The sequence below is a fragment of the Episyrphus balteatus genome, chromosome 3, assembly GCF_945859705.1.
Source record: "Episyrphus balteatus chromosome 3, idEpiBalt1.1, whole genome shotgun sequence".
Lineage (NCBI taxonomy): Eukaryota > Metazoa > Arthropoda > Insecta > Diptera > Syrphidae > Episyrphus > Episyrphus balteatus.
In genome coordinates, this window is record NC_079136.1 from 15,077,971 (window position 1) to 15,150,059 (window position 72,089).

A 72,089-nucleotide genomic window follows, 5' to 3' on the forward strand; every position below is an offset into this window, starting at 1 on the left:
GTCACTTGTCAAAATGAAAAAAAAAAAAAAAAAACAAATTGTAAATTTGAATTTTTTTTTTATCGTTTCTCGTTTATTTTTTCTATTTTTTTTGTAATTTTACTGTGAAAAATATAATTAAAAATTATTTATTAGTTATAAAAACCACGAGCACCCGAGAAATATTCGCACAATTAAATCAAAACAAAAACAAAAAATGACAGCTTTGATTTTGACACTTCTCACGAATCTGTTCTAACCTGATCTGACTCAAAAGCAAGAACAGAAAATCCTGTTCTAAACTGCTCTAGATTTGTCAATGAACAGGTAATTAGAACAGTTCAGCACAGAAAAAACCTCAATGAACAGCAAAAAGCTGTACTTTTCTGCCTAGAACAGTCCAGCACAGCGTCAGTGAACAGAGCTATAATTTGTTCTTTTTCTATATCAACTCAACGTACGCCTCTGGCAGCTTGACTTTAATTTTTATACCACGTAATTGAGTTCTCATCGAAATCAGTCTAGTAGAACTTGAAGGATTCAGGCATTTTTTGTTTAATCTTCAATAATGTTATACCTACATTTCCATTTTATTTTCTTTAATTTTTCCACAAATGCTAGTTTCATTATCCATTTTATAAGAACATTCAAGTTTACCTACTTAAAATATCTGATTCAAACTGCTCGGGGGCGGTTTTGAACATGTTCGAAATTCCTCCAACACACTTGTTCAAACCAATAATACAAAATTTACAATCATTTAAACATTAAGCTAGCTAATATTTTTTTAATGTTAACTTTTGTGTTGCAGTTTTGTCCTATGTTACAGGAAATACGTAGATTTACTAACTGCCTACTAACTTTTTTGTTTTATTAAAATGATATTGTTTAATTTAACATTAATTTCGCAAATTTATGTATCACTTTTTAATTATTTAGGTAGGTATAGGTATAATTTGTTATTTATTATATTCATATTTATACTTTAACATGTACATTTTGTATGTATAGTTAAACACGTGCAAGCAAATATTTAAATCAAATACACACTCAAAGTCTGGGGTTCTTAAAATATGTAGGTATATATTTGTGTGCACAAAATATTGAAAGGTTAGTTAAGTCAGTCGTGTGATTGTTCAAAATGTTGAGTCATGATCATGAAATTTCTATTGACTCTAGAAAAACATGCAAATCCTACCTTCCTCTAATACTGCTAATATCGACTACTTTTTCAAATGGGAAATCAAAGTTTGGTGTAGCAATGACTTTAATAGAAGTTTTTGTTATTAAACAATATACTACTTTTGAAGACTGGTTGGATTCTCACTTTAAGTCAACTTAATTTTGACACAAGGAAAATATAGCTTCTACTTCTATCCCCTAAATGAATAGATGGCAAGTGACATTCCTTCGATAACATCAATGTTATCTCAACTCCTGAACCATCTACTTCCATATGGGATGGAAATAAATCTTTTTAGCAGAAAGCAATGACATCACTTGTAAATAAATCTATAGGGTCACATTTAATAAACACACCCCTACACTACAGCCAACACACAAACACACTCAAATAATTTTGCCTAAAATTCCCACACGGTATTTTAGATTTGGATTGTAGGTACCCTATCAGGGACAATTTAAAATAATTTATTACCAATTTTCTTGTCCTTGGGATCTGTCTATAAAGATGTGTCTGATGTGCACAAAAAGATACAATCTATCTAATTAAATATTCACATTTCGGATATATGTACAAGAAGTCAAATTGAATAATCGTCCCACGTGCCATTCAACTGAAATCACTATTCTTCAAGTGATGCGATACCAATTAGAATTGATTGGAAATTCTTGAAATACTTCTTCATCTTTTCTGTGATGTCTGAATCTTAGAAATTTTTGGGTACAAGATTCAAAGTTGAAGATTAAAAGATATGTAAGTGTGTGTGAGTTAGTGGAAAGTTTTAAACCACACCACATAAATCACAAGAGTTCACAAGGGTTGGATATTTTTAGTCAATAATTCTTGTTCTACTTCAGGACTTGTCAATACTTAATCCGTCGTAGTAAATGCAACAATTTCCAGTGTTCAAGTAATATTAGCTTTGAAAGTCCTTAAAAATTACCTTCAACAAATAGTTCTTTTTTTAACTTGCGATATAGTTATGCATTCGTTAAAAAAAAGTTGAGATAATAATGGAATTCATTTTCTTAGACCAAAAATAACGGTTACCTGTCATATACCAATTTCGGAAAAGTTAATTTTCTCAAAAAAAAATTCCCAAAACGATTTGAATACAAATTCAAGTAATAGTTCCTATAGGTACACGATCTAGGGATCCACAGTGCGTCGATTGTATGGAGATGTTGAAAAAAAATCAAATTTTTGAAAATAAGTTGAGTTTGGAAAAAAAATTGTTTTTAAATGTTATTACAACACGTTTTACAAACTTTAGCGAAATTTCCACGCATTTCCATATTTATATCTAGAAAACGGCTTGCACAATTTGAATAAAATTGAAGAAATTTGATTATCTAGGCGAGTTCAAAAAAAAAAAATAGTGTCGACCCTATTCTCCCCCTGCCACGCCTACTTTTGTATACATTATTCAATCCAGGAACTTGTATGTATGGGAATTCGGGAAAAAATAAAAAAACAAGTGTTTTGCTAAGATTTCTTGATTTTCAGGCTCTAAATTTGATTGCATATTTAGTTTTGACTTCATTAACTGCAAAACACCACGCAATCGGGCTGTTGGGTTGGAAAAACAAGCATCAAAAAGCTCCCTAGCGGAACACATTATGTAAAAAATACTCGTAAACAAACACTTGTTGCAAGAGAAAAAGCAGGCTTCTGCAAAAAAAACTTACTTTTTTTAAAAGGTATAATAATTGTTTACTTTCTTTAAATAAAAACACTTTTTTCCCATCGGATCCCTCCAAAAATATATAGCTTATCGAAGTTAGTACTTAACACGCACAAAGAAGCTTTGATTTGGACTCTCAAAAAAAATATAAATTTACATGCAAAAAAAAATAATGCAGTTAGAATAATTATATTTTCTCTCCTGAATATGAATCTAGCAAAAAAAATATCATATCTTCTTTTTTTCTTCAACAAATGCTCTTTTGACCGTTAACTAAAAATCTTACTCTCATTATTTTTTTTTTTTTATTGATCTTCTGAGCATCTCTGACGACAGAAGATTGAACTTTATCATAAATTAACTGTTGATTCATTCACTCAGACTAATTACCTTGAATTTGGCATACTTGCTCCACATTTTTGGCAATTTTTTTTTTGATTTTTTTCCACTAGTCGCCGCACTGTGGGATCTTTTGATGAATTTTTTTTTTTTTTTTAAATCATTATTAACGGTACCTGCCATCATAGCCGTAGCTAGGATTTCATTTCGGAAGGGGTTAGCTCAGACCGGGCAAAATTTTTTTTATATATTGTTACATGCGAGCGTAAGTGAGCAACAAAATTTTGTAGAAGCCTTCCTAAACCTTATACAAAAAAAAAAATTTCGTAAATAGGTACCATATAAAAAAACACTAGATATCATCAATGGTTTTAACAGCCAGCAGATAAATCATAAATTGACTCTCTCTGATGAGATTTATGTATTATTTTTTTCAAATTTCTTTGTTTATTAAAAGTTTTGAACATTAAAGCCTAGTAAGCGGCTGAAGCGAAAAGAAATTTTCCATACAAAATTTCGTTAACGAAATCCTGAACGAAAATTTCGTTTTGCTTTTCGTTTTTTCAGTACGCAGCTCTAGCGAAAAAATGGAGAGTTTTCACTCATTTGTTACTTACTTTTTTACTGTCCTGTGCATTTTTCTTGACTTCAAGAGCAGTGTTGAAGGTTTTTTCACTTTTAATTCATTTATTTCTTGCTTTAAAAATTATTTTCAGTTGATTTTTCTTGATTTTAAATTAATTTTGAATTTGGAGACTTGAAAATTTTTCGTTTGCGTATTTTTCAGCAGCGTATTAAACTTTAGTAACTACGCAGCTCTAGGGAAAAAATGGAAAGTATTCACTCATTTGTCACTTACTTTTTATTGTCTGGTGCATTTTTCTTAATTCCAAGAGCAGTGTTTTTTCACTTTTAACTTTTTTATTTCTTGTGTTAAAAATTATTTTCTGTAGTTTTTTCTTGATTTTTAATTAATTTGGATTTTTTTATTTGACTTTGACAGAATACTCGATAATATTTTTTCGTTAGCATTTTCTTTTTCGATTGATTCTACGTAGTGGCTTTTCCCTCAGTTTATCTTTAGAGAATACATTTTTCATAAAGCCTAGAATTTAACTATTATTCGGAATGATTTTGCGTTGAAGATGAACATTTTAAAATCAACGTGGAGAAAAAAGGTTAATTTTTGATAGTTTCGTATCTTAAAGTCACATAAATCAAAGTAGTTCATCTTTGAAACAACGATGTTTCAACTTCAATTTATTTTTTTTCCTCAGTATACAAATTTAACCTGCACCCAGAACAGGATAAATCTTTAGCGGCTGAAATTTTGTCTTTTCACCTCTATACCTAGTGTCCATATCCTTGGCTAAATATTTAACTCAATTCACCTCAAATAATAATTTTTTATTAAATGTCAATGTAAAATAAATTTTATATCACGCCTGAATTTGAAAAATCGAGTTTTTAACCCCATAGTTCCGAAGTTCAGCAAAATATTTCAAAAATGCTTTTTACTTTTACGCTAATTAAGATTCAAATAGATAGGTCTAGAAAGTACAAAAAAAATCAGTATTTGTGATAAGTATCTACAGAAAAAATGCGACCCAAACGTCATAATATAATATCGTTTAAAAATTAAAGTTTCCAATATTTAGGCTGAAGGAACAATTTTCTTGCATTCTCGTTTCTTATTCATATTCAGCCTAGTTTGCTGTGTTACCACAAGCTTTAACAAGTCAGTAATCTGAATTTGACCAAAAAAATTATTTAGCATACAACTATAAGTATTGCATTTCCAAGACAAAAACAAAAAATGCTTAGTTTTTGTGTTTGTGTCCTATTATTTCAAAAGTGAGCTCTTTTAGCAAAAACAAATTGTATAAAGAGACAATCAATTTATAATTATCCATTTTTGTGTACGACTTATGGTTCCCACTTATAAGAGGGTTGAAAATTTCATATAAATCAGTAGGTAGATACTTCTTAAAAAAAATACTTTTTTCATATAGGTATTTTATTTTGTTCAAAGTTTTTTGAAACTTAACCGCGACAAAATTGAATATTTTCGATTTATCACTAAAATATAAAAGCAATCCATCAAGTTCGTCACATAAATGCACAAGTATGTTTTAGGGTTAGGGTTGTATTTGTTCAAATTCTCATCATATGATTTTCTAAGAAAAATTTCGGGGGGGGGGGGGTTAAACCCTGTAACCCCCCCTCTAAATACAGCTATGCCTGCCATAGAACCGTTTTTAAATTTCTTACTATCTCCCAAATAACTGGTTCAATTTTAATTAATTTTTTAACGTAAAAGCATTTATATAGCCTTAATATAAATCAAAAAAAAATTTAAAAAGAACAACTTTTTGATTTTTTAAAATTTTCAAATTTTTTTTTGAAAAATTAAAATTTTGAAAACCTTAATTTTTTGAAATATTGGTTTTAAGTGTTGCTTCAAAGTTGCTACAAAATGGCATACCAAATTTATTTTAATTTTTTTTTTTTCAAAAAATTATTTATAAATACCTAATAAGTTTAAAAAAAAACGGCTCTAACGATTTTGAATTTTTTTTTCTTAAAATAAATTTGAATATAACAAATCAATTGAAAAACGAATTTTATGTTTTTTGTTTTATTTTGTTTTTTTTTTTTTTTTTTTTTATAAACCTACGTTTATCAAATTTTTATATAAAAAGTCTAAAAAATTATAGTAAATTTAACTCTAAGAGCAAGTTAGGCCTGCAGATTGCACCTTTTTATGATAAGCACATTAATTCAACATCTTGCAAACAAGTTTAAACAATAACAGGTTTTAGTCCAAAAAAAACATGATGCAATTTTTCATGGTCCACAAAAGAAAAAAAAAAAAGTACAAACATTCTCCATAGGGTCAACCTCCCCATGATGATTGGTATATTCAGATAAAAACATAGGAAATGCTTTCAGGAAACTCATGGAGGCGCGTGCCTCAACTGAAATCCTGCTCTGGGTCATAATTATAATATAAAACTGCGTCTGTCCGTTATCCGGATGCAAGTGTCCGAAATACAGGAAATGTTTTCCATTACTGTGTCCAGCGGAAAGGCCAAGTAAAAACAACCAGAGTTGTACAAAATTCATCAACATGAATGTTTTTCTTCTTTTTTTCCACCATATCTACTGCTGGGATAGAGATGATTCCTCTCAGTTTTTCTATAAACAAATGGCCAACAAATATTTTTAATGAATTCCTAAAGTTAAAGCTAAAATTCCAACTATTACTTTTTTCTATACCAACCTACCTATTGTATATACAAAAAGGACCATAGTCAAGTTGGCTAAAACCAGTACGGGATTAACATAAAGAAAAAGTATATGGAAAACATTAATTCATCCCCTGGCGTGACGAAACCATAAACTTTTATTTTTTTATTATTAGATTTTTTTTTTTTTAGTTGTTTGTTGTTGTTATTGTTGGATGACATCTTTTTTTGTGGAACACAATGTTTTCATTAGACCCGCACCCGAAGTCTGCTGCTGCTGGCTGGAAAGAAAAAAAGTTTAATAATGTACATTAACGCAATAACCTGCGCGATTATAAGGAGGAAGGTGCTTGTAATCCTGCGAATTGCCTTTGGAGAAGAAAGTTTTTTCATGTCAAAGTCGGTCGTCGTCGGTCGCCTCTCGGCTTTATTGAAAATGACCTCCCTTGTTGGATTATATTTTTTTTTTATGGATAATAATACATAATTCCTTGCGCAATTTCAAGAGGTAATATAGAGGCTTAGGGCATTTTAAGAATAATAAGCATCAAGGTAGAATATACACACAGCTTCGCCATAGGGGTGGACGCCTGGACGACCGACATGACCATGGGTTAATCTTAAGTGGTTATTGTCTCAAATTAAAAAGAATTCAATTGGCATAGATGAAAAAAAAAAAACTTGGCGAACCTCGGGTTTATAATGGAGAAGAGAAATATTTGAAGTAGGCTTTTGATATTTTATATTTTTTGCTTCCTATGGGCTTCTATAAATAAATTGCACGACTGGGGTCGCACGTACTTGCTCTTATGCTTAAAGTAACTATAATGTTAAAGCTTTTTATTCAAGAAATTTAAAATTCGATATTTTGAAGAAATTTCATAAGTAAGTATACAAAAATTAAATCTGTTTTTATAATTAATACAACCCCGTTTTAAAATATCTTAAAAAAAAAACAAATATGCCATTTTATTTCTCGTATAAAAAGGTATTTTTAGAAAAAAAATTTTGAAAATTGTAGGAGCCGTTTTTTAAAAAAATAATTTTTTATATATAAAATTTTTTTAACATTTTTCAAAAAAAAAAGTTGGTATGCCATTTTGAAGAAATAATTAATTTACACATAAAAACTAAATTTCAAAATTTTTCATTGATCCGTTTTCAAAAAATTGATTTTTCAAAAAAAAATTTTGAAATATTTTTTAAAAAACCAAAAATGCGTTTTTTGAAAATTTTCTAAAATTTTAATATTATCTTTACTTACACACTTTTTATAAAAATTTTCATTTAAATCGGGTTAATTTTGTACGAGATATTCAGAAACGAAAAAAACCGTTCTATGACAGGTACCGTTAATAACGGTACAAAAAATATTTTTTTTACTTAAAAAGTTGGCCCTTATGTGTAGTATTACACACAAAAATTTTAATCAAAATCGTTAGAGCCGTTTTTGAAAAAAATTAACTTTTCTATTTCCGTTATATGGCAGGTACCGTTAGTTTTGGTCATAAAAAAAAATTTCAATTTCCCCTCTAGGGAATCACCAAAAACTGCTAACTACCAAGTTTGAAGAAAATCACTTCACTCGTTTAGGCTGCAGCTCCAGATAGAGACAGACGGACAGACAGACAGAATTGCCGGACCCACTTTTTTGGCATTCTCCATCATCGTAATGTCATGTAAAATTGTTATCTCGAGTTCGATTTTTTTTACGAATCCTAAACTTGCCCTATAGTACCTATATCGCAAGTAAAAATGAAGCCGGATGTAGGTACACCCAATGGGTATGTAAGAATTTTTTTCTAAAAATCAATAAACTCACAACTGCTATTCATATTCCAATATCTAACCATTATGACCACGGTATTTTGAAAGTTTGAACACTAAATTGGGACGAAATACTTAATAAGAAAAGTACATAGGACGTTGGAAAAGTATTATCGCAGGTACTGAGCTCAGCGTTGGGCGTTTTAAACTGCAAGAAATTTTAATCTCCACCACCAAGTCTAAAGTAATCCTATTTGAACTGATGATCCTCAAAATTTTTTATTATATGTAAATACTCGGCGGATTTATTGAAATTAAGATTGTGCAGCCTGTAGTGGATGTACAGTTATGTGTGATATCTCAAATGGATGGTTATATTGTCAGCATGCGAAATAAAGTTAAATGAAGTTTTTAAGTGTGCTAAGTAAAAAGATATTACGTGTAACACTCGTTTTAATTATAAGTTATGAACTATTTTCATAACTTAGATTTAAAATATAGAATTTTTTCATTAGCTTTACCATTATTTTTCAATCTATTGATTAAAAATAGTTCAATTCTCTACAGTCTACTGTTTAGAAAATAATTTGTTTACCATCTCCTTTTACCCTAATTAACTCTATTTCATGATTGATTTAAAAAAAAAAAAATTATCTGGGGTCGAATCACCGTCTACCTTCGCTAAAGTACTGACGCTATATGTTTCTATCTTTTTCTTATGATTAAATAGAGACAGCAAAAGTCATCAAAACGAAAATGTATGATGGTAATCGTATGCCGTAATTCGACACCAGTATTCACCTTAAGGTTATAACCTTTCAAATAAGCTATATAGCAACATATCTAATAATTTTTTATTTAATTTTGAACTGCAATCTATACCACCCTGCTAGGAATCTTAGGTGTGCACGAAAATGGCAGTCACTTTTTCGTGGATGCAGCCGGGGTTCATCGATAAAATATGTTTTTTTGAATTTTTTTTAACTTTAACTTTGACATTGAAATCTTTTAATTTTCTTACTTCACTGTTTTTCGTATTAATATAAAATTTGAATTTATTTTAGCTGCATTTTTTTTACTTGCGATATATGTAGGTACTATACATATATCAAGTTATGCATTCGTACAAAAAAAAAAAGTTGAGATAATATTTTTCCATGACATTACGATGGTAGACAATGCCAAAAAGTGGGTCCCGGAAGTCCGTCTGTCTGTCTGTCCGTCTGTCTGTCAGTCTGTCTGTCTGTCTGTCTGTATAAGGAGCTACAGCCTGAACGGATGGACCCATTAATGTCAAACTTGGTATGTAGCGTATGTAACCCCAGAGGGGTTTTTGGAATTATTTTTTTTTGGACCAAAAATAACGGTACTTGTCATATAGGTACCGATTTTAGTACAATAGATATATTTTAAAAATAGCTCCAACGATTTTGTTTAAAAAATTCAAATGTTAGTTTTAAGCTAAGGTGTATCTTCTAATGAAAACATTTTTTTTTTTGAAAATCATTTAACGGTACCTGCCATAGAACTGTTTTTTTTTAAACTGATTATCTCAGAAGCTGCTTATCCGATTTCAACGAAACTTTTTGTAAAGAAGCATTTCTATAATTTAAATATAAACCAAAAATAAAATTTTCAAAAAAATAATTTTTGGATTTTTAAAAATATTTTGAAAACGGGACATTGAATTTTTTTCAAATTTTGTTTTAAGATGCTGATTTTAGTGATTTGTACAAAATGGCGTACCAATTCTATTTTAAAACTTTTTTTCCAAAAAATTATTTATAAAAAATTAGTTTTTTAAAAAACGGCTCCAACGATTTTGAAATTTTTTTTTTAAATGCATCTTAATATATCAATTAAAACTGCATACTTGTTTTGGAGGGCAATTTGATTTCAGATTTTATTTTATTTTTTTTTCCAAATTTCTATATAAAAAGTCTTAAAAATTTAAGCAACTTTAACTCTAAGAGCAAGTTCGTGCGACCCAGTCATGTATTTTATTTTTAATATTTTCCACACTCATTCTTAAGAAATTATTAATCGACATAATTAGATTTCTGAAAAAAAAAATCACCGATATTTTAAAAATAAAAAAATCCAAAAAGGTGTTTTTTTTTTTTGGTGAAAATTTGAAAAATGTTGGTAGGTATACAAAGTTTTTGTTGAAATAAGTTTTGTTGTTTCCAAGTATATATACATGAAATAGGTTCTTTATAATGTACCATAATATAGTGCAAAAAACGTTCATTTTTATTTATTTATTTTATTTCGTAGTTTTTTTAATTTTTTTGTTTTAATCTTCCGTCTGTTTTCATAACCATTAACCATTTTTTATTTTTTCATTACTTTTTCCGTGTTTAAATGATTGAATCTCCACTAAAATATGAATTATTATTAAACGAAAAACAGACTGACAGTTTACTGTTTAAATTAATAATTAAATTATTATTTATAATTTTTTTTTTTTTTTGAAAACTAAAATTTAAACTTATAGTCATTGGAATCCTTAAAAAATGGTACTGAAACTATAAAATTAAATTTGAGATTACTCAAAAAAATTTTAAATAGTTCAGTAAGCTTACCTAAGCTTCAGCTTAATTTTTTGATAATTTTACGTTTTTATTATTTTTATTTTTGTATTTAATTTAGAATGGTATTGCCTACATTATTTTATTTTTGGTAAAATAAAATTTGTAAACATATTTTTTATCGAAAGAAACCTGTGGACGTTTTAAAAAAGATACCAAATTAAACAAAGAAAACAACAAGACAACACATTACTGCTCCTAAACTCCCAAAAGAAATCTCTTGTAAAGAAAACACTGAGTGAGATGAAAAATAGAGTGAAGTCAGAATCCTACCAACACTTGAGTATTTGAGCAGTGGAGTTCATTTTGGGGATAAAACACACACAGAAACCAAAATATCCCCTTCAAATGATTACAGTCAGAGAGATGTTGTGAATATGTTTTTAACAGAAAACACGAAATGGGGAAAATTCTATACAAACACTCTTGTCACCGAGTATAAAGCTTTTCTCCATCGACATCCACTTGCTCATTCTAAAAGAAAAATTTTCCTTTCCCCCCAAAATACACTATTTCTGAGTATATTTTTTTTGTATTCAAGTACATAGAAAATACCTACTCAAAACACTGAGAGAAGAGAAAAATTGAAATTTTTGAAAAATAAACAAATGAGTTCTCAGATACTAGCTCCAAGTAGCTTTTTCGCTAGTATTTTTTGTATTCACGTTAGTAGAATTTCGTATGTTTTCAAAGTACCATTAAATAAATAAGCGGAACTCTTGTATAAAGTCAAAACAAAGAGGCATAGAAAAAAATAAAGAAATTTATTTTGCATCCGAATTGAATTTTTTGTTGATGCTCAAAATTATAATTATTATTTGTATTTGCACTCAGACAATTTTTTGATAATGTTTTTGTTTATTTTGGAAAGTGTTCAATCAAAAATTAAATTGCTTTTAAGTGATATTTCTCAACTTTGGTAGAACAGTGTTTGTTTTTATAATTTTTAATTTATCAAAGCAAATTTAAAATAAATAAAAAATAAGTACGAATTTAATTTGTTTATTTTTAATTGTTTTTCTTTTTATTTTCAATGTTTTAGCATTGACCTATTAAGGCTTAACTTAAAAAAAGTGATTTATTATAAAGAAAAAAAGAACTGTGTGCATTTCCTAAAAAAATAAAACAAATCATAGAGAAATCTTATAAAATAAAAGCAATAAAATAATATAAATTTATATTTCATTCGTGTAACTGTAATTATAGAATAAATAAAATAAAATTTTAAAAATTTTGGAGCTTATTTTGTTTTAATTTTGAGAAATAAATTTTATAACATTGAAACTTGTGGAGTGTTGACCAGATCAGAATAGAACAGAACTTTAGTACATAACTTGATTTTACAAAATTGAAATTACCTATACGAAAAAAAAACAGAAAATATTTAGCAAATATGTTTTTTCAAAACATATTGAATCAAAAGAACTTTGTTTGGAGTATCATTTCTCTTCATAAGTTAAATTGCAAGGTAAACAGTTAACATTCTTTAAATTGTATGTGCTTTTTTAAAAGAATTTATCAACACTTGAATTTTAAAATTCACTTTTCAAAAGAATCTGTTTTTTTAAAATAAAAATCAGTTCAATCGAAATATAAGATAAGGATATTTATGGTAATTCAAAAGAAATATATATTTTTGTGCGACTTGCAAGTCGCAAAAAAATTTTACAACTTTTCTATCAAATTTACAATTTCTATAAAGTACCTATATCCTACAATATATTAGATACCTATTGAAAAAAAAAATATATCCTTGAAGTAAAAGATACTATTCAAATTAAATGTAGGAACATACTTTGAAAAAAAAAAAAATCGAAGCCCGAAGAAATACCGATCTATTATTATCTATTTGATAATTTTTTATGATTATTGTTTATTTGTTATGAGATATCAACGATCAAAAATACAAAACGGGAAAAAGGGACAGCGGACGAAGAAATCTTTAAAAACATGATTGTTCATACAAAATTGAGCATTTTATCAAATCTTATCAAATTAGAATTATTTTCAATTACACAAATCTTACACTTCTAATTTGTCTGAATTTTAAAACTTTATTTAAAAAGAAAGCACACGGAATAAGGAAGTATTTATTTTTTTTAAAACAACTTTTACTTGCGTGAGAATAATATGGTAGAAATAGTTTTTCAAAACATATCTGTTAATGCCTAATACTATTATTGTTTTAGACATTAACGGACAATTTTTATCTCTAAACTACCTAGTTCATTGAATGTTTGAAGCTGCAAATTTTCCAAATTTTTTGAGACTTGAAATCTAAAACACAATATTTAAATTAAATTTCAAAAAGAATTCGCAAAAATTAAATTTTTAAGTACAATTTTTCTTCATAGAGAACTTAGATAAAAGGTACATACTTATAATTTCGAATACATTTAGCCTTATAACATTTCAAAGAAATAAAAAAAATTAATATCATAAAATTCCAATGTTTTAATCATCATTATTTACGACATTACAGCAAAGAAAATTAAGAAGTTTAAACTCTAAATTTTTGCTTCTATCAGCAAGAAAAAGCTTCAGAAAAGTTTCTTTTCTTGCTAGGATACACTTTTTCATATATTTTTTTTCCTGCTATTAAGGTTGAGTGAAAGATTTTATGTAGGTACCTGTTTCCGTTATGCGCTGTGCGCATAAACTTTTTTTTTATTCACCTAGTTTCCCCATACCCCAGGAAGGGTAGGTATACATTATGTGTAGGTATACTGTCGAATAAAATTTTGTAAAGGTAGAAGAAGACTCCACCTTTTCAGGTGCTGAAACAGGTAGGTACCAACACCTTTTTATGTGTATAAATTTGTATATACTTGGAAATTTATATGAAATGATTTCTTTTAGCCAATCATTGAGTATTTAGTATGTATTTACATAAAGTACTAAAATATACCGTGTACATAATGTAATAACGTCATGTATAAGATAGGTATGTATTACAAAGTTATTTATGTACATCTTAATACTTCAAGGTTTTATGAAACGGAGATAGGAATACACGAAGTAATTTTAAAAGAACATTTAACCGGAAGAAGAAATCTTATATATTTACATTACCTTTTCTGCTTTAGTTTTGATTTTTAATCGTTTTCTTGCCTGTATTTTTGTAAAATCGAACATACGAGTATTAAAGCGTAATGTAATCTCAAAGTTCAAAAAATTATGGTAGTTTTAGGAAAAAACACTTTTCAACGTGGAAACTTAATGTAGATTTAAGGGGTTAGGCTAATCTAAGGGCTACAAAAAATATTTTGGTTTTTTTCGAACTGAAAAATGTTGGTAGTAAAAAAACAAGTATCTATTAAAGTTAAAATACAAAAATGTTCATAAAAACAATATTTATAAAAAAAAAACTTTTTATGTTATTTTTTTTTTCTTTTGATTAAATAATTAAAAAAACGTTCTTTTTCGAACACCTAGAGTGGCTAAACTCCGTAAGAACAATAAACTATTTTTATTAAGGGCACTTGAGTGTATTTATGAATGAAAATATTCAATTATTTAAAATTGGTTTTAAATACTTGAAGCATTGCAGATATACAGAGTAAACCTTACACTGTGCACTGCGAAAGAACTGATTTTCAATAGTTCGAACAAAATAAATGCGACTCATTGAAATAAAAGAAAAAATACTTTTCACTCATCTTTTCTCTCATGACAAAGATCAATCCAATGCAATAGCCTTGCGTAAAGCACCGAGAAACTCATATACAAAATTAAAAATAACCAAATTTAAATGTCCATGCTATAAAGATAAACTATAGCCCTTTAATCATATTGGTCACTGTGGTGTATGCGTAACCTTTTTTTTTCTAATATCACCTAAATGTAGAGCAACCGGATTTTTTGCTGACCGAATATTTAAGTAAGAAAAAAGAATATAAATCAATATAAAGGCTTCCAGACAATGCCAAACAAAATTCATATACTTAAGATTCGAATATTTCGAAAAATCGAGTAATTAAATTGCAACTTGCAAGTGAAAACGAAGTTTTTTACAAAATATTTTGGTACAGTACAGTACTCATATAAGAATGTTACTCCTTAAAAGAGGAAAAAACATTGCATAAAAAAAGATTTTTTAAGTAGAAGATTGATGTAAAAAATGGAAAAGTGGAGGACCTTTTCATTAATATAAAGAGGTCATATTTGGTGAGTATATTCTAAAAGTGTCTAGCAATCGATTTTTCAGATCATAAGATAAAAAAAAAATCGGTTTTTTGAAAATATTCTTTAAAAAAAATCGAAATACCTATAGATACGGCTCCTGCAGCCACTTACCTAACGGCCAGTCTTTAGTAAAATCCTGACATTTAGCCAAAATACTGGCCATTATAGTAGGGGAGCCCGAGATGCTAAATTTGCAGTTACTCGAGCGCCATGGGGACCTATTGGATTGCGAAGATTAGGTTCTAAAACGAAAAAAAGTATATGGAAGTTTTCCATTTAAGTGAGGATAAAAGCTTATAAACACGTTAAGAAAATGTAAAAAAAACTGCCACATTGAAATACTCGAGCGCGTCAGATATTAATAGGGTATAGGTACTCGCATTGACTTTGTGATAACCGATAAATATTAATCTGACGATAAGACAGTGGTGGGTGGCTACAAAAAGCGGCAGAAAAAATAAAAAAAAAAAGTTATTCGAGCGTGTCAGATTTTGAGAGGGTACGTTCAGTGAACTCCTAATAGTGTTCAATTTGAATAACTGACGATTTGGACGTGGCCTACACTTATAAATCATTTTTGAAAATGTAAAAAAATATTGTTAACTTAAGTTACTCAAGCGCGTCAGATTTTCTACTGTAGGTTCAGCTCGATGTTGGAGTCACCCTAAATGATAATCTGACAATTATGTTAAGGTGTATTGCTAATCTGACAATTTAAAAAAAAATTAGACAGTTTTTGAATAAAACAATATTTTTCGTTTCTTCTGGTTATTACCTACTGGATGTAATACAAAATTTACATTATATACATATTATATACAAAGGTCAATCAATAATAACACTGGTCAACAAAATTAAACTTTTTTTTTGTTACAGAAACCAAGGTATACTTTTCTATAGGATTTTGGTGTGCTGAGCTCAAATCCGAAGTCAAAAAAATTCTATCACATCACGTTTTTGAGATAATCCCGTTAAAAAATCGAAAATGCCGTTTTTTTACCAGTTATCGAGATTATTTCTTAGCTTTTGGTTATTTGTTTTAAATAAATTTGTAACGGTTTCTAATAGAACTAAATGTTGTCTTTCTAAATCCGTTTAAATCTTTTAGAAATCTCTTATCTTCTTTGAGAAATCTGAAATTGAAATCAACGTGTTTGGTATATCTCATGTTTATTTACTTTTAATAGCGAATCTCGAAAAGTTCTTTGCCAATCGCTTTCAAATTTTGACACAACGTTCCATTTAGAATCTTGCAAGTTTTTATATTTGCGAAGGTGGTGAATCGCAGTGAGATACATCAAAGCGTGACCGTGTCAGATACTTATACTAAATAATTACTAGTGAGAAAAATATAATTTTTTTTCTTGTTAAAAACAAGATAAGAACTTACTGGAATGTAAATGAAACGTTGTGTCAAAATTTGAAAGCAATTGGCAAAGAACATTTCGGGATTTACTATTAAAAGCAAATAAATATGAGATATACCAAACACGTTGATTTCAATTTCAGATTTCTCAAAGAAGATAAGAGATTTTTAAAAGATTTAAACGGATTTAGAAAGACAAGATTTAGTTCTATTAGAAACCGGTACAAATTTATTTAAAACAAATAACCAAAAGCTAAGAAATAATCTCGAAAACTGGTAAAAAAGCGGCATTTTCGATTTTCTAACGGGATTATCTCAAAAACGTGATGTGGTAGAATTGTTCTGACTTTGGATTCGAGCTCAGCACCCAAAAAACCTATAGAAAAGTATATCTTGGTGTCTGTAACAAACACCTTGTTGACCAGTGTAATTTAATATTCATAATAACTGGATTCGTCTTCCAGGTTGGTTTCCACTTGTTCAACTTTGTCGTCATCTCGTGTTTCTGTAAGCAAAAATGGTTATGATACTTACTTGATAATCTTTCTTTCGTATGATATTATATTATTAAAAAGTAAACGTACCTAAAGTCATAAGTTTTGCTCGTCTGGTCTTTAACGAAAGAAAAAATACCCCAAATCTAAGAACATTACGTAATGACCAGACGATCAGAGCTTCTATATTTATTAAAGATGGGGCTTTTGCTATAAAGTTAAGAATGTCACGTTTTACCTCGATACAAAAATTTGAGTGTTGGACCGGACTGGATATTCTCCGATAGTAAATTCCATATAAAACGTCTTTTGGGGCTTATTCCCTTTGACACGTTATTTTTTATCCAATTTAATGAATTCTTTAGATTTTTTGAGTCAATCCGTATCCACATAATAAGTGTAAGTAAATAAGACAAAAAAAATTAAGATATTTCGACAAAAACGTTAAAAACTCAGCAACACGAACCAAAAAATTCTATTTTTTTGACTGTACGTTCATGCTTTATCGATAATTTTGGCTATATTGCCCCATGAAAACCGTCAGATTATATGTTTTTCGTGTTCCTGATAAAATTCCCTTCAGAATAAAAAAAAAAAGTTAATCGCGCTCGAGTATTTCGAGGTGACGTTTTTTTTTTTTACAACTTTGTGCCTCTCCCATTTTCTTATGCCACGCTCAAATTGTCAGATTATTGAAATATACACTTTTCTAGATGTACTTAGCCTACCATTTCTTAATCTGACGCGCTCGAGTATTTCCGAGGATCGATTTTTTTTTACTAATCTGACGGGCTGCCCACAACGCAGACCACTGTATCAAGCTTTTATATTTGGTAGGAGTACATTACTGAGTACAAGCTTCCTCCCCATATGATTTTCTGACGCGCTCGAGTAACGCGCGAAATCCCTTCCTGGGCTCCCGTACTATTAAAGTTGCTCATTCTCCTCATATTTTCTTCTTTAGTCTTTTAAGGCCACTGTATTGTGTGGTCCAGGGCTTTTCGAATTCGGTAATAAACAGATTTTCGTCATTATTGAGAACATGAGACTACTTGTCTGTCGTCTTTAATCTCCTTTTTCATTGGGGAAAATTTATAGTCAGTTCTAGACCCCAGTTTATCTTAGACTGAGTTTTATCCAATATTATTTGTTTTTTTCAGAAGCGACTTAGACCGTGTCTGTGAATATGGCCCATTATTTTAGCATATTAACTTTAAATCTTAAATTTTTCTATTTTGTTTCATTTTAATACGAACACTATAAGTTCTCAAGGATAAATTCCATCTTCACCTTGAGATAAGGAAACAAGAAAGAAAAAATAAATAAAACAAAACAAAATACCTTTGCAATAAAATAAAGTAAAAGAACAAAATCCTTGTGAAAACTAACACATGATGTGAATTTAGTGTATGTATCGTGTTTACGGCATTATCCTTTTATGCATCATACCTCTTCATTCTTTTGCTCTTTATTTCCGATATACATATAGAGCTGATGCCGGTAAATTCTTGGTCCATTAGGATTTCGTATCGCATTCCTCTCCATTTTTTTTTTTTTGTCTTTTCTAACTCTTGAAAGGTAAACTAAAAAGCAAGGAAGTTCACGTAGCTACCTAGGTATAGACTATATAGTACACGAAGCATCACATCCTTAAAGAATATGGACCTGGACATGGATATTTACTCTAGCGTATCACAATAAACGTGTTCTTACTCAACCAGACAAATTTTCTCCCCCGAAAGAAACAGGAAAAAAAAATAAAGAAACTTCCGCATAAGTTTTAGGTAGTCAATAAAAATGCTCAAGTGGATTCTTAACATGTTTCTGGATAAAAAGGACGAAAAAAAGTTATACAAACGTGTGTTCACTAAATATTCCTTGATTTATTTAAAGTTAGGTATCCCCCAATGAAAAAAAAAAAACTTCTTTCTTTGCAAATAATTTCCATCAAATGCAAATATGCTATAAAACCAGGAAAAAAACAAAAATCTCAATTAAGAAAGAATTAGAAATGGGCGTTTAAGAAAACTTCTAAATTATACCAACCCCAATCTTTTTTTGGTAGCCACTTGTCTATACTCTCTTTACCTAATAGCGGACGCAAGAAAAAAAAAACACAACCCCTTTTGTTTTCTCTAAATTGAAATCAGGAAAACCTGGCAGTTGTTTGGTTCCCTAAAGCACTATTATACAAAAAAAAATACCAACAATAAATGAAGAAAAAAAAATTATATTTGGCCCGACGTTGTTTCGGGCAAATTGCAAATTGATACGAAAATCATTTCACCTAACGACTAATAACCGCTGTCTGATGTTTTTCGGCCATTTTCAAAGTCGGCAACACCTCGTTTTGGCTGCGAAAGCAATTGATGCAGAAAAGGATTAGATTGGAGGAATGGGAAAAGGAAGTAGTTGGACTATTAAAACGAGATGTTCGCCGTGAAATTCGATGGAAATAATTTTCAGATATTAAAGGTTTATACTACGGTCTGTGTGGCAAAAGGTAATTTTATTTTTTGATATCAGCAGCTGTTAGCTTTGGAATATTTTAATTCAGAAAGAAAAAGGAGGTGGAAAATGTTTCGATTTTTCTTCAAAAATTAGTTAATGGATTTAAATACCTTTAAAGCTTTGTAAACCTTTAACTAAATTTCCTAAACAAAAGTAATGATTAATCATTATTTATCACAAATCAAACTTTTTCTGTAAAAAGTTCTTCAAGGAAATGACTTTCCAACCAAAAATCTAGATAAATTTACCTAGAACCAATTGAATGACAAAAACTCGCCCATTTCATGTCAAATAAAATTTTCATCTCTCGGCAAGGATGAACGTTATTTAAAAGAAAATTCCAGGGAAACCCAATAAACCAAACCGACAACGACATACGGAATCAACCAACACAACACGTAAGAGTATTTGTATAAAGGCAAGGTGTAAGAAGAGGTGTCCCGAATTTGAACTCGTAGCTCATTCTGGATGATAAATGATGACTTTTCCTTTTACTATGTGCTCTCGCACACATTTCATTTCATTTTGGAGTATTTGATTCATTTTTCTCAAGATTTATTGTGAAATCGGTTAACCAAAAGCTCTTACTTTCACATAAATTTCTAGGTGTTGAATGTGTATCTTTGCGGTTTGGCACAACTATTTTGAATGCCATTTATTTTAGATATCCTTTTGGGATACTACCTTTCTTTAAGCATATGTAAAAGTTTACATATGCGAAATATTTGAAGTCATTAATTTTAATTTTCAATTCGTCGACAAGTACAATTTGTATTCTTTTTTTGTAGATTTAGAGATGAAAAGTGGGTAATTTCCTTTGGGAAAGTATTAAAGTGAAGGACTTTTCATATAAATATTAATATAAGAATAGTTATGATTTTATAAACCTTATGTTCACTTAGTTTTTGAATTTTCAAGCAAGAAATTGTTAAAAGTAGGTAAGAGATATATTGAGTAAGAGGGTTTTGAAAGAATAACAATCATCAGACTCCTTCTTTGGTGCTAATATTTTTAAACTCAAAGTGTATGATGAATTTAGGCCAAGGAAAGTCACCTTAGACAACGATTTTGGTATGTCGGATAAAATTACACTTAACAAATTTTTTGGTATGTTGTTAGGATATCGAATTACCTATTCGAATTTATTTTAGATATTTATTCTTTCGATAGTTTATTTTTAGTTTTATTGGCATAACTTTTTTTATTCTTTAGTCATTTCATTCGAATACCTTTTTTCATTTGATTTTTTTTGTATTCCGTAGTTTTTTCACTTAGTTATTTATTATTATCATTCATTCTATTTGAATGATTATTTTCTTTTTCTAATACAGTAAGTAGACTTCCTGTATAACGAGTAACAACTATCCGATATAGTGAATTTTCGATATTCGATTCGAACGCTCTTTAAAATCACATTGACATCTCTTAATAAAGAACGATGGTCAAAATTTGCTATCTGATATACCTAAAGAACTCATAAATAAATTCACATTAAATATGTTTTCGTTTCCATTCTTAAGTATCCATGTTTATTGTTTAAGTTTCAAAAATGACTTTTTTCTTTTCAGTTTCATACTTAAATCGCAGAATTTAAAGTTTAGAACAATATTGTTACCAATTTAGAAGAACAAACTCATTGCAACCCTTTCGAACTTAGTTCCAAAGGTGAAGATAAATATATGAGTATTAATTTTACTGGAGATCGTATAAGCACGTAGAAGTTGCCACTTCCTTATCTTATATTTCGCGATGGGTACTTAGAAATATTGACCTGTTTAATTTCGAGAAAAAGCTACACAATTGAAATCTCAACTTGATGAAGTGACACAATTACGTAAATTGATTTGTTTTCTTCAAATATTTTTGAAATCTGAATGCAATAATGGCAGGATCTTTAAGTTAAATATTAACAGTACAAAATATGTTAAAATATGCTACATAAATTAATTTTGAAATCAGTTGTTCGACTTTTTAAATGAAAAGTCGATTAATAGGTAGAGCGAACGCTCTTGATAAAGTGAATGAACTCGAACATTATATCATTCGTTATACTTGACGTCTACTGTATTTTCAGTTTAATTGTAAATTATCTATGCTGCAGTTTTTTTTTTTAATTTTTTTAATTTTACACATAACCCGGTTTGGCCTAGAAAAATAGGAGTACTGAATTTCTGTGCCGTAAGTGATTTCCTTTTAATTTAAAACTGCTAAAAACGACAAAAATTATTCTAAATCATCAGTATTTTTGAGAGTCTCGACCAAAGAATTTATTCTCGAAATATCTCCAAAAATGACCCAAGTTTTTTAAAAGGTTACAACCACTATATTAAGCACATTTCTGCTACAATCTATTAACTATCACAGTTTTGTTTATCAAAACTTGAAAATGAAAACTCCAAAAAAAGGACCCTGTTTGTCCGAAAAAAAAAAATAAATATTATTACCTACCTATATAAATATCCAAGAAACTGTTTTTGGAAAATTTGACAGTTTTCGATGGTAACTAAGGTCAAAAGTCTAAATAAAAACTTTCTCCAAAAAATTTTTTTTTACAGATTAAATGATGTATACAAATTTGTACTCTTCATTGAATTCAAGCTTATTTTAATCTACCTTGTAGTACCTAAATACCCAATTTTCATAGGTATGTATGTCATGTGCCTATGATTATGAAAGTGGACTAAGTCACTTTTTGCATTTTTTAAAGAAAAACTTTCCTAATAATATTCTTATAACAATTTAATTGCAATTTCCCTTTCACATTAACTTTACCCTTTAAATAATAATTATATTATTTTTATGCTACATTTGATTGTTTTTTTTTAGGAGTGACTAAGACTTAGTCCACTTTCATAAAAGTACATAATGTATGTATACCAAATTTTTCCAAAAATAATTTTTATTTTCCTACAAAACAAGAAGTTATGTAAAAATCCCTTTTTTTCGCAGAAAAACTTGTTTTTTTCTAAATATTTGTTAAACCTAATAAGCAGCTTATTACTCCTACAGTAAATTTTGCGTGAATTTTACTCACATACATATTTAAAGTTAAACGTTTGATGTCGGTTCATTTAAAATTAATTCACTAAGAATCGGTGATGTGATAAACCCCCATCGAAATTAGTCCGCATAGAGCCATTTTTGTATTTCTCGCTTTACACTTATTACCTATTAATCCAGTTAAATAAGGGTTTAACATCGGAATGAATGTTAGTAGAAATTTTTTTTGCTCAATATCTTCCTTTTGCCATTCTATAACATATCTCAAAAGTCTAGAAAAATCTCATGTCCGCTTGTCGCGATTTCAAGGTCAAATCGCGAAATGGAGATTTTCAAAATTAGGCTATGGTATTATATACACATATGATACATGATTTCAAGGTATTTTTTAATGCTGATTCCAAAATCTAAAATCAAGACAATCTGACGTCTCTGGAAAAAGTTATACCTGTTTTTCATCTGTCAACTCATATTATTATAACAGTTGCAAACTTACTGCCGAAAAACCCTTAAAAGTTATGGTAGATGCACCAAATTTTGCATGAAGATTTTAGAATCCATCATTATTAAAAATCAAAACAATCATTACAAAAAATATATATACCTACGATATAATGGTATTTTTTGATGGAGGGGCAAATTTTAGGATATGCACTAAAGAAGGTTCTTGTTCATCTTAGTAATAAGTGCAAATAGGCTAATTTTTTCATTTTAATCTTTGTTTGGATATTCTTTAACTACCCTCAAAAATCTAAAAAATCTCATGTCCGCAAGCCCTAATTTTCTTGGTTTGAAAATAAGGTGCAGATTTTAAAAAATTAATAAGAAAAGTTTAAATGTTTATATGTATACCAACATAAGCGACATGATTTAAAGGTATTTTTTAACACTAATTCCAACAAAACACACAAACAAGTCAACCTGACCATCCCTGAAAAGTAATGCACCTTATTCATGTTGATTTGACACAAATATCTGAAGTGTAGTTTTCCAATTTTTTAAAATCTGCACCTTATTTTCAAACCAAGAAAATTAGGACATGAGATTTTTTTAGATTTTTGAGGGTAGTTAAAGAATATCCAAACAAAGATTAAAATGAAAAAAATAGCCTATTTGCACTTATTACTAAAGATGAACAAGAATCTTCTTTAGTGCATATCCTAAAATTTGCCCCTCCATCAAAAAATACCATTATATCGTAGGTATATATATTTTTTGTAATGATTGTTTTGATTTTTAATAATGATGGATTCTAAAATCTTCATGCAAAATTTGGTTCATCTACCATAATTTTTAAGGGTTTTTCGGCAGTAAGTTTGCAACTGTTATAATAATATGAATTGACAGATGAAAAACAAGTATAACTTTTTCCAGAGACGTCAGATTGTCTTGATTTTAAATTTTTTGGAATCAGCATTAAAAAATACCTTGAAATCATGTATCATATGTGTATATAATACCATAGCCTATTTTTGCTAATTTTGAAAATCTCCATTTCGCGATTTGACCTTGAAATCGCGACAAGCGGACATGAGATTTTTCTAGACTTTTGAGATATGTTATAGAATGGCAAAAGGAAGATATTGAGCAAAAAAAATTTCTACTAACATTCATTCCGAGATTTACCCCTTTTTTCTCCTTATTTTACTGTATTATATATATTTTACTTCAAATTTAAATTAATATTTATATTCAGAAATTGTAACTGAAAAGATTTAAAACGACAAAAAATAGTAATTACTTGACCCTTAACATCCGATTGTTGTGTGCACAACCCTTTCCTTCTCCATCTCACAGCTAATCGATTATTGATTTCGACCATCATTTGATGTTACTTTTTTTATCTGAGCCAAATGAACTTTCACTTTTTCACTCGAGTGGTTGAGCTAACATACAAACAACAACCTCCTTTCCCCAACAGTTCAATAGTAGCCAATATAACGACCATCATATCAACCTGGTAAAGGTGCACACGTTTGGTCAGCAAATGATCACAGACTAACGATGCTGTACAGCATCAATTTCAAATCATTTATTGCTGATGTAGCAGATGATAGCTGTTAAATGGGGAAATTTTGCACGTGCTGATGTCCTTTGGTGTGTTTAATGGCTTTTTGTGTAGAGTGGCAATAACATATAAAAAGAGTTTTTTTTTACAATTTTTTCTACACTTTGACGTGACAGAAACGTGTGTTCAATGAAGATTGACTTTTTTCACAACTGTCATTTTTGGTAAATTTTAAGGGAAAGTTTCAATAGGTAACAGGTGCTAAAAAAAAAGTCCAACAGAAGAAGTTTTAATTGAACATGAGCAAAAATTATATGAAATTACTCTATTTCCAGTTTTTGTTGGAAAATATAAAGCTTTTATCCAAATAGATAATCACCTTTAATATGTCCGAAATGAATCCTTTGGTAAGGATTCAATTTTTTATTGAATCACTCTCCTGGGATAAATAAACTTCATACCCAAGAACCCAAAATTCGACACGAAGAATTCAAAAATGTTTATATCGAAAAAAAAAACCATAAAGGGTAAAGATATCAATGAAAAATGCATGCATGTTTGGGTATGCCGAAAAGCAAACAAAATTTCATTATGAAGTTTAGATGTGGGCACGAAATAATAAATATTCAATGAAAATTATGAAAATACCTTCAGCACCATTCAGGAAGTTCTTTCTTCTTCATCAGGCCGACAAACATATGCCATTTAAAGGATATTTATGCTTCAAATCACATTAAGAGAACTGACAGGATAGCAGAAATATCCTCCCAACCCTCACCCTTTTTAACATTATAGAGAATCTCTCAATCAATTTCCATAACAACAATAATTGTTGTTGAACAAATTGAATGCAGATTCTGTGATCTTCCATCGATATGCCAATCAATGGAAACCTATAAACGTCCAAATGGCCTTCCTTCCTTATGTCCAATACGTGCGTCGGTCGGCGTCATCATATCGGTCGTTGTCCGTCTTCGTCTACATTTAGAAATACCCTAAAAACCCCCTTATGTTTTCGATTCCAAGAAATTAACTTTGAATGAATTATTTCGCAGGATATTTTCCTTAGAATAAATCAAGAATAAACAACATAATCAAAACGTATCTCTTCTTTTTCTAAGAAATTGGTATGGGTGTGGTTTGATTTGGTTTTCTCAAGTCCAATCTGAGAATCACTGCGATTGAATGATTGAATGTTTTTCTTTCCTGTTATCTTCTCTGGTCATTTTGAATTGAACATTCAATAGGGTTTGAGGAGTTGGGGTGCGGTGGTAGGTATGTTTTTATGCCCTTTCTAATGTTATTCTAATGTTATTCTAATGTTGTGACCCTCTCACAGGAAAAATATAAGGATTGTTTGTTTGGAATGAAAATAAGACAGAATACAGAAGAAAAAAAATAAAATTTCCTGAAGGGTCATTCAGGAAAGGATAACATCTCTATCTCCAAAAAAAAAAATAAAATTCGTTGTTTAAAAAAAATAAAATAAAATCTGAAATTAAATTGCCCTCCAAAACAAGTATGCAGTTTTGATTGATATATTAACATGCATTTTTAGAAAAAAAATTTTCAAAATCGTTAGAGCCGTTTTTTAAAAAACTAATTTTTTATAAATAATTTTTTGGAAAAAAAGTTTAAAAATAAAATTGGTATGCCATTTTGTAGAAATCACTAATCAACATCTAAAAACAAAATTTCAAAAGAATTAAATGTACCGTTTTCGAAAATTTGATTTTTCAAAAAAAAATTTTCAAAATTTTTTTAAAAATGCAAAAATTATTTTTTTCCAAAATTTTATTTTTGGCTTATATTTAAATGCTTATATAAAAAATGCTTCTTCACAAAAAGTTTCGTTGAAATCAAATAAGCAGTTTTGGAGATAATCGGATTTGAAAAAAACGGTTCTATGGCAGGTACCGTTAATAATGATTTTCAAAAAAAAATTTTTTCATTAGAAGATAGACCTAAACTTTAAACTAACACTTGAATTTTTTAAACAAAATCGTTGGAGCCGTTTTCGAGATATTTCAATTTTACTTAAATCGGTATATGACAAGTACCGTTATTTTTGGTCCAAAAAAATTAATTCCAAAAATCCCTCTGGAGAGTCGCCAAATAACGCTGCATACCATGTTTGACATCAATCGGTCCATCCGTTTAGGCTGTAGCTCCTTATACAGACAGACAGATAGACTGACAGACTGACAGACTGACAGACTGACAGACTGACAGACTGACAGACTGACAGACTGACAGACTGACAGACTGACAGACTGACAGACTGACAGACTGACAGACTGACAGACTGACAGACTGACAGACTGACAGACTGACAGACTGACAGACTGACAGACGGACTTCCGGGACCCACTTTTTTGGCATTGTCTACCATCGTAATGTCATGGAAAAATGTTATCTCAACTTTTTTTTTTTTTACGAATGCATAACTTGATATATAGTACCTATATCGCAAGTAAAAATTTGTATCATTGTTTACAATTTTGGCCTATTTATTCAATTTTACATTTTAATTACTCAAAAAACGTAAGATTTATCAGTGTTACATGAAATCTTACGTTTTTTGAGTAATTAAAGTGTAAAGTGTATTAAACGGGAATATTGTGTAATACTGGTATTTGAAGACTTTTTCACTAATGAATTGCTTTAAACTTGGTGTAGGTGAAATTTTTGGGTTATTCCTTAGAAAGGAACTGTTTTTGCCATATGACCAAAACAAAAAAAATTATTTTTCGAAAAACAACTGTAACGATTTTGATTCAAAAAAATTTTGTAACTGTTGCATGTAAGATCACACTTTTGAAGCAAAAAAAAAATTTTTTGAATCGTTACTACCGGTACCTACAATAGGACCTTATCTTAATTTCTGACTTTCTTTTAGAGCTGTGTCAATCGTGATTGATTCGGTCTTTTTGACCCGTTCACCGAAAATTCTGAGTGATTGCAATCACTATAAACCAAATAAATTAATCCTTATATTAATCTCGTTCATAAAATTAGAAAGTTCGAGTAGAAAAGTACGTTTCGTTCATATAAATCGCTTACAATCAAAACCACGAAGTGGAAAAGAACGTTTCGTTCATCCAAATCGTTCACAATCAAAGATCATCTAAAAAATCTCTCAGAACTCGGATTTCGTTCATTCCATTCATTCTCAAACATCATTTCGATTCCATGCATACAACTGATACAAGTTTATATAAGCAGATTCAGAGTTTGAATTGAATCGAATTCGATTGGGAATTTCTATCGAATATCTGACCTTGACTTCTTTTTATTTTTGATGTATCTATTTCGACGTTTTGAACTTGGCGGAGGGCCTTACTAATAAATCAAATTTACCATTAAAATTTTCCAAAAATATATTTTCAAAAAAAAAAGCGGAGAAAATTAGATTTAAAAAAAACTCTCATAGAAAATTAAACGAAAAATTGTTTTATATGGTTGCATTGAAATGTTAATATTTCAGGTTATACGCGATTTTCTTGTTTCTTCTCTCATTTGTCAGAACGAAATGAGTGAACAAAAATGGTTTCGACTAAATGAACGAAAGAACGATTGATAGAAAAGACCGAATCTTTGGTGAAATCAATCTTTGAACGATTCGATCTTTTGAAATGAACGATTTGCCGAGCTGTACTTTCTTTTAAATAAATTAACCGATTTTAACGAAAATAACTTTTTTAAGAAAGGATTTTAGTCAATTATTAAAAAAAACATACATTTTTGATTTGAAAAAAAAAAATAACACATTTTTTTAAGAAAAGGATTTTTAAATTTTCTTGAAATTTTGTTTTAATATTTGGTTGAATGGCTAAACTAAATTTTTTGTTGTTAAATTTTTGAAAATTTTTGTAGTTATGGTAGTTATCAAAAAAATTCCAAATTAATGAAAATTTTCAATTCTACAAATATTTTTTTAAGTACTATGCACACTGAAAAATCCTTATAATTTTAAGGCCATTTTGTTTATTTCACATCACTGAACCAAAAAGGTACATAAAATTAATGAATTTGTACATTAAATTAATGTAAAAATTCATGGCAAATGAGCCAATGTAAAAATTCATTAAATTTAAGAATCTTTTTAAGAACAAATTCATAAGGGAATGAATCTTTCTTAAAAATTAAGAATAAGTTCTTAAATTTTAAGAATTCTGTTCATAAACAAATTCGAAAAGTTTTGAACATGTTTAAGAAAAGTTTCTTAGATTTTAAGAAAAATTCATACAATTTAAGAATTATTTCTTACCTAAATCTTTTTTTTTTTCTTCTATAATTTAAGAACAAAGTTTAAGAAAAGTTTCTTACATTTTATGATTATTTCTTAAATTTTATGATTTTTTTCATAAATTTCGTAAAAATTCAAATGAAATTTTGCTTAAATTTTATGAAAAAAATCATAAAAACTATGAATTTTTCTTAAAGTTATATGATTGTTTTCATAAAATATAATACACTTTTCATTAAAATTTATGCAGTTATTTATATAAATGCATATAATACATTACCATTCCAAGCCTTTAATTTGTTCCTAAAAAATTGTATTCCAAACAAACAAACTTCAAAAGAAAACAATCCAAAATCTAAAACAAAAAAATGAAAATTGTTTTTAAAAATAAAAGAAATTATTAAGTTTAAACGTTATAAAAATGTTTTACCTATTGATTACTATCACTATAAATTTCACTATAAATTAATTTAATTTTACTTCTTTAATGGATGCATCATCTGGAAAGATAGAAAAAAGTTTGTATTAGTAAAATGAATATGTAGTATTTGGTTTAAAAAATCGAAATAGCTAGAAGGTTAAATTATCTAATTCTTACCTTATTGTAATCGGCACCATTAGACTCTGGATATGAAAAAAAAAAAAAAAAAAAAAATAAAAAATTGAATAAGTTGGGGAAAGATAAAAATATAAAGAATTTAGGTACCTATGAGAAATGTTGATAATATTAAGTTAAAACAAAATTTAAATATTTAGAAAAATAAAATAAAATGCAACACTTACTAAATTCCATGTTTTGCTTTAGTTTCCAATGACAATTTCAATTGTACAGGATTTGTTGAGAATCGCCTTTAATATGGTTTTTATTTTGTGTTGATTTTTCCCCCTTTGCCGGTCCAAAGTTGAAGATTACGTACGTGCCTCCATATTTCACAAAAATATCAAATTACGATTTTCAATTTTAAAATATGCATCTATAACAAAAAAAAAAAGAAAATATATTTAATAAATAAAAGAAAGCAATTTTTAACATTATATGTTTTTATACTTATCTGAGTATATGAGAAAGAGGCAACAGGAACCAACAATATTTTACACTTTTGCAATGTACTTATACTCTTCAAAATTGTCTACGTGGTTAAAATGCTTAACACTATAAACAATATCGTCTTTTATTCACAAACTTTTATAACTTGTTTCGGCAACGACCGTCCACTTTGAATATCAGATTTTAAATTTAATCCTCAAATAAATCTTTCTAAGGCATAGATTCAGAACAACAGTTATTATTTTCTAGATTGATGAAAAAGTACATAGACCTTAAGAAAATATACTTAAAAACTCAAAACGTAAGAATTTTTTCATAAATTATATGTATACTTTCATAATATTTAATGACAGGGGCGGATCCAGGATTTTTTTCTGGGGGGGGCACAAGGGACGGATTGGCAAAAAAACAGCAATAACAGTTAGAAATAAAGTGAAGTACCATACGACTGACTAACAAGCAGAAAATTTTAACGACCCACAGTGGTCTAAAACCTGGCCAAAAATATTTAGGCACATTTCCCACATCAAATAGGTACCAAATGACCAAAAAGTTATTCGGAAGGAAAAATTTTCATTTTCTTGTTACAGTAAAAGCCACTTAAGTGCTAACCCTTTTACTCCTGGATTAGCCGGAAGAAAAAAAATATAAAAAATCAGAAAATGCACGTACAATTCTTTATTTAATTTTTTGACTTAAGTTGTTTCAACAAATAGTTTTTGAGAAATTAAGTTTTAAAGATGAAATTTTGAAAAAATAATGTTTACGTTTTTTAATTGATTTTGTATAAAATTTTGCAATATTATGGACATAATTATACCATTAGTTAATGACCTAGTAGTTTTTAGTCAAATACTAAAGACTTCATTCTAATAAGTATTAAAGTTCCTAAGAATAACAAAAAAAACTGAATCATACTTTTTTGCCGGGAAACCCAGTTTTGTTTTTTTTTTATTTGCATTAACCTTTTGTAACCCAAGGTCGTAAATTTAAAAATTAATAAGTCAATCGATTGGCCTTTATCTTTAATAAAAAACGTATTTTTTAAAAATTCAATAAAGTCATTATTTACTTAGTTATTTCGATATTTTGGGAGTAAAAAACAAGTTTAAATAATTTATTTTTATATAAAAATGCAAAAATTCAAGCAAAAAACTATCTAATATTAATTTTTAGGCACTTTCCTAAAATCCAAAAATAAAACCCCGTGGGGTTTACTAACAAAAACCATTTTTTTTCTGAATTTCGTAGTTTTTACACAAATTTGCTTATTTTCAAAAAAAGCCCAACTTTCAACATTAACTGTCAATTAAAAACTATTGGTGCTATTTATAAGAAATTTGAAGTACTATTTCGATAAAGCAATACTTAAAGATTATAATATTAGAAGCTTCAAAAGAAAAAAAAAAATAGTTTGTAGAGCTTTTATGCAATCTTTTTTGGTTTGTTACAGAAATGTCACATGGGGCTACAAGGGGTTAAATTGTTTTATACCTCAAGAATATTGTGTTCAAATTGTAGGTCTCTTGGAGCCAATTGACCAAGTTATGAGTATTTTAATACTTCCCTTAGGAACGTTTTAGTCTTTTAGTTCAGAGTTCAAAACTTTAAATCGTTATCCCCACAACTAATGTTTTCAACGCCGGTGCTCCTCATAACTTCAAAACTACTGCACCGATTTTTTTGAAATTTGGAACACTATTATTTTTACATATTTTTAGAGGTATCCCTGGAGAAATTTATAAAAATCTATAAGTAAGGGTCGCTTTTGAGGAGTTTTTTTCAAGGGGTCTTTATTTTCGGGGTGCAAACTTGGGCAAACTTCTGAAATGCAAGTTTGTTCTACATATCCAGCAGTTCTATAATATATAGTTTATGCAATTTTGTGACGTGTTCCGCTATTTTAAAAACACTAATGTATGAAAAAATAGAGTTGCATATACAATTATTTTTTTTATATCATTCAATGTCATTCGATGTCCATATCAAAATTTTTCACCAAAATCACTTTGAAAATTCACTTTTTTTTTAAATCGAAAAAAAAAAAATTCGTGTGTACCTAACAAATAGCCGTTTATTTATTTGTGAGGTGGAGCTATTCATGGGAAAGGAATGCAACAATCAACAAAATTCGCATTTTCAGCCAGAAATAGACAAGAGTTTCACTCAAGTTCTTTCTGTTATTATTCATATATTTTTAAAACTCTTATAGTTTGATTTCCTTTAAGTATGAACTTTAAGTTCTGGGGGGGGGCACGTGCCCCCGTGCCCCCCCCCCCTGGATCCGCCTATGTTTAATGAATTAATTCTTAAATTTTGGAAAAATATGAATTTCGAACATAAAAAGTATGAACAAATTCTTAAATTTTAAGAATAAGTTCTTAATACCGAATACAGGATAACGGTAAAATATTCCTTGTTTTTTGATTAATGAAAAAATACATTCATTTTAAGAAAAAATGAATTAATTCTAAGAAAAAATACTTAAAAACACAAAATTTATGAACTTCTTACAAATGTAATTGCGAAAATAGATTTTTTTTCAATTTTAGAAGGGAAAAAAGTCAATTTTAAAAATTATTTTAACTCAAAATGCAACTGAATGGAAAATAATAGTAAATTTCATTCATAAAAGTATGTCCAGATTCTAAGATTCAGCAAAATATTCTTTCAAATTGGAGCTAGAAGTTTATGAATTTATTCATAAACCTTTGTATTTGTTCTTAAAAAAAATTCATAAAAAAATTTTCCTTAGGAAAATTTTATGAAAACTGATTCTTAAATTTTATGAATCTTTCTTAAAACTAAACTTTTTTTTAAAGAATTTTTGCTTAAATTTAATGAATTTTTCTTAAAAATGTATGAATTTTGGTTTATGAACGAGATTCATAGTTTTTAAGAATAATACTTTTTTCAGTGTATTTCCAGTAATTTCTGGTTCAGAGTAATGCTAACAAGAGAAGAAAGAAATATTTTTACTATTCTCTATTGGAATAGGTAGAAGACTTTTTTTTTAATAACAAAAAATTGCATATTGTTCCATCTACGAAGAAGTAATGAACCACACAATTTAATTTCACATTCAATATTTTAGATAACTTCCCTTCAAAAATACTTTCAAACTCAAAGCTGTTCTTTAAAATTATTTTTGACAGATCATAATAAATCGCTTTTTAGGAGAAAAATAACTTTCTAAAACTTTCTCGACACACATCATCTCCTAATACCTTCATTTTAACCTGCAACCACCTAGCATATGTATATCTTTTAGAAATATTATTTTCAGCTTGTCATTGAGCTTAAACTTTTGTGTTCACGAGTACACGTTTGCTCCTTTTCTAAGGAATTAGATGATAGAGCAATTTTGTGTGCTGTTGTTGTTGAATATTCCAACTTCTTGCCTTTATACAATGTGTTCTAACGAGTATATGTTTGGAAATAAGTAGTTCAAGTTACCGTTAGTAACATCATCATCATCATCATCCTATCGTCAACGTTCTGATTTCCGATTAAGACATTTCATCCAAACTGAGAGTGATTCAATGGCGCCAACGAACACCGAAAAGTATTTCGTGACTTTATTAAGATTAATGAGACCGAAAATGCAAATTACCTTGTCATTGTGTAAATATACGGCTAAAGTGAAAATCGTGATTTTAACGATGAAAAACACCGGAGGAGTTTTCAAGTCGAGGTATGTATATGGAATGATGATTTGGTGTGGGTAGTTATTTTCTTTGTCATCGTCATTATTATTGTGGAGTTTGAAGGACTTTCAGCATCTTATTAAAGTCTTCAATTTGCAATCCGATCCCCTGCTGATTCAGGTATATTGAGCTTTATTCAAACGGTGTGGTGGATGAATTGTTGGAAAAGACCTAATTAAATTAGTTGGCAGTAATTTGAAAGTTTGTCACTTAGATAAGTTGCTGGGACTGAGACTTCATACTGATTGATATTATTCGTGAGATAATTGATTTTATGACTGGCAACTATTTAATCTGAAGACATTTATCATTTAAAATTTCTTAGCAGAGAAGAAAAGGTACTCTAATGATGATATTCAATGCCAAAAACTGCTTTTTTAAATCCATACATTGTTTTAAAGAATCTTCAAACATCCAATGCAAAATGCACATACAGATTTTCCTTTTATTTAATATTCCAGTTAAATAATGATTTTTATGTAGGTACATGCATTAAAAAAAAGCGAGCAATTTATAACCCGAAACAACAAAAATGTCAATCCTTTGATACGTTTTTGAAAAATATTTTAAAATCAAACAGATTATCTGATTAAATTTCCTTTAATTGGTCGTTAAAGTTAATTTAGCTAGGTGTTTATTTAGTATTAATTCAACGAATACCAACAAGATGGTGTGAATGTGGGATGCAGTAAAACTACGAAAATACGTGTCCTTGTCTATATACAATAAATTTGGCTCAAGAAAATCGTTTGATTTGGATGTGGGTTAAAAATTTTATTGCACTATAGGTGTCTTTTTTGATGATTTTTCGTCTATATGTCTTTCAAAATGTAAAAGCCTAAAAACCAGAATCTTAAAATTACTTCTTAAAGGTATTAAATTCAAAATATTCTTGCATATGGAATAACAAAGTTGGCATTAAATACCCTTACCATTTGTCAAAACCAAAAATATTTTAATACCGGTTTACTAAATATATGTTAGGTATACCTTCTGGGCACACGCTTAACCCTTCACAACGACATCACATTTATTTTAACCCTTTTCTTTTTGCATGCAGCCCATATAAACCAAAAGCGAGAACTATGAACACCTAATTTTGGGTAAATTCACATTTCATTAGGATTCACATTTCATTAGCAAAAAGGACGACCAACTTGAATAACAACGTACAACAAAACAGAACGAAACGAAATGACGACGCACGACACCCGCTATTACCATAAGACACATTCTTATAAAATCCCAAAAATTAATTTCCCAGAAAATTTCAAAATTAATCTGAAGCAAATGAAAATTTTATAAAATGAACGAACAGGACAATAGAGGGATGGGATATCCTGTAAATCCACCTTTTGATATGCAAACGCCGTATGGAATTTGACCACCGGTGTGTAAGGACACAAAAAAAGGGTCAAGGATCAGGTTTCTATAAGCATTAGAATATAGTCTCTCGGAGTCGTTCTTGTTGATGATGGCGACATTCTCACACTATTATTTGAATTTATTTGTTTCGACAACGACGCACGATGACGGTAAGTATCTACACAGAAAATGGCTACTGGTAATGAGTGTCCAGAAGATTATCAAGACTGAATCCCTGCAATTAAGGTCGGCCGAAAGGGAACAGATTGGACTTTAAAAACTTATCACTGTGAGGATTTAATTATGTTATGGAATTTGGCATTAAGTAAGGTCTAGAGGTTTTTTGTCGAAATTGAATTTCAGTTGTTTTTTTATTCGTTTCGGCCTTAAAGTTACTCTTCCACCTGTTTCGACCCTATTTACGTGCTACCATTATGTACCTATATTCACTTTCCATTTAGTTCGTGTTTGTTTCTTAGAAACCCTGCAGAGAGAGAGGAATAAAGGATATAAATCTAATTTGCTGAAAACTTTAGTCCTAAATTCATTAAACTTTCTCTGTTTAGAACTTATCACTTTTTGGTCCTTTATAGTCCAAAAGTCCTCCTGAGTCATTTTTGGGGGGCAAATAAGCGGATACAAGGATACACACAACAACTAGGGTAACTTTTTTTTGGGCAAATAGACAAAACAATTCTATAGAGAGATATCGGTTGTAATTTAATATTCCTTTTCACCTATGCTTTTATCACCTAATGACTTTAGCACCCACACACTGTGAGCTATATCCTTGATGTGTGTGCAACAAATATCCTTATTTGTTTTAAGTTCTATACACAAAAAGTTTTTACTCCTGCACAAGTCCTGACAAAACAAAACAGAAAAAAAAGAAAAAACAAAAAGTTTATTTCCGGTACAAATGGCGAAGAGAATGTTGTTATCAGCAGGAGTTCACTTAACCGCACATTTTCAATACCTCTATATGCTTGCTAGCTGATGGCTCCGCATATGTTCTAGATTCTAGAATATAGCTTCAACAACATCACAAGACTTTTTGGTTCATGGAGAGAGGTAGGTATCACATTTAATTCGCAGTCGACCACATGATAAACCATATGGCAAAGGGGGCTGTCGGGCTGACTGGTTTGGTAGTGCGGTGCATGTGTTTTAATGGACTTGTGGTCGAATGGTCTTTTCAGATACAGATAAAAGGATACATCTTTTGGTTAGTTGGTGAAAGTGTTACAAATTAAATTATAGAGGTGAAAGTTTCGCAGAAGGCGAACTCAATGAGTATCCATCGAAAATGGTCATATAGAGAAAAAGGGGGGTTCTATAAACAGGATAAGAAGAGATAATCTTTGTTAAGGGTCAGAAAAAGGAAACATATGGATGAAACTGTATTTCAAACAACCAAGTTTATTCGATTACAATTTCTGAAAACCATTAGTTGAATTACACAAATGTGACATGTTAACCCTTTTGATTCAATTGAAGGAAGAGGTAATAAGAAAATCAGAAAGAGCTCTAATTGATAAGTGATTAGAAATCTTACTTTTGGAAATTTTAGTTTATTTGGAATCTGAGACTAAGCGGTTGTATTCCAAAAAAAAAAAAATTATTTCATTTATTTTCAAAAACCATCAATACTTAGATCCCGCCAAGGACAACCTACCCTCATCGTTATACCAGTTGTGAGTTATATTTTCTTGTAGATAGTGTCTAAAGAAACAGTTTGAACATGGGTTGCCTGGTGACATCCTGTCAAGGCGTACGGTTGCCACGCTTTAAAGTTCATTTTCTGAGTTTTCTCAAAAACTCCACCCTGCTTAGGTATATGGTCTTAGAGGTGTAAAAAAAGTATTATATTAAAGAAAATTAAAATTTAAAAATTTGAATATTCAGGATTTTTAGAAATTTGAAATTTTTGTGGGGTAAACTGAGGTTAATTTAGAAAAATGCCAAAAAGCTATTTCCTTAACAAAAAGTGGTAGAAAAAAAATGTGATACTGGAATCTATAAGATATTATTAATAAATAAAAGTCACACATACAAACAAAAATCTATAAAATTTGTAACTCGAGGTATGGACGTTTAAAAGTCAAAACCGTGAAATTCGATGTTTGAGAAATAGCGAATTCACCAAAAATCAGCAACGAAGGTATTTGAAATAAAGTTTACCTATGTTATTAGAGAGAAAAAAGAAAATAACTTGACACGTATCAGCCATATTTTTATTTAACTTAGTTTTTGGCTCCTGTGTATTTTAGAAGAATAAATGATTTTTAAATTCAATACACTGTCAAACAAAAAAACGAAATTTGAATAGGTATATTTTTTCTGACCTTGTAACAAGTTTTGTAGGTCATATTCAATATATTTAAACTGCATACTTTGTTTTTCAAAATACCCCCAAAATCTGGATTTAGGGACAAAAACTGTTTTTTATATATTCAAACATTGCAAATACTCTAGCCTCGTCAATTTTCAAATAGGGTAGGATGGTATAAGAATGCGCGGTTGATAAGAGTGCGCAAAGCGATTTTCTACGGTTTGAAAGGAAATATAAGACTGAATGCACTTATTTTGGAAAGATCTAAATGAGTTTGATCTGCTGTCAAAATTTCATGCAAATGTGTTTGTAAACAGAGGTGCTAGTTAAGTTTAAGTTTTTTAGCACTTTTTTTCCAATTTTTCTTGCCAAACAAATTAAATTTTCCGCTTAACAACAAAAAATAACAATAAACAAAGTATCGGACATTGAAAAGTCGACAAAAAGAAACATTTGAGGAACACGTAAGATTGGTCATAAAGTAGGGGAAATTGGCCTAAAATGGCACCCCAAGGTAAAATGGCCCCCTTGCTAGATATCGTAGAATCGAAAATAATTAGAAAGTCTTATGAACGCGACTCTTTAGTTTATCTGGCAAAACCAACATATACGAAATTTCAGGAACTTCAAGCCATTATTTGAAATTTGACAGGCCAAACTGTCTCTATCCACATCAAAAAGTACACTCGTTAAAATTTTGTGAAATTTTTTTTTGCAAAAAAAAAAGTATAAAAAACATTGTATTTTGGAAAAAAAGTTAATGTGTGTACGCATGAAGTATTTCTTATTAATTAACTGAAATAAGTTGGTTTAAAACGATTTTAAATTTTTAAATTTTAAATTGAAAAAACTCAAAATGGGCAAAATGGCCTACTTAGTGCTCGGGTAAAATGGCATACCTATTTCACATGTCATTTTAAATTTTTTTTTCACATTTTCATTTTTTTAAAGTGAAAATAGTTGCTATTTATGAACGATGTACAGAGAGGAAGTCCTGGACTGAGGAAAGCCCTTGATTCCGTCAAAAACCTAGAAAAAGGCTTCCAAACACTCAAAGTTGCAAAAACTACAAAAAAGAGACGAGCAACCAACATGAACTGGGTTTTGAATGACTCGATGAAAGATCTGGGGGGATTAAGCACCACTTGTTCCAAAGAAATGGAAAGGAAGCCCTTTGATTCAATTTTGCATTTAAAATCACGTATGTTTGGACAGTGTGCCATTTTACCCGGGTAAATTTGATCAGTGAAATTTGTAGACGTCTTGAAAATTAAAAAAATTAAATACTTTTTGGAACTTTTTCAACTCGCAAATGAAAAAAATGTGAGAGTAATATATTAAACTTTGAAAAGTATATAGCATTTAAGTTTAAATGCTACTGTTTTTCGAGATATAGGACATTTTCCTTAGGGGGGCCATTTTAGGCCACCTTCCCCTACATTGTGAAATACATATATATTCTTCGATTATATGTCTGAACGTGTAAGAGTGCGCACCATGATGATGTATAAGAGTGTGCTGGTTATAAGAGCAGTAAATGCTATCTAAGGCTTCAAAATAACTGGCATTTGTCCCTATACCAGCAAACAGCAGCTAGAAAAAGCAATTTCAACCAAAAAGAAACCAAATACAAGTTTTACAAAAAACAAGCGAATGAAAGTAACTAGGAAATATTGAAATTTTTTCGGAACCATTAATTGAAGACTAAATTGATTGTTCCTCATGCAAGGAGTGATGCGGGTTGAAAAATACTCTGTTTATTTACAGATATTTGCGACTTTTGTGCGAACTTACACCTGTACGCAGGTGCGCACTCTTACAAACTAAGCCGCGCACTCTTACACAATAGTATGTATGGTATAAGAGTGCGCCAATGACCTAACGTGGTATTTTGTTTATAACTTTTGAATTAATACTTTTTTGTTACCAGTTTTAAGTTTTTTTCGTTGCTTTGATTATAAACTAAGAACTATATATAAAAAAAAGTAGTTAAAGTCTTTTTGTCATTGTTTTATTTGGTGTTTTGTCTAAAATGCGCACTCTTATACAGTGGCGTAGCTAGCCCTTTGGGGGCCCTGTATCCAAATTTTTTTGGGGGCCCTTCCATCTCAGACTTATAGCAACGGAGAAATAGATTTTTTCAAGGAAAAAATTTGTAACAGGCTAATTTTTTGTATACAGCTTGGTGTTAGGGTATTTTACAATCTGTGGAAAGTCCTGAAGTTTCGTCTGTCCTATAGTCCCATTATAAGGAATCAAAGGTCACAGCATTTTTTATTTTTAAAACGGTAGGTTTTAGACAAAAATTATGTTCCGCAAAATTGTAGCTGAGGTTATTTAACAAAAAAATGCTGTATAAAGTTTTCTTGTATCACGCACCGTTTAGAAATTATATCACTCCAAACTCTCATATGTTTTTCTTGATATTTTACATTTGTTATTTTAATCAAATTACATGGGATAGTTTCACATGTTGTTATTTCTAAACGGTAGGTGATACAAAGAAAACTTTATAAGACAATTTTTTATAAAATAACCTCAGCTACAATTTTGTAGAACGTAATTTTTGTCTAAAACTTACAGTTTTTTTAAATAAAAAATGTATGAGCTTTGACCCCTTATAACAAGACTAGCAGACAAAGGAAACTTCAGGACTTTTCACAAATTGTAAAACATCCTAATACCAAGCTGTATACCAAAAATCAGCCTGTTACAAATTTGTTCCTTTCTTTGAAAATTTTTCATCTACTCTTACTGGGCTATTGGACACAGCTTAACAAGCTTTTTTTTTAAACTAAAACACTTAGTTCAATAATTTTCATTGCACCAAAACTTTTCAAAGTAGTACTTTCCTTGTCTTTCAGCAAATTCGCTGATTAAATCTTCCATAGCTGAACAAGTTCAAGATTTTTCGCTTTTATGGATAAAATCGATAAGTCCGATAACCATCAATGTCCCATAGATGTTATGAGATATTTTTTTATTTTGGCTTGAAAAATGATTTTTCAGCTGTCCTGGTAACCGGAAGGGTCAACAAACCTCAGATAAATTTTAAACAAGAATATACACTTCGATAACCAATAATTTAGCCTTATGGCGGAATAAAAAAAACATTTCCCCAGAAATTGAAGCTAGTTAAATGAGAATTTGTTGCATAAAATGTTTTTGTTAATAAAAGTTAGCTCAAAAGACACCCTTCAAAGTCCAAAAAATGCGAAATTAAAAAAAATTGTTTTGGTAGAAATTTGAATTTGAGATCCAGATGAAATGCTAAAACATCGATTTTGTAGCTCGGATAGTTTTCTACAAAATCGGGGATGTAAGCGATTAATCTCGGTGTAAAAATTTTTAGAATTTTGAGTTTTTTTGTATTATGAAAGCTTACTTTTGAGCTCTAACTTGAATTTATAAAACCTTAAATATTTCAAAAAGATTTGAGCTAAAAATTCGCATCGTAAAAGCTACAATTACTGACAAAAAAAAATTAAAAACAGGAGGTTTTTTCTACCAATTTTGTTGATCCTTGTTTTATTAAATCAACGGAAATAGTTTATCTGCTTCTAATGTGTCGAACACAATATTCAGGTCACGAAGGCACTAAAATCATTTTTGATTTTGACCCATCGAAATATCTAGGCGGCAATAGTAAGCGTTGACTTTAAAATACGATTCCGAATTTGAAATTCTTACTTAATTACTTCTGCCAACTCATGTTATGTTCCTGCTTTTACTTTTAAAAACATGTCTCACTTCCCAAAAGAAAATTCTTTCTTTCTCTTAGTCATTATGTTCATTCTGATTCTGAAGGAGTTTGGAAACAAGATTTATAATTATTTCAAACACAATAATCGTAGGTTTGTAAAATGTTACTTACATTATTTTTTTGAGACACAAAAAAATCTATCTCAAAGACACAATGTACAAAAACTGGTTATCAGAAAATTTTTAATACACAATTTTTTGGGGGCCCCTATATCTCGGGGGCCCTGTTACATGGATACAGCTGATACAGCGGTAGCTACGCCACTGCTCTTATACCACCTTACCCTAAGTCATTTGATTAAAACTTAATATTGTTTCAAAAAATTATCAAAATTGACATTTTTTAGATCAAAGTATGATAAAAATCTCGAAAAAAAATGTCGAAAAAAATATACAATTTTAAAATTCTTGAGCTTATGAATTTTATGTTTTTACTAAAACCATACATTTTATATTATGTTGGCAAGGCTGAATTATCTTTAAATAAGAACAGTTTCAAAAATTGAAATCTGTCATAAGTCATGACTCAAAAAAACTGTTTGTTTTTCCTGAAACATTTAGTATCGATCGATTTTTGTATGTAAAAAGCTACTTTCTAGTTTCCGTCAGTTATTGAAGCTAAGAGATGACTTTTTGTAAGACTAAAGTTAACTTTATTCCAATAACTTTTGCATTTCTAACTCAAAATTCGTGATTTTTCAGTTATGACAGCATTCAAGTAAATGAGCGGAATTGTATTTCCATTATTTTTCTAAATGTTTTTATTTTGACGAGTTTATTATTGTTGAGTTATGTTTGAGCTGATGTCCCGTAGATGGATTAATGGGGGATACCCACCTTTAACACTCCTCACCACGAGAAGCCCTAAACCGGCCGTTAAAATATTTGTACTGATGACCTGTTTAGTGTTTAAAAATAAGTCCTCATTTAACTCTTTCAAATTCGGTATGTTTATTCACACTTTGGTTTGATTTCGGGCTAAAAAACAGTTTCTAAGAAAACAAAATGCCTATGCAACAAATTCCTTCTTTAAGGATTAAATCACAACACAACAATAAATGCTCTTAATGAAGTAAACATAAAGTTTGAGATAAATTAGGTAGGTACTTCAACCAAATTCTCCAAACTGCAACAAATTTCTTCCAGAAAATTTGTGACAGGCAAAAATATTCCGTAAAGGTATTTTCCCTAATACAACAAACACAAAAAATCACTTGAACATATTCATCAAAGTAAATCTCAACGTCAAAACGAATTTCCATGAAAAGTATGCGTTCCCCATATACACGCCACCGCACAGCTTTGACTTAGCAGATGTTCAGGTCTACCAGAAATCCCTCGCATCTATACTTCGTACATACATATCTTTTTTTCTGAGTACCGAAAAGCATTGCATTTTGCATACACATCATAGCGAGATACAACTTTGTAATTAGCCATTTTGTTACACCATCAATCATCCTTTTGCAAAACCTAGAGGAATATCACATTTGTGACGGCTTGGCCGTCCGCGTCACTTCTTTTTGATTGTCAGTTTTTCTCTCCTTTATAGCAGTTGTAGGTGTTTTTCGTTCTCAAAAAAAAACTCAGACTACTTCACCTCAGACAAAACTGGCTCTAAATTGTGACACTTTAAGTGTTGCAAATATTTATTTATGTTGCGACTGCACACATTCCTGAGGTCATTAAAAATGAGATGTAACAATTTGTTGCATGTGGTTTTCGTGTATGGTTATGGTTGGCAAGAATGCAACTTTCTTCGAAAATATTTATTTCATTTCTATGGAAATATTGTGTACTTTGAAAAATAGGAAAACCTATAAATTGTTATGTTTAAGGTGCATTTCCTGTTGTTAAGGACTTACTTCAAGGAATCACTTAAAATATTTATTTCAAAAAGTTATTGAAATTGTGTATTCAAGTAAAAAAAACCGACAGTAAAATCATTGGTAATGGTTAAGGAAGGCAAATATATTTTTGGATTTATATCAAATCGAAATTTTTTCGTGAGATCCCAAAAACCCCAAAGATGCATAACCAAGTAGCAAGCAAGCAACCAAAAAAAACATATAACACTTTGTAAACATCCACATACGATCATGAACTTTACCATTTTTGGTATTCATTTTTCCACTCAACCCACAAACAACAAATGGAAATTCGAGGTGCTTCCTTGGACGGACACATAACACCCGTACGCATTTTTCAAATCGTAATCCTCGCATTAAAATTCTGCGACACGATTTCTATTAAAGGATTTTATATTCGCAGAAGAAATCACCCACCGGTCTTCCAGTCTTCAGTTCGGTGGTGGTGCGAATTTGTTTTCTTTCTAGGTGGACGAGGGTGAATACGGAGGAGATGGCAAACGCAATCTAAGCTAAAAAAAAAGAGAAGGAGTAGATATCCGCTCAATGTCCTGACAGGAGGACCATTTGGTTGAAGTTGTAAAAAGCATACTTTAGTGAGTGCGAGATTGAAAGCACACAGCAGCAGCAGCGCCGTGTAAATGGTCTTTCTAAAAATGTATTTTTATTATATATGTAATGCATAAATATATGTATTATATTGTATATACCTAGTGAATAAAATGACAAAAAAAAATAAAAATCAACCGTCAGCTGGATATGTGTTTGCATAATCACGGTGGCATATTTTGTGCAAAATTATACTCGACCGATTAGCATAAATATTGATGTTGTCTTTGAACTTTGAGACTATTGACACATTCTTAACGTGTGCGTTGGATGGCTTCAAGTCATATAGGTGTCCAAAAAAATCAAATTTATTCAAATAAAAATATTTTACGAAAAATGGTTTGAAAATTTAAATATTTGGTTTTCCAAAGTGTTTATTTCTACGAAGAAAATACCCTTTTCTTTTAATAGAAAACTACTTCCTTGCTATTCTTAGAGAATTAAAGAAAAATCAATTTTTTTTAATTTGTATTCATAAAAAAAATCCTTTGAAACATGAAATTAGATTATGATCCTTTGTCCGTGTTATTCTTTAATTTCAAATATTGTTTTTGTTTTATTAATTTTTTTTTCTTTGCAACTTTGCTTTATGCATCTTAAAGATTCCATATCCTTACGAGGGATGTTCCATGAAGATGAAAGAAGATATTATTAAAATATATTCCTTCTTTAGAGAAAAGGTAAGGCAGAGATAAGACATGCATTGAAAATAAATTGTATTAAAGCAATTTTGATTTGGTTGCTCATTAATTCGTTATTTTAAAAAAACTTGCCTGAATTCGTTTATAAATTAATTTTGTTCTTAATTGTTATAAAAATCGAAAAAAAAAAAATTTTCACCCCAATCTTATTTCCGGTCATTTGTTGCGATACAATCGTTTTTTTCCTCTTTCGTAATATACCTAGGTTATCATCATGGAGGTTGAAATTTCTAGTTTCTTACTACACTGGTCTGCAAAATTTATCTTTTTGAAGTGAAAACTTCTTTAGTATCGTAGTGATTTGAAACAAAATGAAACGAAAAAGCGACACGAAAAATCAATTGATCATAACTTTTTTGTTTTAATAGATAGATGAATGAAATTTATACAGTAGAAAGGTAATTAAATAAATTATAATTGTGCAAAATTTCAATTAATTTCATATTCAAAATTCTGAGATAACGGTGAAAAAAGACGTTATATCTTTTGATCTAGAGCACATAACAAATTTATTATTTATCACTAAATTATTCAATACGCATACTGATAATATTACCTTTCATTTAATATATCACACATAACGGTACGTGCTCTACAAGTTATATAATCTTTAATTGAAAAACTTGAAAAATACCTCAAAACACCTGTGAAGATTTGTTGCCGATTACCAGACCAGCCAGCAGTAGAGGAAGTACCGTAATCTCAGTTTTTTGCTTTAAAAAAATCTTACTTTTTTTTGTACAAATGGTAGAAATATGATTGAAGCGTCATATAAAAGGTGAAATAATAATGATATAAATAGTTGTCTTTAAAAAAATGGATTTAATGGCGTTAGGAGAGAAAAGACATTGATTTTTTTGCTTTTTTTATGAAAACTAATTGGGTTAAAAAAATTCTAGCTCTTTTTGTAGATGTTGTACAGACATGGTCGATATAAATATTTTGAGCTGAAACAATAAGCTTTCAGATGGTATAAAATTTATTGTAGGTTGTCATATAAAAAAAGTTATGGAATACAAAAAAAGTTACATTTTTTCGATTTTTTTAAAATGATTTTTAAGGTTTCACTTCAACCACGTGTGAATTGCACACATGATTTTTTTTTCTCCTTTAAATAATTTTTTGAAATTATGAACGATTTGACTTTCCTGAATCTAAATCTGGTTTCAGAAAAATTCTAGCACGTACCATTTTTTTTAAATGATTTTTTTTTTAAATATGAGTAGATATTAGAAAATAACAATTTTAGATTCGGTTGACCTTGTACAAAAATAAAACTATTATTCATATTAAGCTCAAATTTTGAGGATTTATTTCTCATAAAATGACACCAAATTTGCATTCATTAAGAAGAGTTTAAACACGTTTTAAGATACTAATTGACAAAAACAGCAAAAATATCGAAATCCTGAAGTTCTTAGTAAATACACCGTAAAAAAAACCAATATCAATTTAACATTTTTTAAATATCAGCCAAAAATGCTCTATAAAATGTGTTTTATGATATTTAAAATGTTAAAACAACATTTTTATTATTAGGATGATATTTAAATGTTACATTTTGGAAATTTTTTTTGATATTTTACTATCATTTTTTCATATCAATTTCTCATTCCAAATTATTGAAAAATATTAAATAAAAAATTCTTAATGTGTACTAATTTAAAGGCGCTTTGTGTTTTTTCGAAGTAAAATGTATGATTTACTGAGAAAATTTGATCGGCACTAAGATTTTACTTCACATAGTTTGGGAGAAAATAACAAAACAATTATATCACCTATACCTAATAGAAAAAATAATATCACCATTATTTTGTAAAGAATATTCACTTTTAGTAATGTTTTGAAAAAAGAAAGAAAATTCTTAAAATAATAAAAATAATAAAAATGAAAAGGAAAGAAATAGAATGAAATAAATAAATAAAATAAAATAAAATAAAATTAAATAAAATAAAATAAAATAAAATAAAATAAAATAAAATAAAATAAAATAAAATAAAATAAAATAAAATAAAATAAAATAAAATAAAATAAAATAAAATAAAATAAAATAAAATAAAATAAAATAAAATAAAATAAAATAAAATAAAATAAAATAAAATAAAATAAAATAAAATAAAATAAAATAAAATAAAATAAAATAAAATAAAATAAAATAAAATAAAATAAAATAAAATAAAATAAAATAAAATAAAATAAAATAAAATAAAATAAAATAAAATAAAATAAAATAAAATAAAATAAAATAAAATAAAATAAAATAAAATAAAATAAAATAAAATAAAATAAAAATAAATAAAATAAAATAAAATAAAATAAAATAAAATAAAATAAAATAAAATAAAATAAAATAAAATAAAATAAAATAAAATAAAATAAAATAAAATAAAATAAAATAAAATAAAATAAAATAAAATAAAATAAAATAAAATAAAATAAAATAAAATAAAATAAAATAAAATAAAATAAAATAAAATAAAATAAAATAAAATAAAATACAATAAAATATGATAGATTAAATATTTAAATGGTTATTTTATTATAACTCAGTCTTTTAATACAACTTAGTTTTAAAATTATGGCAACGCGTTTCGGAATTAACATTAAATCTTCGGGCTTCCAAACTGATTTATGTTGTTTGGAGGCCCGAAGATGGAATGTTAATTCCGAAACGCGTTGCCATAACTTTAAAATTAAGTTGTATTAAAAGACTGAGTTATAATAAAATAACCATTTAAATATTTAATCTATCATATTTTATTTTATTTATTTATTTCATTCGATTAATAACACAACTGGAGACGAAAATCCAACATCATGAAAGAAATAGGTTTCATTATAATAAACTAAAACGTAAAATCTAAACAACACTGATAATTTAATTGTCAAAGTGAAATTTTCACTATCCCACCTGAAATTAATAATGTCAAAATGATATGATAAAATATCAAAATTAATATTTTAATTGTTGGACGACTTTTGTCACTGAAAAATGTTAATTTGATAGCTGTTATTATCAAATTTTTTTTCGGTGTATACATGAAAAAAACACTTTAATTAAGGAATATGTAAAATATCAACGTCTATTATATTTAAAAAGACAGATATGTAAAGAAAACTATTACTAAATACATTAAACAAAATTTTAACGTGCTTTGTAATTTTATATATTATTTTTCTATTCAGAAATATCTTATTTGTAATAAGCCCTTCGATAAACTGCCTTGTCAAGCTTCAGATTAGTTTCTCCTAGATACTAAAGTAAATTTTTTTATAGTTTTTGATGGTGTTGAGTTAGAATCCGAAGTCAAAAAATTCTATCGCGTTAGGATTTTTGATATTCGCATTAAAGGATCACAAAATCAAGTTTTTTTTTTAGAAAATCTCAAAAAAACTACTATATCTCAAAAACCAGAGCTGATCGAAATTTTTTTTAGTTCGGGTTCAAAATCATAAAATCCATTAGAAAAGTATACTTTTGTTCTAGGGAGAAAGATATATGAATTTTTAGAGATCAGTTTCTTTATGGTAAGATATGCCAAACCTACTAAACTTACTAAAATTAGGATATCTCGGAGAAGAAAAGAGATATTGAGAAGATTGAAACTGTATTTGAAAGAAAAAAATAAGTTTTTTCATAAACCCTATCAATTTTAATTGAAAAAGATCAAATTATGCCAAAATATTTCTTCGAAAACAGCAAAAAAATGGGTTTTTGAGATTTTCTAACGGGAATATCTAAAAAACGTGACGTGCTATTAAAATTTTGACTTCGGATTCGTAATCAGCATACAAAAATCCTTTAGAAAAGTATAGTTTTATTAAAAGGAGGATTTCCTTGCAGACCAGTGTTATTTAAAACTCACCTTAGGTAATTTTATAATAATATTTGCGGTAGAGCTGAATTTCAGTTTTTGAGTTGTAGAAGTTTTCTTTTGGGGTACCTATATGGAATAAAACTTTTCATACCAAAACAAATGCAAATTTTCTAGATGAATACCTATTATCTTAAACCTTTAATTCATTGCTGTTTTGACTTAAAAATGCCTGGAACTCAAATGTTCAAGCTCTATGGTTTTGATCCATCTACGATCAATCCTAAACCTCATTATTAACTTTTTGGTAATATTTTTCAACCATTTGGTATTTGTAATAAATTCTAAAATACAGAATCTTTAATTTCAAGTATTTTGGAAAACATATTTCTTCCGAAACTATCGCGACACATATGTTTTATATTAAAAAGACTGTTTAGCTAGCAGAAAGCTTTTACAAAACAAAAAGAAGGTAAAAATATCTAACCACCACCAATGTATTTTTTCCGTAATTCCATTCTTTCAATTATAATTAGGATCCTAATGTCATCAGTCCATTCTAATTGACAGTATACCCAGTTCTCAATTCGATTTCGCACTTCAATCTAAATTCTATTCGCTGTCCATATGCGATGATTTAAAGTCGATCATGTTCATTGTCAATCAACTTGATTGATAGCAGATCAGTTCATTTGCTTGCCAAAATACCTTTAGCTTGAATTCCATTATATAGTTGGATGCTTCGAATGATCGATTGAGAAATTATTTAGACCTATCACTGTCACACCTGTTAACACTTTAAAAAGAAAAAAATAACGAAATTCAAGGAAGTTTGAGGGTTGTTTTTCAAAATTTTACAGGGTGTTTCTTTTTGTCTCTTCGTTAAAATAATGGACATTTTTTAATGGGCATAAGCCAACTTATTTCTAAAGCCCTATAGATTTTCATTTGAATGATAAATTGAAATAGTTCCAAACTCATTTTTCAGTTTTCAATTTCACATGTTTCTTTGTTTTCTAAGCCCTTAGCAAGCAATAGCACTTTCACCAAATCCATACACGACTTCGTTACATCTACGCAAAACAAATGGTAATTTAATGCAAGATGTCATCTGAGATCGCATTATTCAGTATCACACAAATTAACCACAAACTAGACAAAGCAAAAACTTGCTTCTCAGAACAACAACAAGTTCAAATATTCCTTAAATAAAGACACTGTTTCTATGGCGCATGTAGTTGTTATATTTTAAGGCAAAGTTCCTTTTCAAAAAAGGAACGAAAAACATACGAATCTTTTCTTATTTTTCTTGAAACTGATCCAAGTGTTTTTGTCTTCTTCCATTTCTTCTGTAATAGAAAATTAAAATAATCACTCACCTTTCTGTTTGTTGCCAGGAAATTTTGCAGAAAAAAAAGCAAATAAGTTGTTTTAGTCAATTTTGCCTATGCGATCGCAAATCGCATGCTGCAACAAACATCTCAGAAGACCAAAGACCACCTTGTACTGGCATGTAGACTCATTGTCGTACTTTAGAAACTGACAATGGCGACAGTGTTTCTCATGCGATTAGCCCCATTTCCGTTGAAGGTGTTTTTGTTCGACGACGACGACGACCGACGCCAATCTTTCTGTGTGATATCTGATTTTCTGTTTTGTGGTCAGCAAGCTCATAAGGTGTGCGCATCAATGCAACAACACAACAATTACTTTAGACTGATAGGAGCAATAGTCTTGTCGTGCTATACACATGTTGTACAGACGATGAAGTGTCTGCTCCAAATACCAAACTAAATGGCGTGAAAATCACCTTTCAGGTGACAATTGGATTGAAAATTCTTCAACGTAAAACTATTTTTTGTGTGATTTTTGGGATTTAGACATTGTTGTTTGTTATAGAATCTAATGTTTGTATAGGTGTTTGATTTATTTTTGGGGACTCGTGCTTCCTTTGGGTTGTTTGTCATCAAGCTGTCTGTAAGGTGTTAGAATAAATGTCATGTTTTTGTTGTTGTTTTAAATGTCTTCTAAGAATTTGATTGATTTAATGAGAACGTTTTTGGTACACAGACCTACTTTAATGATATGATATTTGCAAGTGCATTGAACGATTGCATGCATTTTTTTTTAAATCAGCAGCTGTGATAAAGTGACGCAAAGAAAAGTTGTTTCTGACCCTGCCAATAACTAAAAGCTTTGAGCCCGTTAATCGGAATCTTCAAGTATAAAAAAAATTACTCAACTGCATGATGATATTAGATGATGTTTGCTTGTGCTAGAACACGTTCCTTGCCAAACCAAATATTAACTGCCTTGACAAATGAGCCTCTAAAATTTTGATTTAAGTATGAATTGATAAACCATATACCCAAAATATGGTTTTTGAGGCACGTAACAGTTTTTATTTTTAAAGACTCTATTTCCAATATGCCTTTCTCTATCCGACCAAAGATGAAGCATAGGAAGTGCATTTTTCTTTCAGTATGTAAATTTAAACCGCAGGTATTCTTATTTTTAGATTTTATTTTAAAAGGTCACTGTGGTGTATGAGTAATATTTTTTTTCTTTTTAAAACCTATATGGTTAAAAATGTGTTCAACAAATTTGGGGCACCGTTTTTAGGTAAAAAAAATCATTTGAGAAATTGTTTTATCAATCTCACCTCTCCTGTTAGCTTCAGATTTTTTGAAGTTTTGGAAAATCCCTAAAAATAAAAACCACTCCACTTAAAAAATACCTATCGAAAATTGGGGCTGGGGCCGTATCCATATCACCCTTAATTTTTTTTTTTTATAATTGGTCCATTGTTATAACTCAAGATTCTGTAAAAAAATGTTTAATACCTATTACACTGGTCAACAAAATTTGACTTTTTTTTTACTACAAGAACCAAAATATACTTTTCTAGTATTTTTTGGGGTGCTGAATCCGAATCAGAAGTCAGAAAAATTTGATTGGCCTCCGTTTTTGAAATATTACCGTTAGACAATGCTAAAAAACGTCATTTTGGCTGTTTGGCTAAACAAATTTGTAACGGTTATTATAAGAACTGATATTCTGCTTTCAAAAACTGTTTAATTTTTCCCGATATCTCTTTTATTGCTGGAGATATCTTAAGTTTCATTTAATAAGCCAAAGAGAAACTAAACTTAATCTTAAGTATAAGTCACTGGTCACAGAATTTTTGCCACAAGAACCAAAATATACTTTTCTGAAGGTTTTCGAGTTGCTGAACTCAAATCCGCAATTAGAAAAATTCTATTAGCCTCCGTTCTTGAAATATAACCGTTATAAAAAAAACCTTTATTTTGCATTTTATAACGGTAATATTTCAAGAACAAAGGCTAATAAAATTATTCTGATTGTGGATTCGAGCTCAGCAACCCAAAAACCTTCAGAAAAGTATATTTTGGTTCTTGTGGCAAAAAAAGTTTAATTTGGTTGGCCAGTGTCTCAAGTAGCACACTGGTGTATAAATTGGTGTAAATTCATTAATTTTGGTGTAAAATTGAGAAAATTGAAAAAATATGGTGTATTTCTCAAAATTAGTGGTATAAAAATTATACCACTGTCTTTTCTGTACAAAATTTCAACATTTTTTTAAGATTCCGTGCAAAAAATACACCGATATTCAGTTGTTTTTATAATATACCATTAATGGTGCATAAAATTATTTGATTCTGAAATCAACCAAAACGGTTTATTTTGTACACTCTGTTTGGTGTAGGAAGCACACCCTGTGGACATAAAATTCACCAAAATGCATATGTGGGAGACGCCATATTTTTCAATGGACGCCATTTAAAAATAGAAGACAGCGATTAATTATTTTATTAAAATAGTATATTTATCGACCTAATAGTCCCGCATTCTTAGTTTTTTCTATTCATTATAAAATAACTTTTCTTAAAAAAATGTAAAACAACACAAAAATTATAATTTTTGAAAAATGGATTCTTAAAATCGAAAAAAAAAATCATTAATTCACTGACATTTTTGAGGCGCTCGATTTTTAGAGGGGGTAGCATCTAAAATTAGTAGATAGAATGTGTTTCGTTTTAAAATTTGGCAAACAAAATCATATTTAACCATTGGTTTCTTATGGCAATATTATGAAAGTGAATAAAAATTCATTTTCATTTATTTCATAAGAAATGGTGTGAATTAGAATTCATCAAACTGTTTGAGATAAAAAATAAACTTTGGTTCAAATTTTAAATCAGAATAATTTAAATGGTGTATTTTATCCATAGATTTATTGTATATTTTTCAATTTCAAAGGGATAATTTTCACCAAAAACAGATCATTTAATATACCACTAGTGCCGTTTATACACCAAAATCGGTATATTTTTTTAACCACCGGAGTTTATTTTATACGAGAAAATGGTGTATTTTTTATATTCAAAATGCATATCACGAAAGTGCAAAAAATACACCAAATATTTTGGTGTATCTTAGACTTTTGTGCTACTTGAGGTTGTTTCTGATTCAAAGACCGCTATTTAAATTTTAAATATCTCGGGCAGTAAAAGAGATATCGGAAAGATTTAAACATTTTTTGAAAGAATAAAATCAGTTCTTATAGCTAACGTTACGAATTTATTCATAATTTATTACCCCACATAAAAACATAACCTCGAAAGCAGACAAAATGACGTTTTTTGACATTTTCTAACGGTAATATTTAAAAAACGGAGGCCAATAACAATTTTCTGACTTCAGATTCGAGTTCACCACATCAAAAACTACTAGAAAAGTATATTTTGGTTGTTGTGGCAAAAACCTTGTTGACCAGTGTTATTATTTATTACCATTTTGCATAGTTAAAAAAAAAGTTCTTAACTCAGTAGGTATTTATTTATTTTTTTAGAATTGTTTTATAACTTCTGAAATTTTCTTAAGTACCTAACATATCGATTAAAAAAAATTCAACTTGTGCAACTTATCGTTTAGAAAATAAATTTTGTTGACCATGTCATTGTAGCCCTATTTACCCTATTTAATGATTATTGCAATCTATGGCACACTGTTAATAACCTCAGGTGGAACGAAAAAATGAGTCAATTTTTTTCGTGGATGTAGCCGGGGTGATTATAAGGCGTTATCACGTCAAAATATTCTGGTGTACCCCAGGGCTCCGTTTTTGTCTCCAAATTATGAACTTACAAGCCTTTCTGTAAGTATTCTTGTCAAAAAATATAGCTACGTAAGTTCAACTCCCATTATGTCAGGAAGTGCTCTTACAACGTACCGAAGTTCCATCAATATTAAAAAAGAGGTTGTCTGTAAAGTCGGTTTACGGACTATGATTTTACGTGATAACGTCGTTTGAAAACAGGTTGTGTGCTTTTGTTTAAAATAACCATTATACCATTAAAAAGCTAAATATTTTTTCTTAAGAATAAAACCATTTTTAAATTTTTGCAATGCGCAAAAAGTATTAAAATAATTTATTAAAAACAATCGTTGCTTATGAAATAAATGAATTTTTTGAACTCGATCAATTTTCATCAAAAAAGCAAAAAAACACATAATTTTATCTTCTCACGCTATTGAATCAATTTTTTCAATGACAACCTATAAATAATTTTATATCATGTGAAAGCTCATTATTTCACCTTTCAAATGACATTTCAATCTTATTTCTGCGATGTCTAGAAAAAAAGTAAGAACTTTTTAAAGCCAACCATGTCGAAATTCCAAACTGAGATTACGGTACTTCCCACACTAGTGGCTGGTCATGGGCAACAGATCTCCACAGGTGTTTTAAGGTATTTCTAAAGTTTTTTAATTTAAGATTGTGTAGCTTGTAGTGAATTATTAGGATGCTCAATAAAGTTTAGTTTACCGTTATCTCAAAATTGTGAATACAAAATTGATTGAAAATTTGCACAGATATAGTCCTGTCTATTACCTATCTACAATATAAACTTCATTTATTAATCTGTTGAAGAAAAAAAGACAAAAATTTAAAACGGTTAAAAACGGTCAAAAAACTTGGGACAAAAAAACTTGTCTTTAGCGTTATTCGGTCAAAAATCATTTTAAATTACCAATTTTTTGCACATATATGCGCACAATCATAGACTATAAATGTTCTACGAAAAATTTAAAAAAATAAAAACTCACCCAAAAATACCCCAAAATAAGTAGGTGTTTTTCAAAAATTCATATTTCAAAACGCAGAAATTCGAATGACGTTTTTAAAATTGTCAAAAAAAAAAATTCCCCTACCTATAATAACTACTTCGTCAAAGCTCTACTTTATGTTTTAGTTTTAGAAAACCAATTATTACTTGGTTTTGAAATTTTTAAGAATTTTTTTGATACCATTGTAAGTCTTGCAATATATTTATCTATCAATTAAAAAAAATTCAACTCTTTACATTGTCGCGTTTAGAAAATAGCCAATTTTTTACAATTTTGTTTTACCCCTATTTACCCTATTAAAAGATAGAATTTTTTAAAATGCTTCAAACTTATTCAACTTTAAGTTATTATCTTTCAAACAAGCTATAGAAGATTTTTGTATCTCTAATGGTTTATTTTTAATTGAAATTTTTGCCACACTGCGAAAGTGCGAGAGTGGAACGGGAGAAAATGGCGTCACTTTTTTGTGGTGGCTGCCATGGTTCATCGATTTATAAGACGTTATCACGTCAAAAAAAAAAAAAATGAAATAAAAACTGAATTGCAACCCTCGACTGCCGTAGTTCAAACTATTTGTTGCCTAAGTAATCATTTTACTATGTAATTCAAAGCATTTAACTTCTGTAAGCTGTAACATAATGATTATCTCTTCTTTTTTTTTAAACGACTTCTTTAAAATACAAGCCTTCGGGTAAATATAGGAAAGTAGAATATAAACAAGATAAAGACACATTTGGCCATCAAAGTCCTTTAATAAAATATGCATATAGGTTGCACCATTGGGAATTCTTTATACATTAACCCCAAAGCATACCGTCATCATCACCTCTCTGTACCGTACACATCAACAACAACTGACGAATTCTGATTGACTAATAAAACAGAACGTGATCTGAAATTTAGTTAGGTACTTCAATTCAAGTCTAAGGAAAAACATTTCACCTTCGCCCCATGAAGACCAACAAAACAAAAAAAAAAAAAGATCCTGAATAATAAGCGACTTTCTGATGAACGTTACCGTAAGCTATCTTCTATTGCACGCAAGGAGGTGTTGTTCCGCATAAAGACTAACAAACAAACAAAAAAAAAAAAATATTTACTTCTATTTACTATGACTACCCACGCTCCTCACACTCGGTCCATTGTCCACCTATGGTCTTTTGCTTTTTCCATCTGTTGTCACCCCCACGTGTGGCAGAAAATTCATCCCCTTGGGATGTTGATTTTTGTCGCAAAATAATAATAAACTTATATTTGGCCCATCATGTGGATAAGTGCCTTTTGCCTTTTTTTTCCGCATCTCCCAGTATTATACACCTTTGGCCATTTTTGGCAGAGGTTTTGCTTCCGTTTGCCATTTACCTTTCATAGACACCTTAGGGTCAGAACTAAAGATGTATAAGCACAAGTTTGTAAGTTTGTGTCCGTCTGGCTAAGGGCGTTAATGGCGAACATGTGTGGGTGAGTGCCAAAATTATATTTTGTTTTTTTTGTTTAAGGATATTACATTGTCCTCTCGATATCCGTGTTGGAAATTCATAAATTGAACGAAAATTACAGTTAGGCTTGGTAAGTAGGATTTCATTATTGCACAGGGGTTGAATGTTGACGGTAAATAAAATACTTATGTGTTATGGTTATCATACTAGAAAAGGTAAAGCAAGCTGACGACTGCAAATACTTGAGTTTTGTATTAATCTACCATGATGGATATCTTATATGAAAATAGGGATGTACTGAAATTCTGCGTTAACAGCAATCTAAAAAATAAAAGAATATCTTTTAAAAATGTATGTACACAGCTCTATTACTTGGCTGATATTCAACAAAAATTTTCACGTCAACTATGAGTACCTACTTTTACTGATCTTTTACAAAAAACCATGTATGTATGCCATTTTATTTCTTGTATAAAAAGGTATTTTTAGAAAAAAAATTTCGAAAATCTTTGGAGCCGTTTTTTAAAAAAATAATTTTTTTATAAATACAAATTTTCTAACATTTTTCAAAAAAAAAGTTGGTATGCCAATTTGAAGAAATAATTAATTTACACATTAAAACGAAATTTAAAGATTTTTTGTCATGCCGTTTTCAAAAAATTGATTTTTTGAAAAAAAATTTTTGAAATATTTTTTAAAAACCCAAAAGTGTGTTTTTTGAAAATTTTCTTAAATTTTAATTTTACCTTTACTTAAACGCTCTTGTATACAAATTTTCGTTGAAAGTGGATTTGTCTTGTACGAGTTATTCATAAATAAAAAAAAACCGTTCTATGACAGGTACCATTAGCAACTGTAGAAAAAATATTTTTTTTATTTCAAAAGTTGGCTCTTATGTGTAATACTTCACACAAAAATTTTAATCAATATCGTAAGAGCCGTTTTTGAAAAAAAAAATCAACTTTTCTATTTCCCTTATATGGCAGGTACCGTTAGTTTTGGTCATAAAAATAAAATTTCAATTTCCCCTCCAGGGAATCATCCAAAACTGCTAAATACCAAGTTTGAAGAAAATCACTTCACTCGTTTAGGCTGCAGCTCCAGATAGAGACAGACACACAGACAGAATTGCCGGACCCACTTTTTTGGCATTCTCCATCATCGTAATGTCAAACTTGCCCCATAGTACCTAAATCGCAAGTATAAAGACATTTTTTGTGTTTAGCTATGTCATTTTTTTTTACAAAAAAATTACCCATTGGTATTATGGGAAAGTTGCAAAATAAAATGAGTTTGCAATGCATTTTTTTTTTAATTAAGGATGACACCTAGAAAAAATTGTTGCCATAATGTTGGATCTTCCTTAATTTAAACCAAATTGTCTAAACTCAATAATTATGCACTTAAAGTAAGTGATTTTAGTGCATTCTCTTTGGTTTTAATCCTCTATGATAGGGTACATAGTTACTATTATTTTACTTTTACCTTCAACCCAACTGTGCATTTTATTTTATAAGTTTTCAAAAAAAAGGTACACATACGCCATAGTGACTGTTTGAGTTGGATGCATCATTGTAGCTTTTCAAAAATGTATTAACTGACTATTAAAACCTATGCAATAGACCCAAAATGTTAAAGCATTCACCTATAGATACCTGTAAAGATACAAACATACCTGCGTGTTTTTCAAGGTGCTAACATTGCATAAGTTTTAAAAAACATGATTTTTTAGAATCATCCAGCCATCAATTAAATATTTAGTTCTTATTATGATTGTTGAAAAACTGCATTCATTTAAAATTTTGAAAAACAGCATTTATGTATATGATTTGGTGAAGTCTCAGTCCAAAGATCAGACTATTTTCTATGTTTCTTCATTATTTTAAAAAATCGTTCTTAAAATGCTTTTTTTGACGATCGTTGGACGCTTCCAATGTTATATTAAGTGAAAAGCTTTTCGAGTTTGAGTAGACCAATTTTACGTTAATTTATCATTAAAAAGTTCTGGTTCGTACCTAAATTCTTGAATTGAAATAATTTTTTTTTTTTTATTTGGTATTCTCTTGGAGCTGAGACCATAACATACTTTAATAAACTGCATCTGAATCTGGAGCAAAAGTAACAGAAATGAAAATCTTTGAAAATCTCCTCAAATTATTTTTTTTCATCAAATAATTTAAATTTAAATTTGTATTTGTTTTTTTTTTTAATAACGTTAACTGCCTTGTTACTTATGTTTGTTTTTTATTTTAACACAGTACTTTTTATTATAGTTTGAGTGAGTATGTAACAATTGTAGTAAGAAATTTGTAAAGACCAACAAAATAATTCAGTTTATTTTCAAAAGTCCTGTTCTGAAATAAATATTATGACAAGAACTTTAAAACGCCTACGAAATTTGCATTGGCGAAGAAGTAGATATATTTAATATTTCATAATCTTCGTATTGAAAGATCTTTTACCTCCCATAGAACCATTTTTTTTTTTTTTAATTTCGGACTATCTGCCAAATATTTTTTTCAATTTTAATGAGTGTTTTTTTATGCAAAAGCATTATTTTTATTGTCTAAATATAAATCAAAAAACAAAGTTTTTTTTTTTTGAAAATTAAATTTTCGAATTTGTGGCACTGAATTTTTTTTAAAATTTTGGTTTTCGGTGTCCAAAAGGGCATAGTAACTTTATTTTATTTTTTTTTAAACAAAATTAGTTTTTTTTTTAAACCTATAAATCATAATAATGAGTGATTGACCGAAATAACGCTATGATTGATTTCGAATTTTATCATAGCACTGAAAATAAAATGCACGACTGGGGTCGCACGTACTTGCTCTTATGGTAAAAGTAACTCTTATGTTGAAGCTTTTTACCAAAAAAAAATTAGAAAAAATCTAAATTTTGTTATTTTTAAGGAGTTTTATAAGTAGAGCAAAAAAATAAAATCTGTTTTTATAATTAATTAAACACCGATTTAAAGGAACTTTTACACAAAACCAAGTATGCAGTCTGATTTCTTGCATAAAAAGTAATTTTTAGAAAAAAAATTTCGAAAATCGTTAGAGCCGTTTTTTAAAAAAATAATTTTTTATATATAAAAATTTTATAACATTTTTCAAAAAAAAAGTTGGTATGCCATTTTTAAGAAAATATTATTCAACACATAATAACAAAAATTCGATGAAATTCATCAACCCGTTTTCAAAAAAAACGATTTTTCAAAAAAAAATTTTGAAATATTTTTAAAAAATCCAAAAATGAGTTTTTTGAAAATTTGTTAAAGTTTTTTAATTAAGTTTGTTTTAACGTTTCTGTATAAAAATTTTGGTTGAAATCTGTTTTGTCGTTTACGAGATATTCATAAATCAAAAAAACCGTTCTATGACAGGTACCGTTAGTAACGGTTCAAAAAATATTTTTTTTATTTCAAAAGTTGGCTCTTATGTGTAATACTACACACAAAAATTTTGATCAAAATCGTTAGAGCCGTTTTTGAAAAATATTAACTTTTCTATTTCCGTTATATGACAGGTACCGTTAGTTTTGGTCCTAAAAAAAAATTTCAATTTCTCCTCTAGGGAATCACCCAAAACTGTTAACTACCAAGTTTGAAGAAAATAGCTCCAGTAGTTTAGGCTGTAGCTCGAGGTCCTTACAGACAGACAGACAGACAGACAGAATTGCCGGACCCACTTTTTTTGCATTCTCCATCATCGTAATGTCATGTAAAATTGTAAAAAAGTGGATCTTCAAATTGGAGCGGGTCGAAATTCTGACTTCAAAATTCTGATTTTTAAAATTGTGCTTTTTTTCTATTCTGATTGTCAAAATTCAGCTTTTCAGATTTCTCCGAGAATATATTTATGTCGTTTTCGATTGGTTTCACTCAAGAATTCACTCATTCTGAAATCGAATGGAACAGGTCAAGTCACTTCCACTCAATTCTGTTTTTTTTTTCTGTGTTTGTGAAATTTCAAATTTCAAAATGTCAAATATTGATTTAATTTTTTTTTTTCCAAACAAAAAAATAATACAAAATTTTAAATTTGGAGACGACGATGAAGAAGAAAATGGAAAAAAAACATTTCATTGCATTAAGGTACCCATTTTATTTTCTAAATAATTTTAATTTTAGAAAACAATACATTTTTCAATGACAACAAAAAAAGAATGATTGAGTTTTTTTTTTTGTTGACATTTTATTGTTCATGTATTTGTGCTTCTGATTTTAAATCGAGAAGAGAATTTCTCTTCTGAGAAGCGTTCTAGCTGTCATTTTTATGCCAATAAAACACTTTCAGAAGACTTCTGAATGATTCCGGACGCTTCCGGACTGCCAATCGAAAACGACATTAAACAGTAAGAATTCTGCTCACTCTGTGATTTTTTTCATAACATACATATGTAAGTATGCCCTTTCCAAGTTAAAATACACCTCAACAATATAATTATTTTTTGTACTTTTCTAGAAGTTTGCTATTTGTTGCCAATATTTTTCAAAGTGCAATGGCACAAAAAAAAATATTTCGTTATTCTGTTACATAGTTTTTCGCTTAAATCATTGATAGAATGATTTTGCAAAATTGTTGGGAAAACCCGCGCTTTTTAATATTTTCCAAACCATTTTCAATTTTTTGCATACTTAAAAAAAAAAAAACAGATTTTGAACGCAAAATTTTGTAAAGAGAATGTCGGTAATACAAAATTCTCAGATAATTTTCTTGTTTCTCATGGTTTCGTTAAAAATGTATGTATATCTGTTTTTAATTAATTGGGAGTTTTCTTGATTTCTTTAAAAATCAATATTTATTTACAATTTGTATTCACATCTGTTTAATTTTTCTATTTAAATTCCTGGTTTCTGTTCCACATTTGCATACCTGTTTAAATAAAGTCAGCGCACCACAATTCACTTTTTTTTCTGCGACATTTCCTGCAAGACATTCACTTTATCAAACACTTTATAGACAAAATATTGTAAACACACTAAAATACTAAACGAGAGAAACGGGGTGTGCGGACACTGGCTTTCGGCCAGAAAAGTCATTTGCAAAATGTTATAATTTTCTTAAAAATGTTTTTTTTTTTTTCTAACTCGCACGAATCGAATAAATTTATTTTTGTGTGTGAATAGTAGACGGATGCATATGGATTTGGATATGAATGCAACGAGTATGTGTTCCTGTGCAGTGCAGTAGAAATACTCTTGTGCGTGATTTTGAAAAAAAAAAAAATAGTTTTCTGCGCTTCTAATCTTCTCAGAAAATAAATGAAACATGCAATTTGACTGGAGATATCGTGGCAACACCACAGACCACCTTGATTGTCATCGTTTTGGCGAATTTGTCACAACATTAGCAAAACTGCACGCATAATGAGGTCCAAGCCAAATGGTTGGTAGGGAAAAATGATGCCACCCAAAATGCATAAAAAAGATTAATTGAATAAGTTGTTGGTTTGTGCTTCTGCTGCATAATCTGTATATACCGATATACCGCCCTGATGCTGTGTGTAGGTAGATTGATGGCACAGAGTGTGAATGTGATAAATTCGTTTAATCCTGTTTTTGCACTCTACTTCTTGTTAAGGATAAATATCTTTTTAATTCATTTGAGAATTGTGAACCAAAAGGTTAAAAATGGGAGATATTAGATGAAGCTTCCCGAAAAAAAATACATTTGGGGATCTTTTCAACATTCGTGGATTGCGGCTGATAAAAAATAAGACTAACCTTAACACTTTAACCAGTGTTCTAATAGTTTGATGATAGCCAGGATTACTAAACAGTGGAAAAGCACAATAAGGGTGCACATCTGGTATATTTAACTATATTTCTAGTAGATTTAACTTTATTTCTGGTATATTTAACTTTATTTCTGGTAAATTTAACTATATTCTGATTAAATTTACCAGAAGTAAAGTTATCACTGGCGTTATTTTTTATCCGTGTTAAAGCTCAGAAATCTAAGATCAGGCTTGAGTACCTTTATAAAAAGAGAAGTAGACCTAAGTATTCTTACCACCTTCTTAGCTGTCTATATCGAAAAGTCTTAGAAGAATGAGGTTGACATGCAACCCATTCATACATTTTGTTCCAAGTATCTCATCTAATCAATCATGTTACATCTAGATACTTTGCAACTTAACTGTTACTATTCACCCCCCTCAAAAACCACATACAAATAACTCCAAGCTAAGTTGGTAATTTAATTCGATTTGGAAATATCCACAACGCACATCATTCCGATTCCACTCCAAGTCTTCGCACAATGTGTCTTATAAAACTTCTCCTCAAGTCTTGCCAACCTTCTTTCATACTACAACTACCTCGTTCAATTCCAATGTATGCGATTCTTACTGTAAAAGTTCTCCGTTTTCCAAAATGTCTCAAAACGTTGTTCATTTTGTATAGGTTACACATAGAGCGTGTGGCTTCTTACATTCATTGCGGATTTCGCCCCGAAGAAGAAGAAGAAGAAGTCTAAAAACTTACATAGGCAGTTGCACATGAAAATGCTTCTTAAAACTTGTATTGGAAATGAAATACAGAAGTTCCGGGTTAACCGCGATAAGTTGTTGCACATTTTCCGAATGCCTTTCAAATGGGCAATCCAACTAAAAGCCACTTTGATCCTATGGCAAAAGTATTAGTAGAAATTGTATATTATACGGGGATATACAACAGGCAATACAGGATATTTTTGCTATTGCTGCTGCTGGCTGGTATAAAGCGCAGCGGTATCTCAATATCAAGGAGAGAGGTTTTCTTACGAAATTACTTTTGCCTTCGAACAAAGTTTTCCCATTAAGGATTTTCTGCACCGATAGAATGAAGGTTTTTTTTTTCCATTTCTCGTTTGTGGTTTTATTTGTTTTTGTTTTTTTTATTTCTTTACTTATAAAGTCTAAGAAATTGCAAATATATATTGCAAAAAGTCGATAATATTTAACAGATATTGGTGTTGGTTTCTTTTAAGTCATAAAAAATGTCCTTGCAAAAGTGCATTTTCAAACCGTGAGCAAAGCGGAAGTGTAAATAAGTTCTTGTTGGCATTGAAAACATAAAACTGGTTTAGTTTTTAAATGTTAATTTTTTAAAGGATATCCTTATGCTTTTGGTTGAACTTATAATCAAAACAAACTCATGTGGTTTTAAGCATAAACTTTAAGACGGAAGCTCTTGATTGTCGACATCTGTTCAAACAAATGTTTTGTGATGAGAATGGAATTATATTTTATTAAAATGATGTTATGATTATGAGCACATAACTGTCCGAATTTTGAAACCCAAATAGAACATTACATATATACTTTTCTTAGACAAATAGACATATAATAAACAAAACGCAAGCCTAGATACATAGGTTATCAAGAAAAGGCCTTTCTGTATAAATGTATTTATTTCACACAATTATTACAGGTTGATGATAAACAATAGGCGCGTCCCATCAAGAAAAAATCTCTCAGGGCTCAATGTCATTTTGAAAGAGAGCAAAATAATTTTGTGGGACAAGTTTCTCACATGAATCCAATTTTTTTTTTCAAATCCAACTATTCAACTGCAACTTCACACAATTGCAACTTTTCTTCAAATAATAAATTGTGATAAAAAAACTATTTCAAAATAAGTTATTTCGTGAAACAAGCTCAAAATAATAACACTTTCTTCAAATGTTCATTAAATTTTTTTTATAACTGCACACCACCAAAAAACAAACTTCAAAACAAAACCCGGGTACCCGGGTACAGTAAAGCCATTTCTTTCTGTAAATTATTTGAAAGTGTTCGATTTAGGAGTATTAGGGCCGTGGAATCCATGATGGGTGGAAAAAATTTTTTTTACAAAAAACCAAAAACCATTGGTATATTTTAAGACCATACACACTTACATTAGTTGTGTCGTTCTTGGGTTATAAGAGTTTGAAGGTAGCCATATTGATTTTTTTTGATTTTTTTTTAAATCAAACGTCAAAATTTTTTCGTAATTTTTTCTAATTTCTCGCCAAAATTTTGGTAATTATATGCTTATATTCGCTCAATAATCTTATCAGAATTCATTTAAGACTTTAATCTGAAAAGTGCACAGCGTATATCTGGAAATATTTACATTTTAATGCAACCACCTAAAACAATTTTCGCTTAATTTTTCAAATAGAGCTTTTTTTCAAATCTCATTTTCTTCGCTTTTTTTTTACTTAATATTTTGGAAAATTTCTGGAGCTCTAGTTTTACAACATCTTAGATTACATTTCTATGAAAAAAAGAATTTGACGAATGTTTTGATATGTGACATTTTTAAAATTACATAGGTACCCACATATTTAAATAATACTTGTATCTTACATGTTTTGAAATATCTGTTATGATCAATATTTTAAAAGTGAGAACGTGATCATTAAATATCAACTATTTTGATTTGAACAGCGCAGCGATCAAATTTGTATTTGAATTGTTGAAGTTTTTTATAGGCATAAATGTTACGTATACACCACAGTGAACATTCTTTAAATAAAAAATTCTCCTTTAATCTTTTGAACTTTTATAATCGAATACATAAATAAACATACGGCATTCAACGTAATCAAAAAGGATTTATTAATGTTGAAGGAAGAAGTGGCGGAACGAATAGTGTCGTAAAGAGGTTTTACTGGTTGAACAGAATGAAAATTCGCTTGTAGCCAAGAAAAACGTCGTGGTACAAGATGTCAAATAAATTCGCTCAAAATGTAGAAAAGATGAACAGAATTATGTGGCGCACTAAAATGTCAATTGCCTTGAAAAAAAAATAATATTAACTGAGCAACCACATTAGAAACGTCAAAAGTCATTCCGCTTGTAGCTTGAAGTAAAAGTCGACTCGACTTGTACCACAGCGAATTTCCTTGCCACAGCCACAGCTACGTATTCTGGCACCAATATACTAATTTCATACTTTTCAACTTTGACAGTGACACAAGCCACAGCTACATCATTCTGGTCTACCAGTTAGGTTGGAGTTCACCTTACCTTGAAATTTTTGCAAAAAACCAACAAAATCTACAAGACTGTCATAAAGATTTTTATGGGTTGGTGATGAATGAATGAATCGCGCGCGCGATTTGATTGCTTGATACACAACTTGCGCATCTGAAATTTTGGAAAAACCTATTTTTACTCATATTTAATTGTATGCTGTGATAACTTGCCTCAAAAGATTATGCTTAGTTCAACTCGCTGTATCCTTCCAGTATATTAGAATCATTGTTAAGGCACACGAATGGTAGGTCAAACAAGGAAGGTTCAAGTCACGGTTGTTTACACAATTTATTTTTTCTATTCCGTTTTAAAAGAAGAACCTTTATGATTTTAAAATTGTCGTGTTTAGTTCTGATTTTACTTTGACTAACAGTGTTTTTTTATCATTTTATTACGTTTTTGTTTTTGCATATTGGAGATTTTTGAGAATTTGGAGAAAATGGGAGAAAAAATTATTTATTGGAGATTTTGTCCATTGGATGCCTTTCCCCATGGAGATTTTGTCCATGGAGTCAAAAATTTTCTGGAGATTTTATACGATTGAGATTTTATTTTTTGGAGATAGTGTAGGTTTCCCGATTTTTATTTCCTTTTAGAATGGCATCAATTGTAGTTCTCTTGATCGCATGGCAAATTTATTTATGATTTAGAGCTTCAAATCTCTTTAATTTACATACATATTCTTTTTTGTTTTATGTTATTTATTTAAAAAAAAAGACTTGATCAAAACTGCCAAGATACAGTGACGGAAAATAATAGAAAAGACTCGTTTTTTCCAAATTTTCTTCATTTATAAATTATTTCTTTTTCAAATGTCATAATTCTTATTTAAGGATTACTGAGACTGAAAACTAAGTAGGTAACATAATGTAGTTATTTCTTCAAAATTTTAAATGATAACAGTAAAATAATACGTTTTTTTAAACTTACCTAATAAAAAATGTTTTAATAGATTAGATTAGATTCTTCCTTTATTCATTAGATAAATTACAATTTTATCTATCGGAAATACGGACATGACAATGCTGCCGTCTGCCGGAAATGACATTTCAATAAAACAATAATTTTTTAATACTTCAATGCAATTACCCGTTAAATTCACCAGTTTAGCATACGCGACCTGCGCATTTTTTTTTTTTTTTTTTTAATCGTATCTAATAATTTGAATCAGCCTATCTTAGAAGTCAGCACTTTTTTAAAACAGTTCGACGTACGATTACAATTATTTCATTTTTGCCATACAAATTAAGACTTTTTTTTAAATTTTTTACGTGAGACACTGTCTCAAAACTGTTTGAAAATGGATAACGTAGCAATATCCTGTCAAGTTAAGTTGTTATTTTTAACAATGCGACCTAGTTTATAATTACATAGGTAAATGTGAAGATTTAAGGTAAAAATATTAAATCAAAGAAAATTTAATGTAAAAATTTGTATTACTCTGGGTTTTCAGACCATTAATGATTTTTGTAATCACTTATCTCTGAAAGTGTGGTTTTTGGTCAAAGAGCGATTCCCATAAATATAAATAATATACGCATCACCAAAAACGAGTACCATATTCCATTAAAATAAATAAATTACGCCGAATTTGTTTTTTTTCCTCGCACTAATTTAATTGAAATATTTACGACAGAACACTGCTCATAGATTAGAAATGCTAACACCTTTTATCTATAAATCATAAATTTACAAATTCCCAAAATCGTGCTGCTGACAGGTTTAATATAACGCGGCCATAAAAGTTATCCTCACCACTCACTATAAAGCTGGAGCGGGCCATATCGAGGGGGTACTACTGTGCATTTCCCATACATTTGAGGTGATAACTAATGCGTAATTGCTTTGACCAAGAAAACAGGTGCATGTGATAAATTTTAGCCAAAATTGCCGGAATAGTTCATTAATTGTGCGTTGCGGTGGACCAGCGAAATAGATATTCAGCACATATTCTCGTAAGCTCATATGAGGTAGACGTGGTGTCGTAAATTATACTGCTAGTAGTAGTGGGTGTTCAATGGGAGACATTATAGTGTTTATATGAAGTTGGCTTTTAAGCCAATGCAAATAATAAAGGACATTTTATTAAGTGCTGACCAGGGAATATATTTCCAGCTAATCTGGTTGGTTTTTAAATAATATCAAGTCATATTTTGCATTAAGGTGTTAAAAATATTATTATCAAGTTTTCCACAATTTAATTATTCCACATTTTATTTTTATTTTGGACAATTAGGTATAAATTTATTGAATGTCTGAAATATTTGTTATTGGAATTTTCAAGATGTTTTTATTGGGGAAACAAATCAATTAAAATCATACACTAAGAAACAAAACGCACCTTAAAATAAGATGATGACCAATTTAAATCCTACCACTTTAAAACAATAAGATGTCCGCTTAAAATAAGTAGATTCCACTTAAACTCTGTTAAATTAAAGGTGAACTTCATTCACAAATTCATTTTTCATCTTAAATACCGACAAAAAACAAAAATTTTAATATTACATATGATCAAACCTTAGCTTTAGATGCAGTTTAACATAATGTACTTTAGTCCCGTGGAATAGCACGATGGTATGGTAAGGTAATCGCTTAGTAACCCAACAGTTGCCATTTTTTTTTTTTGTATACAAATAAAATGATCTCCCTCTTAAATTAAGTGGATTTCTTTGGATTTGTCTGCGGAAATCATCTTGGCAAGAAAAACATGCAGAAATCCGCTTAATTTAATGTGGAATCCGCTTGTTTTAGAAGGTCTTTTTTCTCCATGTACAATCTTGAATTATTTTACTTAAAAATTTGATAGAGCTCTTTTAAATTTGATACAAAGCTTAGGGCCAATTTATTGAGCCTTCATTAAATTTTGAAATTTATCGTTTTAGTTAACAGCGCTTTATGATTCGATTAAATGCCAGCTTTTTTGAATTTTGCCCCATTGTGCGGCGTCACTGTGCCGACTTGTTTGTTCTGGATAAATATTTATCTGACGATACATTTTCTCTATGTCACCATTAAAGACATATCTATAAAATCGCCAATTTAGAATAAGAAATACTATATCATTTTGAAGAATAGGACCCGTACGTAAAAGATCATTTAAACTTTTACCATTAGAAGAGTGACTTGAGGCATTAAATACCACCCGCAATTTGGTAGTAGTGCTTTTGAGGTTTTAAAACGGCGTGATGTGGAAGATAATAAGATTGAACATTGTCTTCATAAAATAATTCATAGGTTGAAGTAGGCGTCATGTGATTTAAAGTGATATATTCTGCTAAAACCTTTTCATATTCTCCTTTGAGAGCAGGTTTAGCCAACATTTTTCATTTCGCAAATATTGTTGCATTGCGTTGAAACGCGAGAAACCAAAAAGTGATTCTTGCTATTCACTGTCAATTTCGTCGCAGCTAACTCTTTTATTGTTGCCGTCTCGAAATTTTCAATATCCGTGGTAAGGTTTTCGAAACTCTGCCCAATTTTGTCCACCTCTTCCGTTAACGTTTTGATAGGTTTACTGAGCCTATCAAAATTGGAATTTGCCACCGTTATCTGTTTCGTAATTAAATTGAGCGTTTCATTTTCGTTGGTATCCAAGTTGCTAAATCTTATCAGAATCCTCTTTGTCCATAGTTCCAAAAGCCCAATGGAAGAAATGTCCAATTGTTTCTATGACTCTCTTATTTCTTCGGTGAGAGACTATATGCTTTAAACGCATGTTGTTTTGCCGAAGGTTGGATATGATCGCTTTCAATTCGTCCGTTCAAGTGTTTTGAATTTTAGTTGTAGAGGTGCGCACAGCTGTTTGATCTTAGCGTCAAACTTGTCTACAAAATTCAGAACTTCCGAAAAATCCATGGGTTTTATTTTTGTGAATATGGTCGATTTGTTGTTAAAGAAGACAGCATTCCCAATGCCTTCAAATAGTGCCGCAGTTAAAGTAAGGTTTTCTATTTGATAAGGAGTTGATGCTGTTACGTTCGGTATTTTTGCCACAAGAAAAATAAAGCTAAGTTAAACATTAAAGAAATATTTAAATGGGTTTTTTTGGTATTAATTAATTCGTACATTTTCTTCTTTCACTTATTTTTTTTTTTGTGTAACAAGAATAATATAACTTTTTGTTTTATTTTTTTTTTCTCGAATTATATTACATTTATATTCGCGAGTTTAAATAAATAGAAAACGAGGTTCGCGGACCGGCTGCGCCAATGTTAAAGTGTTAAGTTGATAAGTACAAAAAACGACCGACTTCTTTGAAAGACAAATCTTGTCGTGTCATTTAGGTGATTGCAATTCCAAACATTCGCAGAGAATAATGGCGACGAAAGACCAATGTTTTTAATCGTGATTCTTATATAACAATTTTTAATTTTAAAATTAAAGTCCGATTATAATAGTAATTTTAATTTCTACCGTTATTGTGTAAATGTTGGTTGCAAATTCTTACAAGAATGACCTTTCATCGATTTTTTTAATCTTCGTACCTATTGAAGAAATTTGATGATTTAATTTTTCGAAGGCTTCGCCTTGTAACTATAATTACTCTGAGAAACTTCACACACATCTGCTTGACATTGTTAATTGAAATCGTAGAACATGGTTTTTAACTCGATGTTGGTTATTAATTTTGGGAACGCGTATTGCAGCATTGAATTACAAAAATGGGCTATTTTGGTACCCATTAGAACATCGTCAGTATTTTCGAATATTCTGTTAAAGTCCGATTCGATTGTTAAAAATTATTAAGTTTGGAAGCTGTTGATTATTGTAGATAGTATTTTTTTTATGTTGTCTGGTCTGACTGAAGATTTAATAAGAACGAATTTCAAATAAAAGGATGCTACTTCCTTTTATGAAATAAAGTTTTGGCTGGTTCTAGTATTCGTTGTTGGAATCTGGTCTTAATTGGTGAAGTTGGTCTGCCTGATTATTGTTGTCGCTGGTAGTTTTTCAAATCTATCTAGCCGATGATTGTTGTAGTTGGTGGTCGGTTTTGTTTTAAAATTTTGTAATTTTCTTGTAATTTGTTTTATCCGCTGCAATTATGTCTAATCTTGCTGACGTAGATATGTATGTATGTAGCAACCTAGTTAATGCAGACGCCCGACAAAGTAGCATAATACTTCTTAAAAAACAACGTCGTTTTCTTATTTTTATTAATTCACTGTCACTCAGCCTAAAATTTTTTAACGCTTGCACAAAATGTTGTATGTACTGTAATGATTTTTATCACTTAGGTAAAGTGTCATGTAAAGTGTACAGCTCGCATCATCATTTAAAAATCGGAAACCGATGATCGCATTACTTGAACGTATGTTGAGAGATCTAAGTGAACATTTCTCTCTCTAGCACAGGAGATTGATGCTGATACTCCTTCAACTAGAATGTAATCCAAAATCATAGAATCATTTCGATCAGCTGTATCATTTGCCGATAAAGCTTGAGGTTTAAAAGCATCAGGATTCGATCCACGACGTGGAATAGGTGTACCCAGCTATAGCTTGAATTGTGTTGCCTATCCAAACGAATGAATTCTGCGAGTCCTTGATGGTATGTCGTTTTACGTGTTTTCGACCATCTTTGTCTTTTCTTATAACTTTTTGGAATGGTACAAAGTATCTATGCTGAGACCAAAGTAATGCTGCATCCTTACATTTGTTCTTGAAGAAGATTTAATGTTACAAAACTTATCGTACATTTTACCCCTTTTACTTGTTCGATAATATTTCAATTTTTCTGTCAGGAATCTTTCTAAAATCTCCTTTTCAATTTTGTAACTTGAATGTAAATCCAAATGAAGGTTGTTCTGGTCAAAATAAATAGCTATTGCATTAATAAGCTGTTTCCTTGTTAAATGTTAAATAAATGAAACCAGAACAAAATAACATTTTAGACTTCCCTTAGATTCTCCTACATCTCCTACAATACGTTCTCCCCACTTTGTTGTAATTTTTTCTACATTGAACATCTCGTATTTAACTCCAATGCTAAGTTCCGACAGTTTTTTCGTTGGTTTGAATACATTTTGATTCAACATATTCTCTTCTCGGACTGCAAAGTCATCCAATGTGAAAATGGAGTATTCTGCCTCTGAAAAATGCATTGTAATATTCTCAATCGTCGGTTTGAAAGTAACTATTAATATTTGTTATAAATGTTCACGTTATTTATATCCTGGTAACTTTGAATCGATCTTACCATGAATTATCATAGTGCATTACATGTCATGTTGTAAGTTGCAATGAAATGCAACCAAATTGGCTTTTTATTTTTATTTATAAATATTTATTACAAAAAAATAAAAAAATTAGTAACCCAACAGTTGCCATTTTTACTTGCCATATAGGTACTATAGGGCAAGTTTAGGATTCGTAAAAAAAATCGAACTCGAGATAACAATTTTACATGACATTACGATGATGGAGAATGCCAAAAAAGTGGGTCCGGCAATTCTGTGTGTCGGTCTCTATCTGGAGCTGCAGCCTAAACGAGTGAAGTGATTTTCTTCAAACTTGGTAGTTAGCAGTTTTTGGTGATTCCCTAGAGGGGAAATTGAAATTTTTTTTTATGACCAAAACTAACGGTACCTGCCATATAACGGAAATAGAAAAGGTAATTTTTTTCAAAAACGGCTCTAACGATTTTGATTAAAATTTTTGTGTGTAGTACTACACATAAGGGCCAACTTTTTAAATAAAAAAAATATTTTTTGTACCGTTATTAACGGTACCTGTCATAGAACGGTTTTTTTCGTTTCTGAATATCTCGTACAAAATTAACCCGATTTAAATGAAAATTTTTATACAAAAGTGTGTAAGTAAAGATAATATTAAAATTTTAGAAAATTTTCAAAAAACGCATTTTTGGTTTTTTAAAAAATATTTCAAAATTTTTTTTTGAAAAATCAATTTTTTGAAAACGGATCAATGAAAAATTTTGAAATTTAGTTTTTATGTGTACATTAATTATTTCTTCAAAATGGCATACCAACTTTTTTTTTTAAAAATGTTAAAAAAATTTATATATAAAAAATTATTTTTTTAAAAAACGGCTCCTACAATTTTCAAATTTTTTTTTCTAAAAATACCTTTTTATACGAGAAATAAAATGGCATATTTGTTTTTTTTTTTTTAAGATATTTTAAAACGGAGTTTTATTAATTATAAAAACAGATTTAATTTTTTTATACTACTTATGAAATTTCTTCAAAATATCAAATTTTAAATTTCTTGAATAAAAAGCTTTAACATTATAGTTACTTTAAGCATAAGAGCAAGTACGTGCGACCCCAGTCGTGCAATTTATTTTTTTTTGAATTAAAATGTTTCCACATACAAATAAAATGATCTCCCTCTTAAATTAAGTGGATTTCTTTTAATTTGTCTGCGGAAATCATCTTGGCAAGAAAAACATGCAGAAATCCGCTTAATTTAATGTGGAATCCGCTTGTTTTAGAAGGTCTTTTTTCTCCATGTACAATCTTGAATTATTTTACTTAAAAATTTGATAGAGCTCTTTTAAATTTGATACAAAGCTTAGGGCCAATTTATTGAGCCTCCATTAAATTTTGAAATTTATCGTTTTAGTTAACAGCGCTGACACCTTTAAGAATGTGTACACATCATTTAATATTGATTCAATTCACTCTGCTTTAGTTAAGAATAATTTGCT

General features: G+C 29.4%; 1 long non-coding RNA gene across 1 annotated transcript; it reads right to left on the reverse strand.

Annotated features, from left to right (window-relative positions):
• Nucleotides 1–6,559: 6,559 nt before the first annotated feature.
• Nucleotides 6,560–57,679, reverse strand: LOC129915612 (uncharacterized). The gene is made up of 3 exons (XR_008772332.1): nucleotides 57,490–57,679; nucleotides 57,079–57,425; nucleotides 6,560–6,714 (listed from the first exon to the last, which is right to left on the reverse strand). It is a non-coding gene; the product is annotated as an uncharacterized LOC129915612 (long non-coding RNA).
• Between the last annotated feature and the right edge of the window lie 14,410 nt (nucleotides 57,680–72,089).